Source organism: Saimiri boliviensis, chromosome X (genome assembly GCF_048565385.1).
Source record: "Saimiri boliviensis isolate mSaiBol1 chromosome X, mSaiBol1.pri, whole genome shotgun sequence".
Taxonomy (NCBI): domain Eukaryota; kingdom Metazoa; phylum Chordata; class Mammalia; order Primates; family Cebidae; genus Saimiri; species Saimiri boliviensis.
In genome coordinates this window covers 84289634-84344540 of record NC_133470.1, presented here as the reverse complement: position 1 = coordinate 84344540, position 54907 = coordinate 84289634, and the positions used below count along the sequence as shown (strand labels likewise).

At 49.0% G+C, this 54907-nt stretch overlaps 1 protein-coding gene and 1 pseudogene across 1 annotated transcript; both read left to right on the top strand.

Annotated features, from left to right (window-relative positions):
* Window positions 1–7201: 7201 nt before the first annotated feature.
* Window positions 7202–38093, top strand: TKTL1 (transketolase like 1). Its single transcript, XM_074391569.1, is given in 14 exon segments — window positions 7202–7308; window positions 10076–10193; window positions 10460–10570; window positions 15256–15353; window positions 16814–17002; window positions 17087–17214; window positions 18526–18719; window positions 22983–23147; window positions 28075–28231; window positions 30141–30271; window positions 33322–33405; window positions 35564–35660; window positions 35816–35935; window positions 37479–38093. Coding segments are annotated over 14 exon segments (1872 nt in total). The 3' UTR covers window positions 37652–38093.
* Window positions 38094–49584: 11491 nt separating this feature from the next.
* LOC120361853 (cyclin-C pseudogene) lies at window positions 49585–50925 on the top strand (annotated as a pseudogene).
* The last annotated feature ends 3982 nt before the right edge of the window (window positions 50926–54907 follow it).

The following is a 54907-nucleotide window of genomic DNA, read 5'->3' as shown; positions in this document are numbered from 1 at the left end:
TTTCCTGAGTGCCTACCATGTGGTACAGAAGCCAGGCACATTCCTTGGTCTCACAGAGCTGACAGTCTAGGGTAGAAAATTCTATTGAAACACAAAAGGAGTCTCTCACATGGTGAGGGGGTAACATTGCCTTTGACAAAGAGCCCTGTTCAAATTCTGGCTCTCCCACTCTGAGACCTTGAGCAAGTTAATAAACTACTCTGAGACACAGTTTTCTTACCTCTAAAATAAAAAATAGCAAGAGCAGCATAGCTGGAACCCAGACCACCAGGGCAGACTGGGGAGCAAGGAGCTAGGAGAGGGAGACGGGGAACAGCTCAGGTGCAGCCTCTGTTCTGTTTCTACTTTTGAGACTGGGTCTCTCTGTCGGCCAGGCAGTGGTGCAATCTCAGCTCAATGCAACCTTCGCCTCCTGGGTTCAAGCAATTCTCGTGCCTTGGCCTCCCAAATAGCTGGGATTACAGGCATGTGCCATGACGCCCAGCTAATTTTTGTATTATTAGTAGAGACAGAGTTTCACCATGTTGATCAGGCGAGTCTCGAACTCCTGACCTCAAGTGATCCGCCCACCTCAGCCTCCCAAAGTGCTGGGATTACAGGTGTGAGCCACCGCGCCTGGCAGGTTGCTACTTTGAAACTGTAAGTGCCTTCCAGATAGTGTGTGATTTGAAAATGCTCTCCCAGGGTCAAGTCAGAAGTGATTACACTGTAATAGATGGCTTGGTTCTGGGTATTTTACTGTAAGTAAATCATATTAATACCTCAATTCTTTTTGAGACAGAGTCTTGTTCTGTCTCCCAGGCTGGAATGCAGTGGCACCACCATGGCTCACTGCAGCCTCGACCTCCCAAGCTCAAGCCATCCTCCCACCTCAGCCTCCTGAGTAGCTGAGACTACAGGTGTGCACCACCATGCCTGGCTAATTTTTGTATTTTTTGTAGAGACGGGATTTCATCATGTTGTCCAGGCTAGTGTCGAACTCCTGGGCTCAAGCGATCCACCCACCTCGGCCTCCCAAAGTGCTGAGTTACAGGTGTGAGCCACTGAGTCTGGCCTACACCTCAATTTTTAAAACACAAAATGATACCACTATGCATCCAGTAGATAGGTCAAACTTAGACTAACAATAGTAAGTGTTGGCAAGGATATGGAGCAACAAGAACTCTGTTATTGGTGGGAAGCAAATTGGTACAATCACCTTAGAAAAACACTTGACAGTATTACCAAGTTGAAGACATGCATACCAAATGATCCAGCAACTGCATTCATTGGCAATACTCCCAGGTACACCGATGTTCCCAATACCCAACTACTAGAAACAACCCACCTGCCCAGAAAGTGTAAGTAAACTGCAATATATGCAACAATATACTACTGTACAGCAATGAGAATGAACTCCAGCCTTGAAAAACATGAATTTATTTCATAAGCATAATGTTGAAAAAGAACCAAACAGAAAATCCATACTAAATATGGTTCCATTTACAGACATTCCAAGAGCAGGCAAAACTACAAGATATTGTGTAGGGATGACTACGCAGGCCAGAAAGCAGAAAGAACAGTACGGATTGGTGGCAACAGGAACCCCAGGATGATGGTTCCCACTCGGGGGGGAGAAGGGGATTATGATTGGGGTGACCGCGGAGGCTGGAGTGCCTGGCCTGAGTAGTGGTTAAATGTGTGTTCACCCTATCGTTATTTCTTAAAACATGTCATGTTTTCTGCACCTTTATATACATATGCCAAATTTCACAGTTTTAAAACTAAATGTTCAATATAGACCAGGTGTGATGGCTCATCCCTGTAAACCCAGCACTTCGGGAGGCTGAGGCAGGTAGATCACTAGAGGTCAGGAGCTCAAGACCAGTCTGGCCAACATGATGAAACCCTGTCTATATAAAAAAAAAAAATACAAAAATTAGTCAGGAGTAGTGGCATGCACCTGTAATCCCAGCTACTTGGGAGGATGAGGTGGGAGAATCGCTTGAACCCGGGAGGCAGACGTTGCAGTGAGCCAAGATTGTACCACTAAACTCCAGCTTGGGTGGCACAGTGAGACCCTACCCCAAAAATTAAATTATGAGGCTGGGTGTAGTGACCGATGCCTGTAATCCAAGCACTTTGGGAGGCCAAGGGTGGTGGAACACTTGAGATCAGGAGTTCGAGACCAGCTTGGGCAACATGGTGAAACCCCATCTCTACTAAAAATATAAAAATTAGCTGGGCATGATGACATATGCCTGTAGTCCCAGCTACTCAGGAGGCTGAGGCAGGAGATCGCTTGAACCCAGGAGGCAGAGGTTGCAGTGAGCTGAGATTGCACCACTGCACTCCAGCTTGGGCGTTAGAGTGAACTCCGTCTCAAAAATAAATAAATAAATAAATGTTCAACAGATGAATTTAATTGCAGATTAGATACGGCTGGAGACACTGTTAGTAAATCGTGCAGAGGAGCTAAAGAAAGTTACCAGAATGCAGCAAAGAGGCACAAAAAAATAGAAAACCTGAAAAATAGAAGACATGGAAGGTAGCATGAGTAGGTCTAACAAAAATCCAATTCTCACGCGAGAGAGAGAAGACAGAGAGAATAAAGCAGCAACAATTGTTTTTTAATTGAAATAGTTTTACTGTTGCCCAGGCTGGAGTGCAGTGGCACAATCTTAGCTCACTGCCAATCTCTGCTGCCTGGGTTCCAGCAATTCTCATGACTCAGCCTCCTGAGTAGCTGGGACTACAGGCGTGAGCCACCCTGCCCAGATAATTCTTTTGTATTTTTAGTAGAGACGGGGTTTTGCCATGTTACCAAGGCTGTTCTCAAACTCCTGACATCAGGTGATCTGCCTGCCTGGGCCTCCCAAAGTGCTGGGATTACAGGCGTGAACCACTGTGTCCAGCTGCAGCAGCAATATTTTAAGAGGTACTCCCTAAGAACTTTCCAGAACTGAAGAAAGACACAAATCCACAAATTCAAGAAGCCCAATAAATCCCAAGCAGAGACGAGAAATAGGTCCACACCTAGACACAAGATATTAAAAGCAGCCAGAGGAAAAAAGCTGATTACCTTTAAAACTGTGACTTAGATGGCAGGCTGCCTTCTCAATAGCAGCAGTGCAATCCAGAAGATGGTTGACCTTCGATACACCGACAGAGTAACTGTCAGAGAGAAAAAAAAATAGGTCACACTCAAAGAATCAGAAATCAGAATGGCTTCTGATTTCAGCAACAGCACGGGGAACTAGAAGACAATAAAGTGCTGACCGGGTGTAGTGACTCACGCCTGTAATCCCAACACTCTGGGAAGCCCAGGCAGGCAGATCACTTGAAGTCAAGAGTTTGAAACCAGCCTAGCCAACATGGGGAAACTCTGTCTCTACTAAAAATACAAATATTAGCCTGGCATGGTGGCGAGCACCTGTAACTCCAACTACTTGGGAGGCTGAGGCAGGAGAATCACTGGAACCTAGGAGGCGGAGGTTGCAGTGAGGCAAGATCACAGTCCTGCACTCCAGCCTGGGCAACAGAGCAACACTCCATTAAAAAAAAAAGAAAAAAAGACAATGAATTGCTGCCTTCGAAATTCTGAGGGAAAATGATTTCCCAGCCTAAAATTCTACACCCAAACTGTCAACCATGGGGTTAAAGACATTTTTAGACATGAAGGAAATCAGTACACTATTGGCAAATGTAAGAATTTAGTAACTGTTTAAAAAGCAAGTCGTGCCAGGGCCGTGGCGTGTACCTGTGGTCCCAGCTACTCGGGATGCTGCGGCAGGAGGATCACTTGTGCCCAGCAAGTAGAGGCTGCAGTGACCTGTGATTGTGCTACTGCCCTCCAACCTGGGCGACAGAGTGAGACCTTGTCTCAAAAAAAAAAAAAAGTAGTCTGGCACAGTGGCTCACACCTGTAATCCCGGCACTTTGGGAGGCCGACGCAGGCAGATTCTGACGTCAGGAGCTGGAGACAAGCCTGGCCAATATGGTGAAACCCTATTTCTACTAAAAATACAGAAATCAGCCGGGCATGGTGGCACACAACTGTACTCCCAGCTACTACTGGGGAGGCTGAAGCAGGAGAATTGCTTGAGCCCAGAAGGCGGAGGTTGCAGTGAGCTGAGATTGCATCACTACCACTGCACTCCAGCCTGGCCAACAGAGTGAGTTACTGTCTCAAATAAAAAAAAAAAAAAAAAGAAGGCCGGGTGCGGTGGCTCAAGCCTGTAATCCCAGCACTTTGGGAGGCCGAGGCAGGTGGATCACGAGGTCGAGAGATCGAGACCATCCTGGTCAACATGGTGAAACCCCGTCTCTACTAAAAATACAAAAAAGTAGCTGGGCATGGTGGCGCTTGCCTGTAATCCCAGCTACTCAGGAGGCTGAGGCAGGAGAATTGCTTGAACCCAGGAGGCGGAGGTTGCGGTGAGCCGAGATCGCGCCATTGCACTCCAGCCTGGGTAACAAGAGCGAAACTCCGTCTCAAAAAAAAAAAAAAAGAAGAAGAAGAAGAAGAAGTAATCACTAGAATAGATATGCCATATGTACATAGCATTCAAATAACCAAGGGGGAAAAAATGGGACTTAATTAATTTAAAAAAAAAAAAAAAAAAAAAGCAAGGGAAACAAAATAAGGGTCCAGACACGGTGGCTCATGCCTGTAATTCCAGCACTTTAGGAGGCCAAGGTGAGTGGATATCCTGAGCCAAAGAGGTCGATAACTGCCTGGGTAACATGGCGAAACCCCCATCTCTATGAAAAAAATTTAATACAAAAATTATCCTGGAGTGGTGGTGCACAGCTGTAGCCCCAGCTACCCAGGAGGCTGAGAAGGGAGGAGTGCTTGATCCCAGGGAGGTCGAGGCTGCAATGAGCCATGATTGCACCACTGCCCTCTGGCCCGGGAGGCAGACTGAGACCCTGTCTCAAAAAATAAATAAATAAAAGCAACAAAATAAGAGGAAAAAATGCTTGGAATATAGCTAATAGATAAATCAACACAATACATAAAGAACTGCAGGCCGGGCATGGTGGCTCATGCCTGTAATCCCAGCACTTTGGGAGTCCGAGGTGGGTGGATCACGAGGTCAAGAGATCGAGACCATCCTGGTCAACATGGTGAAACCCCGTCTCTACTAAAAATACAAAAAAATTAGCTGGGCATGGTGGCGCGTGCCTGTAATCCCAGCTACTCAGGAGGCTGAGGCAGGAGAATTGCCTGAACCCAGGAGGCGGAGGTTGCGGCGAGCTGAGATCACGCAATTGCACTCCAGCCTGGGTAACAAGAGCGAAACTCCGTTTCAAAAAAAAGAACTGCAAATAGTAAACTAAGAGTAAATAACCCAATATAAAGACATTAAAGGGTAGCCACAGACAATTCAGACAAGACAAAAAATGAAAGGCAATAAATGTATGAAATATGTGTAACTGCAAGGTGATCAGGGAACGGTAAACGAAAAGCGATGATTAAATACTATTTTCTCATCCAGCAGAACGCCGAAAATTAGAAAGCCTGACAACGTCCAGGGTTGGCGAGAATGCAGCAGAATGTGCTGTCACATACTTTCCAAGTGGGAATCTAAACAGGTTCTGGCTTTTTCATCGAAGTTACGTGGCCGGTTTTTTTTGTTTTTTGTTTTTTTTTTTTTTTTTTTTTTTTTTTTTTTGACGTGGAGTTCCACTCTTGTTGCCCAGGCTGGAGTGCAATGGCGAAATCTTGGCTCACTGCAACCTCCATCTCCCAGGTACAAACGATTCTCGCGTCTCAGCTTCTCAAGTACCTAGGATTAGAGGCATGCGCCACCATGCCTGGCTAATTTTTTTGTATTTAGTAGAGATGAGGTTTCACCATGTTAGTCAGGCTTGTCTCGAAGTCCTTACCTCAGGTGATCCACTCGCCTCGGCTTCTCAAAGTGCTGGGATTACAAGTATACGCCACTGCGCCGGGCCATTTTTTGTTTTAAAAACGGAGTTTCACTTTTGTTTCCCAGGCTGAATGCAGTGGCGTGATCTTCGCGCACTGCAGCCTCCACCTCCCGGGTTCAAGCGATTCTCCTGCCTCAAACTCCTGAGTAGCTGGGACTACAGATGTCCGACACCAAGACGGACTAATTTTTGTATTTTTTGTAGAGACAGGGTTTCACCATGTTGGCTAGGCTGGTCCGGAACTCCTGACCTCAGGTGATCCATCTACCTCGGCCTCCCAAAGTGCTGGGATTACAGATCTGAGCCACTACACCTGGCCGCCCAATTACAAATTTAAACACTCATTCCCTTTAACCCAGCAGAACATGGGTACTCAAGGGCATTCAGCCTGTGCCCTGACCAGGCAGCGTGACTTGAGCTCACGCAGAAATTTGGCATTTTTGTACCAAGAAACGGCACTTGGGCTCCCATGTGTCTGGACTTGGGCACCGCATGCTGCTGGGAGCCATTTTGGTTCCGGGTGGGTCACCTCAGAGGCGGGGAGAAGACCTGAGACTTACGTGGAGGCTAGCGCAGGCACGCCGGACATGGGACATTTCAGACAGAGGGCGAGTACATTCCGCACATTCCCTAGTTACTGGGGTTCACTCAAGTCACCCTGTCACAGGCTGGCAACGGGAGAACCCCACCTCAACAATTACATGGAGCTTGCGTCATGGAATGTTCTAGAAAGAGAAAGGAGGCTGGCGCAGGCGCCACACGGTCTCAGAACCCTGAGTGCACCACCCCCCAAGGCACACAGACAGCTCGGGCTGCTGTGGGGGAAGGGCGACCATTTACCACAAAAGAAAATCGCAACAATACCTCCCCTGCTACCTTAACTGTTGCGAAGGGAAGTGTCACGTGCAGCACCACCTAGTGCCACGTGCAGCACTACACAGCCGGTGCCGGAACTTTTTGCACAAGGAAAGGAGACCCTGCACCCTTTTCAGATTGCTGGCATGAGAGAAGACGAGAACGGGACTGTTTTCAAGAACATTGCACACGCAAGTCACAAACATTCCCAATCCCGTGAATTGCTCGCAGAGGTTGCAGCACGCAGAGGGAGCCTCACACAGCACGCGGAGGGAGCCGCACACAGCACGCGGAGGGAGCCATCCACATCATATAAATGTGCTGGGCAGCACACAGCCACCATTCGCTCTTCAGACGCCGGAGGTATCGTGCCTGCTCTTCAGACACCAAAGCGATTGGACTAATGGCAGACACTGAAGCGAGCGCTGGGATGCCCGGGGCGGCCAGGCCCGATGCGGGTACCGTGCGGGTGTTGCAAGACATGGCCAGCCGCCTGCGAATTCATTCCATCAGGGCCACGTGCTCCGCAGGCTTTGGGTAGGTTCCCCTCGTTGAAGCTTGGGTTATGGAGAGGGGGTCGTGAAGGGCCACGGGCCAGGTGGCCATGGGGTCGCGTGGTGAAGGGACAGCCCTCAGATGTCCAATGGGCCCTGTCATAGGTGCCCTGTCGTCTTGGGCTGTAGGGGCCCAGCCGAGCCTCCCAGACGGCGGCGAGGCGCTGTTTCCACCAGCTCAAGCGTCGGTCGGCTGGCCGGCCGCAGGCTCTGGAGCCCGCTCCTCATTCCCCCATGGCCAAAGTTCTGGAGGTCCCCAAGATCCCGTTAGGAGACAAGGATCCAGATCCAGACTGGACTGAGGTGGTGGGGGGATGTCCCTGGGATCAGAGTGGACTGCTATGGTTTGCATTATAGCGGGGAGCAGGGCTTCCTCGGTAAGCCGTTATACTGGATCCCCGCGGGTGAATGAGCGACCCTAAGCCTGGACATGAGGATAAAAAGCAATTAAAATTCCAGCCTGGGCAACATGGTGAAACCCTGTGTCTTACCAAAAAAGGAAAATAAAAAATGAGCCGGGCATGGGGGCACGCGCCTTCACTCCCACCACTCGGGAGGCTGAAGTGAGAAGGTCGCTTGAGCTGCTGGGTTTGCTAGCGTGCTGCTCACGGTTTTTGCATCAGTATGAGGGATGTTGGTCTCTAGTTGTAGTATTTGGTTTTGGTACCAAAGTGTAATGCTAGCTTTGTAGAATGAGTTTCAAAGTGTTCCATCTTAAATTTTTTGTAGTGGCCAGTGTGGTGACTCCCACCTGCAATCCTAGCACTTTGGGAGGCTGAGGCAGGCGAATCGCGTGAGCCTAGGAACTTCACGATAAGCCTGGGCAAGATGGCAAGCCTCTGGACAAAATGTTACAAAAATTAGCTGGGCATGGTGGCACGTGCCTGTAGTCCCAGCTACGTGGGAGGCTGTGAGGCTCAGGTTGCAGTGAACTGAGATTGTGCCATTGCAGTCTGGCCTGGACAACAGAGTGAGACCCTGTCTCAAAGAAAAAAAAATCTAACTGGGCGTGGTGGCTCTGGCCTGCAGTCTCAGTACATGGGAGCCTGATTGCTTTGGGAGGCCGAGGCGGGCAGATTGCGTGAGCCTAGAGATCACCCTGGGCAAGATGGCGAGCCTCTGTACAAAAATATTACAAAAATTAGCTGGGCGTGGTGGCAGGTGCCTGTAGTCCCAGCTACGTGGGAGGCTGAGAGGCTCAGGTTGCAGTGAGCTGAGATTGCACCATTGCACTCGGGCCTGGACAACAGAGGAAGCAAGACCTTGTAGCAAAGAATATATATATATATATATATATATATATATATATATATATATATATAAAATGTATGAGTATACGTATATATGTGTCTTTTTCTTGAGTTTCAAGAGGATTGTTCATTTTTCTTTAAATGTTTGGTAGGAATTACCAGTGAGGCTTTTCTTTGTTGGGAGTTTTTTGATGACTGCTTTAGTCTTCTTATTAGTTGCTTGTAGGTCTATTCAGATTTTCTTGTCCTGATTAATTCTTGTGAGGCTTTCTGTTTCTAGGAATTTATCCATTTCTTGTTGGTTAACCCATTTGTTGGCTTGCAATTATTCACAGTACACTGTCACCTTCTGTATTTCTGTAGAAGCGGTAGTAATAACCTCACTTTAACTTGATTGGACTTTTTGACACCTCCTACCCCTTTTTTTATTTGACAGAGTCTCCCTCTGTTGCCAGGCTGGAGTGCAGTGGCGAAATCTCGACTCACCGCAGCCTCCGCCTCCCGGGTTCAAGCAATTCTCCTACTTCAGCCTACCGAGTAGCTGGAACTACACGTGGGCACCGCCATGCCCAGCTAATTTTTTGTATTTTTAGTAGAGACGCAGTTTCACCGTGTTGGCCAGGCTGGTCTCGATCCCTTGACCTCGTGATCCACCCAACTTGCAACCTCTGCCTCCCAGGTTCAAGCAATTCTCCTGCTTCAGCCTCTCGAGTAGCTGCAATTACAGGCATGCGCCACCACACCCTGCTAATTTTTTGTATTTTTAGTAGACTCGGGGTTTCTCCATGTTGGTCAGGCTGGTCTCGAAATCTCAACCTCAGGTGATCCACCCACCTTGGCCTCCGAAAGTGCTGGGATTACAGGCATGAGCCACTGAGCCCGGCTTTTTTTTTTTTTTTTTTTTTTCCCCCAGGGTTTTTCTCTGTCACCCAGGCTGGAGTGCAGTGTTGCAATGATAATTCACTGCAACCTCGAACTCTCCTGGGCTCAAGTGACCCTCCTGCCTCTCTGCCTCCTAAGTACCTGGAATTACAGGTGCACACCACCATGTCCTGCCCATCTATTAATAGCTAGTTTTGTTGACCTTTTTTTTAAGAACCAGCTTTGGCTGGGGGAGTTGGCTCACACCTGTAATCTCAGCACTTTGGGAGGCGGAGACGGCTGGATCGCTTGAGCTTGATTTCAGGATCAGCCTGGGCAACATGGGGAAAACCTCATCTTTACCAAAAAGACTCATGCAGAGGTGCGAGGGAAACCTGAGCCGAGAGTGCACAGTGCCCTGCCGGTTAGGAGCTGACCTCGCTGTGAGCAGGGGAGGGGCGGCAAGGTGATTGGGCTTTAAGCATCCTTCCAACCCGAGAGCCCTGCCTTCCTTACCCTTGGTGGGATTCTTCCCGGGCTGGGAGAAATGACTGCTTTTGTGAGGATACCATGTGCCAAGATCATGTCCTAGGAAGTCAGTTGCTGTGAGAAATGACCAGTGTCATGTCTACCTTTCAGCCACCCTATATCATGCAGCAGTTCTGCCGAGATCATGTCTGTGCTGTTCTTCTACATCATGAGGTACAAGCAGTCAGATCCAGAGAATCCAGACAATGACCGATTCATCCTCGCAAAGGTATGCTGGCTGGGAGCCCAGGGCTGCTGCAGCACTTGCTTCTTAAGCCCAGTTTGAACAGCCACCATGTGGGAACAAGGCCTGGAATGGGCCTTGGCGATCATTTTGATTTTTCTGTCTTTGCATCTTAATGCTCTAGGGTTCTAGACCCTAGGAACCATGTGATGGTTTGATAGGAAGGGTGGCTTGGGAGAGCTGGTGGCCCTTCCTTTCCTTTCTCATACCCTGCCTCGCCCCACCTACCACAAAAGCTTTCCCTGTGGCAGGGTTATGCTGCTCCCACCCCCTCTGCTGCCTGAGTAGAGGCAGGCAGCATCAGTGGATCTGACTCTCTTAGCTGGGGTACATGGAGTGTGACTGGGAGGGACATCTCACCTGTCAGTCAGTGTCCTCTCCCATGTCTTTGCAGATCTGACCTGAAACTGATGGGGCACTTCTTATTAAATTGGGCACAGTACCAGCCACCTCATGATGCTGGGGGGTAGGAAAGAAAAAGAACCTTAAAAACAAGGTCATGGGCCGGGCGCGGTGGCTCAAGCCTGTAATCCCAGCACTTTGGGAGGCCGAGGCGGGTGGATCACAAGGTCAAGAGATCGAGACCATCCTGGTCAACATGGTGAAACCCCCGTCTCTACTAAAAATACAAAAAAATTAGCTGGGCATGGCGGCACGTGCCTGTAATCCCAGCTACTCAGGAGGCTGAGGCAGGAGAATTGCCCGAACCCAGGAGGCGGAGGTTGCGGTGAGCCGAGATCGCGCCATTGCCCTCCAGCCTGGGTAACAAGAGCGAAACTCCGTCTCAAAAAAAAAAAAAAAAACAAGGTCAGTCTGGGAGTGTGTGCCTGATTTGATGCCATCTGAAAGCACACTGTGTCCTGAAGCAAATTAAAACCTGGCTAGGGGCCGGGCACAGTGGCTCATGTCTGTAATCCCAGCACTTTGGGAGACTGAGGCCAGCAGATCACTGGAGGCCAAAAGTTGAGACCACCCTAGTCAACATAGCAAAACCCCATAAAAAAATTACCTGGGCATGGTAGCACAGGCTTGTAATCCCAGCTGCTCGGGAGGCCGAGGCACGAGAATTGTTTGAACCCGGGAGGCAGAGGTTACAGTGAACGGAGATCCTGCTGCTGCATTCCACCGTGGGTGATAGAGCGAGACTCCGTCTCAAAGAAAAAAAAAAAAAGAAAAGAAAAATCTGGCTGGGGAGAGTACTGTGTCCGAATAGAAGTACCAGATTAGCAGAGTGAGAAGTAAAGACAAAAATCAAACTGTGGGCATGGCCGAAGTGCCTACAGGTCATGATCATGACCCTTGTCTTGGTGTCTGAACCATAATGTCAGACGGTTTGACAAAAAATAAATAGAATTGATGTGTGTGGAGAGATGAAGTAAATGCTTTCCATTGCTTTCAGTTGGTTATTGGAGGTAAGCAGTATACAGTAAGGAATTCATTGTGCTAGTCTTTAAACATGTCTATAAACTTGAACTTTTTTTACATCTTTTTTTTCCTTTTTGCGGGGAGACACAGTCTCGCTCTTGCCCAGGCTGGAGTTCAGTGACTCTGTCTCAGCTCAATGCAGCCCCGACCTCCTGGGCTCAAGCAATCTTCCCACCTCAGCCTCTTGAGTCAGTGGGACTACAGGCACGCACCGCTATGGTCAGCTAATTTTTCTGTTTTGTAGAGACAAGGTCTCATTATGTTGCCCAGGCTGGCCTCAAACTCCTGGGCCCAAGCACCCTCCTCTGCCTCCCAAAGTGCTGGGATTACAGGCAACAAGCCACTGCTCCCAGCCCCCATTACAATGAAAATATAAAAAATTAGATGTATAAATGCAATGTGGGTGTTCGTATTTCTGGTTTAAAATAAGGAAAGACTGGATACAGTGGCTCTCACCAGTGCTTTGGGAGGCTCCAGCAGGAGGATCGCTTGAGACCAGCGTGGACAACATAGCAAGACCCCAGTCTACAAAATATATGAAAACTAGCTGGTTTTGGTGGTGCATGTCTGCAGCTACTCAGGAAGCTAAGGTGGGAGGATCACTTGAGCCTGGGTGACAGAGCAAGATGCTGTCTCAAAAAAAAAAAAAAAAAAAGATGTCTAGAGTTTTAACAGCTGCTATCAGAGCCATTGGCCTTAGGGGGTGAAGAAGCTTGCTGTCAGGCAGCAGCACACCAGGCCCTGTTCGGCTGCCAGAATTTGTGTGTTCATCAGATTGAGCTGGCAGATAAAATTGGAACAAAAGAGAAAACACAGGAAGCATAATCCATTGTGGTTTGCCGTACTACAGGCAGAGCAGATCTTTATTCTAGCCCTTCACCTCCCAGAATTACCTCTCCCCACAGCATAAAGGTTCTTGAGAAAGACAACAACACCCACGTGGGAGAACTTCTGCCGTAACAGACATCATACTGATGCCTCGCCACTTTATCCTTAACCCCCTGCCACCTAACGGGGCTCTGGTCTCCACTGTACCCATAAAGTCTTTGAGATGGGCCCGCTGGTCTCACACTTCACAGCTAGAGGGAAGCAGAGCTGGTCTGACTGCTGAGCCCAGGCTTGGCCCGTTATGTTACAGAACTTCCAAGGGCATGCAAGGCGCCTGGGAGCCAGAGCTTGCTGCATGAATGAGGTGGGCACCATAGGGAGGCAGATGGGGCTAGAGACACGATCAAAAGAGACTTGAGTGGGACAGCTCTGCTGGGCTGGAAATGCAGAACCAAAAGGGAGTCTCGGCGGGGTGGGGGGTGTGCACAAAGCACGCAGAGAATGCCGGGGAAGGTCAAGAGCACCCAGGGAGTAGCAGAGGGTAGGAAGCAAGAAGTAAGAAATCAGAATCGGAAGTAGCATCCACCCATCTACGGTAGTGATGACCCCACTCATCTCTGATCGATTGGTGCTGGTGTTTGAGCAGAGGAGGGTGACAGGCAAGAAACAAACTTGTAAGTCAATAGATCAAGTGTCAGGTGGAGCCAAGCATCTGGGATCAAGGAAAAGTGGAAGAGGTAGGCACTGGTTGAAAAAGAATGGTCCTGAAGACCTCAGTGCTGACGCTTGAGCAGGGATTTGGAAGGGGCAGGAGAGTGAGCCGTGCCCACATCCAGGCACAAGCACTCAGGTAGTGGCTGCCATGAGTGCTAAGGCCCTGAGGCAGGTGTTTGCCCACTGGGTTCAAGGAGCAGCAGGAGGCCAGGATGTCGGAGCAGTGGGAGGGAGAGATGGAGCTGATGGGGGATGGGTGGGGAGACAGGTGTAAAAAGTTGAGCTCTAGTTGGTGGGAGGTCGGAAGACCTTGGATAGTTAACCGAGATGGATGTGATGGGTCACCTTCAGTTTTAACAGGCTCCCCCTGGTGGCTAGATTGAGAATGGCTGTAGGGGAGGCTGGGAGGCCACTGCAGTGACCAGAGGCCAGGGATGTTTAAGACCAGGTGGAAAAGGTGGCTGCAGAAGCTGTTGGGTAAATTCATTGTGCTTGGGAGTTGGGTCTCTCCCGTCAGTGTAGCAGCTCTTTGGCATGACCTTGAGGCCCACAGAGGGTCACATTTTCTGCTTGGGACAATGATGACCCTGTGCCTGCAAACAGGATGTTGGGAGTGGGGTAGAATGCTGGTGGAAAAGGATTAGTTTGAGGCATGGGCACTTCCAGATGACCACTTGTAAGATCTCAGTTGACGACGAATCTGCACTGACATATCATAATCACCCAAGAATCCACAGTTTATTTCAGTATTCACATTTGATGTTGTACAATCTGTGAGATTAGACAAACGTTTAATGACATGTAACACTCTAGAGTATTATACAAAGAAGTTTCTCTGACTTAAAAGTTCTCTGTGCTCTGCTTGTTCATCCCTATCTCTTCCCTAATACCTGAAATCCACTGATTTTTAAAAATATTTATTTATTTTAATTAACTGATCTTTTCTCTGTGTCCATAGTTTTGGTTTTTCCAGCTGACATGCTGGAATACGGTTGGAATTACATATGGAAGTACATATGGTTGAAATTACACATTATGTACTTTTTTCAGATTGGCTTCTTTCACTTAGTAATATACATTAAAGTTTAACTCCGTGTCTTTTCATGGTTTGATAGTTCATTTATTTTTAGTGCTGAACAGTATTACATTATCTGGATATATCACAGTTTATTTATCCAGTCACATACTGAAGGATATCTTGGCTACTCCCAAGTTTTGGCAACTGTAAATAAAGCTTCTATAAACAGCAAAAACAAAAAATCTCAGTTTACCTGAGTTTTGCAAACCAGGGAACCAGAATATTCTGTTTCTGGTTTCTGTTTAAGAACCCATATCCAGGCCGGGCACAGTGGCTCTTGCCTGTAATCCCCAAACTTTGGGAGTCCAAGACCGGCAGATCATAAGGTCAAGAGATCGAGACCATCCTGGCCAACATGATGAAACCCTGTATCTACTAACAATACAAAAACTATCTGGGCATGGTGTCGAACACCTGTAGTCCCAGCTACTTAGGAGGCTGAGGCAGGAGAATCACTTGAACCTGGGAAGCAGAGGTTGCAGTGAGCTGAGATCGCACCACTGCACTCCAACCTGGGTGACTTGTGAGACTTCGTCTCAAAAACAAAAAGGAAAACAAAGAACCCATACCCTCCATAGGATTAAACACCTGATTTGTACATGACCGGGAAAGACCATGGGACAATGGCAAGAATCAGACCTTACATTTCTGCTTTGCACTTAGGCACCCCTTCTCTATTCCCAAAGCTCCACCCACCCCTGCCATACCATATGCATTACCTATGACTCCCTAGGCGGGGACATGGATGTCTTCGTCATCTTAGTCACCCCAGTTTCCAGTCCAGACTGAGCCCTGGGCTCGACCCATTGTCCCTGGTAACATTGATCTGAAGCTTGGGGTGCATGTGGGTGGGGTGAAGAAGTCACCCAGCGGGGGATGGGGGGCTGTCAGGTCGGGACTCTGCCGCACAGCTGACATGAGCAGTCTGCGCTCAGTGTGTGAGTCCACCAGATACCATGTCCTGCAGCTGCGTCTGGGTTCACTGGATCCCTTCTCTTACAGAGACTGTCGTTTGTGGATGTGGCAACAGGATGGCTTGGGCAAGGACTGGGAGTTGCATGTGGAATGGCATATACTGGCAAGTACTTCGACAGGGCCAGGTAAGGCATTTACCCAGAGCCATTTAACTGCCCTGCAGCCCCCTTCCTAGAGTCTCAAGGGACAGCCACCTATCTCCATGGGGCAGAGAGCCCTGAAGTGCCAGTCCCCATCACATCCCGTGCTGATCCCTCTGGAAGGCCTTCCCTTTGCTTCCTCAGACGGCTGCCCACTCCCCCATCACAGGTCTGTTTAAAGATTTCAGCTGCTGTTGCCTTTTCGTTCTTTTCCTAGGGTGGATAGCTTTTTTAAAACTTCCAGCATTTTAGTGGGGTCTTGAATGTGTGGGGTTTTTTGATATTCTTTCTCCTTTTTTTTTTTGACAGAGTCTCACTCTGTGTCCAGGCTGGAGTGCAGTGGCACCATCTTGGCTCACTGCAACCTCCGCCTCCCAGTTTCAAGCGATTCTCCTGCCTCAGCCTCCCGAGGAGCTGAGATGACAGCCATGCACTACCATTCCTGGCTAATTTTTATATTTTTAGTAGATACCCCAAGATGGGGTTTCGCCATCTTGGCCAAGCTGGTCTTGAACTCCTGACCTCAGGTGATTCTGCCTCCACCTCTCGAAGTACTGGGATTACAGGCGCGAGCCACTGCACCCGGCTAGATGTGTTTTCTTGATGCAAATACTCAATATTGTTGGTTGTGGAGGAGTTTATTTCGTAGCAGAATCCGTTCCCAAGGTGGGATTTTTGATTGTTGTGATTATTTTAAATAAGTTGTAAGATCAGAACTAGAAGGTGGCAGCCGGGCACTGTGGCTCTTGCCTATAATCCCAGCACTTTATAATCCCAGCACTTTGGGAGACTGAGGAGAGCAGATCACCTGAGGTCAGAAGTTCGAGACCAGCCTGGCCAACGTAGTGAAACTCCGTCTCTACTAAAAGTACAAAAATTAGCCAATCATGGTCTTGCAGGCCTGTAATCCCAACTATGCGGGAGGCTGAGGCAGAAGAGTTGCTTGAACCCAGGAGGTGGAGGTTGTGGTGAGCCGAGATCACACCACTGCACTCCAGCGTGGGTGACAGAGCGAGACTCTGTCTCAAAAAAAAAAAAAAAAAAAAAAAAAAGAGAGAATCTTAGAAGGTGGCAATGCTGTAAAAGGAAACTTGGCAGGAATGTGAATGTGTAAGTATTCAGGGGACTTAAGGGGGCTGCTTTCTTCCCCTTTCCTTTGGCCCTGTTTGCTGGTTGATGAGGAAATGTAGAAGAACCTGAAAGTTGCTTTACAGCTAGAATAAGAAAACTATAGCCAAACGCAAAGCCTGTTTGTGAGGCTCAGGCTTTCCACGCTTGGCTTCCTTAGCTGCCGGGTTGGGGCAGAGTTTATGAGGAAAACTGTGCTGGGAAGCCAATGATCTGGAGCAGCCCCTCCAGTTGCTTCCGTTTCTCCTGAAATGCATTTGCTTGGTTGGCTCAGATGAAGCCCCGCAGGGTCCTAAACCTCTCTTGTTTTGCTCCAGCTACCGGGTGTTCTGCCTCATGAGTGACAGCGAGTCCTCAGAAGGCTCTGTCTGGGAGGCAATGGCCTTTGCTTCCTACTACAATCTGGACAATCTCGTGGCGATCTTTGATGTGAACCACCTGGGACACGGTACATTGCCCTCCGAGCACTCCATAGACATCTGTCAGAGGCGCTGCGAAGCCTTCGGGTAACTGTATTCTATGGTGCTTGATTTCCATTCTGTCCCACCCTCCTTCATCTCTTGTAACGCAGCCTGCTCCTCTGTTGGCAGGTGGAACACTTACGTGGTGGACGGCCGGGATGTGGAGGCACTGTGCCAGGTGTTCTGGCAGGCCTCTCAGGTGAAGCACAAGCCCACTGCTGTGGTGGCCAAGACCTTCAAGGGCCGGGGCACACCAAGTAAGCAAGCGTTTTCTTCCTGTCCGCTCAGCAGAAGAGGCGGGAGAGGCCTAGCCGGGCCTAGGCGGATGACTGATTTAGTGAATGCAGTTCTTCTGCCCGAGTATATGCTAGAGGCTCTTGCTCCCTTCTTTCCACTAGCTAGTGTCTGCTTAGGATAGGAGGGGACATCAAAAGCCCCAGCAGGTGAACAGTGATGTTACATCTGCACGAGGGAGTGGCTAGGAGTACAGCCCATCAGAGGACTGACGAGGAACAGTCTCTACGGTTATAGAATCAGAAAGAGTTCTGTGTGAGCAGGTGCAGAAATCAGAGTGTGCATACAGACACACATGCCTAGACCCACACCATCTGGAAGAACCCTGGGAGCTGGGGAAGAAGGGGGCTTGGAATAACCAACTAGCACATTTCAAGGCTGACAGCTGAAATTGTTTATCTCAAGCTTAACTCATCACAAAGAGTGTGGGTCCTGGTTTTTTTCAAAAGACTATAGACATTTTAGAATAAAACTGTTCTGACTTCCCCCGAAAATATAGTTTGACTCTGGTACCTTCTGTTCAGTAAATGATCTTACCAGTGTGCACCTGGCAGAACCCTGGGTGTTGTCCTTGCCTCTGCCTCCCCTCATGCCCACACATACCCAGTCCCCTAGCTTGCATCTTGGATCCATTCCCTCCTCCCCATCTCTACTACCGTGACTGTTGCCACACCTATCATCTCTCCCAGAGTTCCAGCCGGCCTCCCTCCACAGCAGTGTCTACACTGCTGCCACAGTGATCTTTCTATACTGGGTCTCATCAGTCACTTTCCCCACTGCAGACCCTTCAGTGGTTTCCAGTCTTGCTTTGGATGAAACTCAAACTCCTTATACCCACAAGACCCACCCTCCATGGTTGGCCATACCTGTCTCTCCAGCCATGTCTTCTCATTCTCCCTTCCTCTCACCAGTGGCCCTCAGGGGCATAGCTAGGTGCAGTGGCTTGCACCTATAATCCCAGCTACTGAGGAGGCAGAGGCAGGAGGATCACTTGAGCCCAAGGAGTTGGAAGCTGTGGTGAGTTATGATCACACCACTGCACTCCATCCAGCCTGGGAGGAGTCATAGCGTGAGATCCCTGTCTCAAAACAAAAAGCCTCAGGGCCTTTATCCAAGCTATTTTCTCTGGCTGCACCAGCATCCCAGGCCCTCTGTGCCAGGTCCTCCTGGGAGTCCTAAGGTGACATCTTTTTCATCAGGGTCTTTTTCAGGTGACCTCATAGGCACACCTTAAACATTTATGGAATGGATGTCTTTTATTTGTTTCCTTACAGGTATGGAGGATGCAGAAAGTTGGCATGGAAAGCCAATGCCAAGAGAAAGAGCAGATGCCATTATCAAATTAATTGAGAGCCAGTTAAAGACCAGCAGGAACCTTGATCCACAGCCCCCCATCGAGGACTCCCCTGAAATCAACATCATGGATATAAGGATGACCTCTCCACCTGATTACAGAGTTGGTGACAAGGTAGGCAGAAAGTTGGGTAATTGGCTAAATCAGGTACATCACCTGCTTTGTTCTCTAATGTTCCTATGTACACAGGATTCTTCGTTTATTCTGGTCTCCATGGATGAACCAATTAGTAGCATGACATATAACTAACAGTTTATAAGCAATAAAAATATGTTTACCATTTTTAAAAAAATAGCTTTAGGGGTACAAAGTGCAGTTGTGTCACATGGATGTCCATTGTGTCATGGTGAGATCTGGGCTTTCGCTGCACCCAGCACCCACCCAGTAGGAAGTACTTCACCCCTCACCACTCCTACCCCACTTTCTCTTTTACTAGGTCTGATTTTTATTTTTTGCTTTCACACATGCCTCTGAATTTTCTGATTGGTCAATTGCTATTTATTAGCTCCTGGGGTGGTATGCCTCTTTCTTGCTTCCTAAGTTTGTGCACAAAACTGCCATAATTTTGTGTCTGCGCCAAAAGTAGTGGCCCCAGGCTGGCTGATCTTTTGAACTTACTCTCTGAATTACACACAAAAGCAGGCCAATTCATCAAGAACCTCAGAAAGGAATCAAATTATGCACAAAACTCTGAACATCAAGTCCTTTCGGTTTTCAGCACATTTCTATCCTGTCTTCTGGTATATCATAGCAGAGCTGACATAGGCGGGTTCTTCATGGCCTGGAGGAAGTAAGGTGGCGAGCCTGGGAGGATGGACACACTTTCTGACTCGTCTTTAGTTGGAGAAATTTTGAGTGTTGCTTATGTTTTCTTAGCCTGGTAGTGAGAGTTTAAAAATAAATGAATGGTGAATATTTGAGAAATCGGAAGAAAACAAAAACCAGAAGGAAAAAAAAGGTTTATCACGGAAGGGTCGGCCAGGCACAGTGGCTCACACCTGTAATCCCAGCACTATTAGGAGGCCAAGACAGGAAGACCACTTAAGCCCAGGAGTTTCAAGACTAGCCTGGACAAAGTAGTGAGACCCCATCTCTACATATAATTTAAAAATTAGCTGGGCATGGTGGCATAATGTGGTCCCAGCTACTTTGGAGGCTGAGGCACGAGGATCATCTGAGCCCAGGAGTTTGAGGGAACAGTGAGCCACGATTGGGCCCCTGCACTCCAGCCTGGGCAACAGAGTGACATGCTATCTCAAAGAAACAAAGGGTTCTCTGGCACTATGTGTTAACACTTTAACTGTTCACAGCACAACTTAAAGGAATCTATCCTACAGAAATACATCTGTAAATATGCGGATATGCCTATGGGAATGAATGTTGTTTGCAACATTGGTTATGATACCAAAATTGCAAACAACTCAGCAAGAGAGGCTAAGAGCTTCCCCAGTAAGTTAGTAAATTTTTTTTTTTTTTTTTTTTTTGAGATGCAGTCTCACTCTGTCACCCAGGCTAGAGTGCAGTGGCATGATCTCAGCTCACTGTAACCTCTGCCTTCCAGGTTCGAGTGACTCTCCTGCTTCAGCCTTCTGAGTATCAGGGACAACAGGCGCCCACTACCACGCCCAACTAATTTTTGTCTTTTTTTTTTTTGAGATGGAGTCTCACTCTGTCACCAGACTGGGGTGCAGTGGTGTGATCTTGGCTCATTGCAACATCCACCTCCCGGATTCAAGCGATTCTCCTGCCTCGGCTTCCTGAGTAGCTGGGACTACAGGCACCCGCCACCATGCCCAGCTAATTTTTTTGTATTTTAGTAGAGATGAGGTTTCACCATGTTGGCCAGGATGGTCTCGATCTGACCTCGTGATCCGCCTGCCTCAGCCTCCCAAAGTGTTGGGATTACAGGCCTGAGCCACCGTACCTGGCCTAACCAGCTGATTTTTATATTTTTAATAGAGACAGGGTTTCACCATTTTGGGCAGGCTGGTCTCGAACTCCTGACCTTGTGATCCGCCTGCCTCAGTCTCCCAAACTGCTGGGATTACAGGTGTCAGCCACCGTGCCCAGCCAGTAAATCTTTTTAGGTTGCTAAACAGCATGGAGTATACTTCTGTTTGTGTGTAGGAAATCTTAAAAAGGGGTTATTATACATTATTATAAGGCGTAGAAAATTACGTTTGGAGAAATGACACCAGATTGTTGTGTTTGTCTGTAGAATGTGAAATTATGGGAACTTTGATTTTTTTAAAAGAAGTATGAATAGAGGCCAGTCTCAATGCCTCACACCTGTAATCTCAACACTTTGGGAGGTCAAGGCAGGAGGATCACTTGAATCCAGGCATTCAAAACCAACCTGGGCAACATAGTGAGACCCTGTCTCTTTAAAAAAAAGGTAGGGAGTGGGCGTGGTGGCTCACCCCTGTAATCCTAGCACTTTGGGAGGCCGAGGCAGGCAGATTGCCTGAGTTCTGGAGTTCAAGACCAGCCTGGGCAACACAGTGAAACCCTATCTCTACTAAAATACAAAAAATAGCCAGGCATGGCAGCGTATACCTGTGGTCACAGCTACTCAGGAGCCTGAGGCAGGAGAATTGCTTGAACCCGGGTGGCAGAGATTGCAGTGAGCAGAAATTGCGCCACTGAATTCTAGCCTAGGTGACAGAACAAGACTCCATCTCCCTCCCCGACCAAAAAAAATGAAGTATAAATAGGACAAAATTTAGTAAGGAAACAAGCCAGTTTATCAAAAGTCAGTCAAAAAGAAGTCACATGAATGGGGTACAGATCTAAGAGTTGGCTCTTTGATTGCTGATACATTAGACAAGCCATTAATCAGTTAACCTACTCAAGGAGATAAAAAACATGAATATGTGAACTTAGTCATTGGAAAGAGATTACCACAGATGCAGAGAACATTTAAAGAATTAGGAGAAGACTCAGCCTGGCCAACATGGTGAAACTCCGTTTCTACTACAAATACAAAAATTAGTTGGGTGTGGTAGTGCACGCCTGTAATCTCGGCTATTCAGGAGGCTGAGGCAGGAGGATCACCTGAACCTAGGAGGAGGGAGGAGGTTGCTGTGAGCTCTGTACTCCTGTACTCTAGCCTCGGCAACATAGCGAGACAGTATCTCAAAAAAAGAAATTTTTGAGAAAACTGTATAACTCCATAGTTGTATGTTTGGTGTGAAAATGTAAAAAAGGTGGAAGCGTTTTTAGGAATGCATAAAATACCAAAAGTGACTAAAAGGGGTTCAAAAAACTTAAATGGATCAGTAGCCCTAGAAAAAATGGAGAAAGCTATCCAAGCACTATACCCCCAAAACAACCAGGCTCGCTAGGTTAGTAAGAGTGACCAACTTTTAACCTTTATGAAAAGAGTGATTTCTAAACTGTTGCAAATTTTTTCCCAGTACGGAGGAAGGTGAAAATGGTATCCTGATTCATTTATGAAGTGAAAATGTGACAAAGCTAGCCTAAAGAAAACTGTAGAGCAACTTGATTTATGAATACCAACATAAAAATTATAAACAGAACGTTAACCCATCTCAGCTGCATTAGTACATTAAAAAAATTAAATGAATCCGTGAGCTCAAATTAGTAATGCAGATGACTCAAGCCAGGAGATGTAGGAATAGAATTCACTGTTCTAGTATTAGGTCAAAGGCAGTGGGGGTCGGGGGAAGTATGATCATCATCATACACACTAAACAAAAACAATTCATAAAATTCAACATCTTTTTTTTTTTGAGATGGCGTCTCGCTCAGTCACCCGGGCTGGAGTACAGTGGCACAATCTCAGCTCACTGCAACCTCTGCCTACTGGGTTCGAGCGATTAAGCTGATTCAGCCTCCCAAGTAGCTGGGACTACAGGCACCTGCCATCATGTCCAGCTAATTTTTTTGTATTTTAGCAGAGACGGTGTTTCACCATGTTGGCCAGGCCTGGTCTTGAACTCCTGAGCTCGGGTGATCTGCCCAGCTCAGCCTCCCAAAGTGCTGGGATTACAGGTGTGAGTCATTGTGCCCAGTCAAGTAATTTGAAAAATATGCTAAGAACTAGTAATTGCAGAAATCTCCCTCTAGAGCTGTGGAGGGTTCGCCTACTTGAGAAGTGAGGGCCTGGGATGCGGGTAACTAAAAAGAGAACACTTTGAGAAAAACTGCTTGCCACATCAGCCGCTTAGCATGGGTTTAAGATTGACTAACAATCCATGTTTATGACATTAAAGGAAACTTTTGGTGAATCACAAATTTACTTTCTCCATGAGAGATGATAATTTGACATTCTACATTATGGCACCTTCTTTCTGTAGTCGTTCGTTCTAAATGCATTTGAAGAAACTCTACCACCTGATTCTTTATTTCTTCTAGATAGCTACTCGGAAAGCATGTGGCGTGGCTCTGGCTAAGCTCGGCCATGCAAACAACAGAGTCATTGTGCTGGATGGTGACACCAAGTACTCTACCTTCTCTGAGATATTCAACAAAGAGTACCCTGAGCGTTTCATCGAGTGCTTTATGGCTGAACAAAACATGGTGAGCGTGTAGGGTCTCTTGGGGCTTCTTATAATCCATGGCCCACTGGACACAGGAGGCTCAGCCTGTGCTAGTTTTTCTTTGAATTTATGAAAGCAAAAGGACTGGGAAAAAATCTCCAGGGAAACAGGAGGCAGGTAGCCAGGTAGAGTCTGAAAGGTGGCTTCTAGGTCCGCTAGGAGGGCCAGAATGGACTACTCAGCACTCTGCGAGCACCCTTTCCAAGTTGGCTGAGGGCGGCAGGCCCAAGGCCACAGACTGTGGGTCCTCTGAGCCTAGAGCCATCCGAAGCCAGGGCTCTGGGCCTGAAGCATCCCCAGGCTCCCTAGTAGCTCCCTCTGCCCAATTCCACAACCACCCAGAAGCACATCAGTTTGAGGAGCCACAGAGAATGCAGGGTGTTTTCTCTCCACTGTAGAGGGGCCTAATATATGACAGAAATGCAAATGTTGCACTCACTGCAGTTACAAAAGTAACAATTCTTAGAGCTGGTGCCTTAGGTGAAGCCATTCTGCTTATCTGTGCCTCAATCTCTCCCCAGAGTGATACTGATGCAAGGAGTATCTGAAGCACACGCACACAAGCACACCCCTCTCGAGAGGAAGGAGTTAATGTCAGTGAGCCCTTGGTTGCAGAGGCCAGAACAGCACTGGGCACCTCAGTGATTCTAGCCAGAAAACCACAGGCCAGCTGGACTTATTTACAATAAGCTTATTTGGAATAAGTAGTAGTTAAAATTTTTCAAAAATTAGTTGTCGGCATTTAAAAATCAGGAGATTACAGGTGTGGTGGCACGAGCCTGCAGTCCCACCTACTCGGGACGCTGAGGCAGGAGGATGCTTGATACCAGGACTTTGAGGCTGCCGTTAGACAGCAAATACCCCCTCTCAAAAAAGAAAAAGAATCAGGAGATCTTATTAGAATACACATTTCTGGATTCTTTTGAAAAATGGGAGAAAGTTCCACCACAGGGTGGCATTCCCTCCTGATGCCAGTTGACTGAAGTCAGACAGCAGCCCTGTTGAGATGGGTGCTCCCAACCAGCTCCCCATACTCCCCACACTCTGACAAACCAGTTGTCCAGCACTGTCGCCAAGGCTGGAGTGCAGCGGCACAATCTCAGCTCACTGCAACCTCTGCCTCCCAGGTTCAGGCAATTCCCTTGCCTCACCCTCCCAAGTAGTTGGGCTTACAGATGTGTGCCACCACACACTAATTTTTGTATTTTTAGTGGAGACGGGGGTCAGGCTGGTCTTGAACTCCTGACCTCAGGTGACCCACCCATCTTGGCCTCCCAAAGTGCTGGGATTACAGGCATGAGCCCCCGAGCCTGGCTTGTTAAGCTGTTTTTGATTGCATTGGAAAACAGTGCAATCCATAATTTTCCAGATTGATGCTCCTATCAGAAAGCTGGCTCCCTGCTTCACTGATGCCCTCAGTGCACAGCCATGTAGTCTACTCTGTGCCTGCTGACATGTTCTCACAGTTGGAAAAAAATTGTGAAGAAGAGGCGAGCGGGTGGTATGTAGTGCCATGCTGAAAGAGGTGGCTACAGTGTAGAGCTTGACCAGGGCCGATCAGGGACAGCCTCTCAGCACAGGTGATACTTAAGCTGCGTCTCAGGTGATCAGGAGTCAGCTGTGCACAGATGTGGGCGACCGCATCCCAAGCAGGGGGCATGGCCATCTGGAGGCTTGGGATGTTTCGGGAGCAGAGGGAAAGCCAGGTGGCAGAAGCACGGTGAATGCAGAAAGGTCTCCAGGGCCAGGTCACACGAGGTCTTCGAGGGGCCCTGTTCAGCATCTCCGCTTCTCTTGCAGTTTGCTGGGAAGCCACTGGAGGGCTTTAAGCAGGAGAGCAGCAGCCTGCGTTTTCCGAAAGTCTGAAGAGTGGAGAATGGCTTCATTCAGGAAAGGGAGGGAAAGAAGAGGGTGGCTTGGACCAGGGCAGTTAGCTGTGGAGTCAGAGAAAAGCAGACTTGTCACATACTGCCTTATCAGGAGGGCCAGCAGGATGCCAGCGGCAGGTGTCGGAGCAAGAACCAAGGTTGGCACTCGAATGTGGGCAGCAGTACCTGGGGGAAGGTGGTGTCACCTCTTGAGATTGACAAGATTGGGAGAAGAGTAGACTGGGGACACCAACAGGAGCTCTGTGTGGGCCCAGGGGGTCGGAGCACCTGTTAGATGTGCGGAGGGAGACAGTGTCGGATGGCTGGGTAGTAGATCAGTCATTTTCACATGTTTTGCTTCATACCGATAAATGCAGTTTTCTAAACTACATATCCCTTGGCCTAGCTTTGAGCTGACATCGTTTTTTTGTTTTTATTTTTGGTAATGTAGACATGGAGTCTTACTCTGTCGCCCAGGCTGGAATGCAGTGGCGCAGTCACGGCTCACTGCAGCCTCAAACTCCTGGGCTCTGGCCTCAGCCTCCTGAGGAGCTGGGACTGTGAGCATGAGCCACCACACCTGGCCACATCTAAATTTTTAGTCACAAATTTAAATAGTTGCAAAGGATATAGTTGCTCATATGTTGACCTTTTTGATACTTTAATATTCAAATCGTGCAATTAGAGATGACATTGGCTGGCCATAGTGGCTCACACCTGTAACCCCAGAACTTGGTAGGCTGAAGCTGGAGGATTGGGCCTTGAACAACAGTGAGACCTGGTCTCTAATTTTAAAAAATTCATGCCAAGCCACTTTTCTTTGTCAGAAATTAAATCCCCTTTTCTACCTAGTTTCCAATTTCCATTCGATTAATTTCCCCAATATATCTTTATGCATGAAAGCCTTTTATTGATTGTCCTATCATTTTTCTTTGCAACAAAAGTATGTATATCAATTGATAGCTTTTAAAAAAAATTATAGGCCTCTGAGCATTAGATTTTTTTCTGGACTGCGATACAGTTTTTATTATTGGCTTGCATGTTAGTGGATGAACATACTTGTAATTTGAATGTGTTAACATTCAGAACAGATTCTATTCCTGTTTTTCATTTTAATGATGTAAGTGCTATGAAACCTTACATAAATAAGTAGATGGGAAGGGAAGTTTTGTTGGAGGAATGTCACTCAATTCTTTAAATTTCTTCCCAGTTATAAGCCAAAAAAAAATCACAATCACATATCGATCTGTCATGTAAAGTTGTTTATAAAAATTACTTACAGAGGCCGGGCACTATGGCTCATGCCTGTAATCTCAGCACTTTGGGAGCCTGAGGTGGGCGGATCATGAGGTCTGAAGATCGAGACCATCCTGGCCAACATGATGAAACCCCATCTCTACTAAAATACAAAGTAGCTGGGTGTGGTGGTGCACACCTGTAGTCCCAACTACTTGGGAGGCTGAGGCAGGAGAATAGCTTGAACTCAGGAGGTGGAGCTTGCAGTGAGCCAAGATCACACCACTGTACTCCATCCTGGCTACAGACCAAGACTTTATCTCAAAAAAAAAAAAAAAAAAGACTTGCAGAGTTGACCGTTTCATTAATTGAGTTTGTTTTCTCTTCACCAGCATACTTATTTCAAATTTTGTCCTCTTTACTTGGCTCTGGAGGTTCTATACTCCAGGATGATCCTCCTGTAAGAGTCAGGTAGCTGAGAGCATGCCCTTTGGGGATCAGGTTGCTAGAAGGTGATTGTTAAAAAGAGACAGTGGGAGACTTGGGGGCGGTGGCTAACACCTGTAATCCCAGCACTTTGGGAGGCTGGCTGAGGCAGGTGGATCACCTGAGATCAGGAGTTCAAGATCAGCCTGGCCAACATGGTGAAACTTCGTCTCTACTAAAAATACAAAAGTTAGCTGGGCATGGTGGCAGGTGCCTGTAATCCCAGCAACTCAGGAAGCTGAGGCACGAGAATCACTTGAACCTGGGAGGCGGAGGTTGCAGTGAGCAGAGATCACGCCACTGCATTCCAGCCTGGGCAACAGAGCAAGATTTGCCTGTCTAAAAAAAAAAAAACGAAGGGGAACACAGACCCTCTTTTTGGCAAATGAATGTAGACAGAGTTGATCTGGAGTTGGGGACCTTGAGTGAAACACCCACAGCCACATCCCCCTTAGAAAGCCTGTGTCACCCCAGGGAGGTTTGAGTTCTAGTTTGAAGCCTACTGGGATATTTGAGTCCAGACTTCTGGGAAAGCAGGGCAAGGAATAGCAGTGTAAAGTGGGGGTCATTACCAGAATGCAGATCAGGGGAGCACTGGGCGAGAGGCGACTTCCCGATGGTGCACGGGGCCCTGAGGACTTGCCCCAGCAGCACCCATGAGGCGACAGGAGGAAACGATCAGGGGCCAAGTCAAGTCACAGCCAGCCGAGTCCAGAAGCTTCTTGGTTTTGTGGCTTCGAGGTCCCTCATGGGGATGGTAGCCTAGATGAAGTAGGTTGGGAAGAGCATGGGAAATGAGAAGGCAGGGGCAATGACTGTAGACGATTTGTGAGAAGTTTATTGCGGAAAACCCAGATGTGGGGCAAGCTCTGGAGGCAGGACAAGGCGGAGGTGGGGCGTGAAGATTAAAAGCGCTGGGACACTCCTGAATGGAAATTAAATGATACAAGAGAAAGGGAAGTAGCACAGGAGGGAGAGGGGAAGCTGCGCTGCTGGAGACCCCTGTGAGGAAGCAGGAACAGGACGGGATTCAGGATGACCTGGTGGGGCGTGGACCCTGGAAAGCTGTGGGCACCGGGAGGGCAGGCGGAGGAGACTAATCTGTTGCTCCCTAGGAGCTATGAGGTAAGGGTACCGTCTGAGCAGGAAGGACAGACAGGTGCCCAGAGTTTGAGGAAAGAGGGGCGTAGGAAGGACACACGCTAGAACTGACAGCAGTTCAGCAGGTGCAGGATAGTGGTTACCATGGGGACTGTGGGGAAGGGGTGGTGGGGACAGTGCCCAGGGATGTTACTATTCGTGTTCTCTGTGTTGCAGGTGAGCGTGGCGCTGGGCTGTGCCTCCCATGGGCGGACCATTGCATTTGCTAGCACCTTTGCTGCCTTTCTGACCCGAGCATTTGATCAGATCCGGATGGGAGCCATCTCTGAAAGCAACGTCAACATTATTGGCTCCCACTGTGGGGTATCTGTGGGTAAGGGTTTTAAATGCCATCATTTTGGTAGCTCTCCTCCTTCACAGAGAAAGATGAACATGGATTAGGTTAAACCATGAATTTCCTTATGGTTCCATGAAGTTTGATTATTCAGGCCTTTTTGTTTGAAAAAGCCATATCATATTTTAAAGTATCAGGCACTCGGCAACTTTTCAAGTGCGTCTGTCGGTGGTGCTGTTGACTGTTCACTTTCGGACTGTGAAAAGCAGCTGCCGATCCTGAGTGCCGTGTTGAGGTGTGTGCAGATTATGGACAGGGCTAGCAGGGTCGTGGACCCCTTTCTGCCCTCGCTGTGGTTGCAGTCTGAGCGTGAACAGCATGGACAGAGGAAAACAAGAATGCTGGCTGGCTGCACAGCCAGCTCAGGTGGGAGGGGGGCTGGACCACCACCCCTACCTTCCTGCCTGGAGCAGCAGGAACCCTGGAACATGACACAAGGCAAGTAACTTACGAACACGCCCTTCTCAGAATAGTATTAACCTGGCAGGTGGGCTAGAAGGAAAACACAGGCAATGGGAAGCCAGAAAGGGGATTGAAACAAGGTGTGCAAGGTGGTAGGGGAGGAAACCGGGAGTGGGGGATCTGAGAGTGAAAGGGGTGAGTGTGTCTTAACAGATGGAGCGCTCTGCAATGGTGTGAAAAAACACAAGTCTCCAGGGTTTTCTCACTTGGGAAACATCAGGGAGTCATTTTCTTGAACAACAGAAATAACATGGAAAGATGAGCCAGCTGGCATGCCTGTGGCAGGCAGGTGGGCTCAGTAGGTGTGGCTGCACACACTTGATTCTAGAATGCTGGAAGTGCATACTGGGGAGTCAGCTCAGGGACTCCTTGGGAAAATGAGGCTGGATTAGATGGCTCTAGAGGGAGCTGGAATCACGACTGTCTGGGGGAAACTGGAGGCGCAGCAGCATTGCAGGGGCAGAAGGGCCTAGGGAAGGGGTCGTGAGTCCACCTGCAGCTATGCTCTGTTCGTTTTGAAATAGTCACATGGAGAAGTGGCTCTAGATCCAATCCAAAGAAGAGGCGGAAGGCTGGACGCAGGGGCTCAGGCCTGTAGTCCCAGCGCCTGGTGAAACCTTGTCTCTACTAAAAATAGAAAATTAGCCAGGCGTGGTGGCATGCACCTGTATTCTCAGCTTCTCGGGGCTGAGACAGGAGGCAGAGGCTGCAGTAAGCCAAGATCACACCACTGCACTCCAGCCTGGAGACAGAGTGAGACTCCATCTTAAAAAAAAAAAAAAAAAAAAAAAAAAAATTTTTTTTTTTTAAAAGAGCTGGGCTGTTAGAGGTTAGACAGTTGTCCTAGGCAAGGCAGTGTGCATGGCGACAATCCCCTGTACCCTTCCTAGCTGAGAAGAGCTAAGCTGCCCAGTGCACATTAAGATTTCTTTTTCACATTTCTGGCCAGAAACTCTGTTCCCAGATATACCCTAAAGCACCCTGTAGCACCCCTAGAGTGCCTTAAAAGAGTGCTAACTACTTGGAAGGCCCGGAGAAATGAAAAAGACCACTTTGCTATGCGAAACCCAGTCTCTGGATGTAGAAAAGAGACGGCAGACCTTGGAGAACAAAGCTGAGAACAGGGTGTCAGAGACTTAGCAGGGAAAACTCAGGCCACCAATGCTCAGCCATCGTGGACAGTAGCTTGGAGTGTTCCATCTGAAGAGTCAGCTAGGAGCCTAACCTGTGGTGTCACAGTATAGTCTCAAGGGAGACAGGCATGCAAGAACACAGCGAGAATTAGTTACAAGGATGCAGTCAGACCATTTATGGGGCTCTGACCGCGTGGCAATAGGAATAATTGCTTCTTCAGAGCTAGAAGGGGATGGAGGGCAGTTTCTCATGGGGTTATGCTCATGTTTTCATCGGGCTGTGGTTCTCTCAGGTGAAGATGGCGCTTCCCAGATGGCCCTGGATGATATAGCCATGTTCCGAACCATTCCCATGTGCACCATTTTCTATCCAAGTGATGCCGTCTCTACGGAGCATGCTGTTACTCTGGCGGCCAATGCCAAGGTATTTTTAGGGGGACACTAGTTTCGGACAGAAAATGCTTCTGGACTCTGCTACTAGTTTCATACTGATGATTGGGTTTTTTTCTCAGCCTAAAAGTGATATTCATGATAGAAACTTCGGTAATAGAATTCTTTACAAAAACAGGTGATTATGCATGTGAATACATTTGCTTTGTAAAAGATTCAAACAGTGCAGGATATTGAACAAAACCTGGCCGCCTGTCTCATCCGGGCTCAGCAGAAGAAACAGAGACCATTCTGAGTATTGTAAACAGGAGAAGGTGTGTAACAAAGGGTGCTTTGGAAGCAGCAGGAGCAAGCTCCAGGCAGAGTCCAGATTGTATGTACCATTAGCCCCGGTGGCTGCAGCCAGGGGTGAAGAAGCTCCTGCTGCCTCCAGACATCCAGGAAGCTGGAGAGCAGGTGATAGGAGCCACTGCAGATGCACCATGGGGTAAGAGTGTGGGATGTTGTACAAGGGCCTCAGACGGACAGAATCCAATTCCTGTTCAGAACCAAGCTGCATAGGAGACAAGGCAGCGTGCTCTTGATCTTTCCAGCCTCTCCCACTAACTTTCAGCAGACGCCCCTTACCACCCTGCACCTCACCCATGCCCCACACAGGTAACCCCTGGCACAGTCAAGGTGGGTACTGTACGTTTCCTTTCCAAGCACTCGTGGTCATTTCTTTGATTTTTTTTTTTTTTATAAGTGGGCTCCCACTTTACATACTATTCTGTACTGTTTTTTTTGCTTTGTTTTGTTTTGTTTTTTTGAGACAGACTCTTTTTTTTAAATTTATTTTTATTTTTATTTTTATTTATTTTTTTTTTTTTTAATTTTTTTTTGTTTCCTTCTTTTACAAACCCTTGTGTCGAGGGCTGACTTTCAATAGATCGCAGCGAGGGAGCTGCTCTGCTACGTAGGAAACCCCGACCCAGAAGCAGGTCGTCTACGAATGGTTTAGCGCCAGGTTCCCCACGAACGTGCGTTGCGTGACGGGCGAGGGGGCGGCCGCCTTTCCGGCCGCACCCCGTTTCCCAGGACGAGGGGCACTCCGCACCGGACCCCGGTCCCGGCGCGCGGCGGGACACGCCCCGCGCGGGGCGGAGCGGCCCGCCGGCGGGGACGGCGGGGGACCGGCTATCCGAGGCCAACCGAGGCTCCGCGGCGCTGCCGTATCGTTCCGGAGACAGACTCTTGATCTGTCACCCAGGCTGGAGTGCAGTGGTGCAATCCCAGGTCACTCCAACCTCCACGTCCTGGGTTCAAGCAGTTCTCTGCGTCAGCCTCCCGGGTAGCTGGGATTACTGGTGCATGCCACCACACCTGGCTAATTTTTTTTTTTTTTTTTTTTTTTTTTTCTGAGACGGAGTTTCACTCTTGTTACCCAGGCTGGAGTGCAATGGCGCGATCTCGGCTCACCGCAACCTCCGCCTCCTGGGTTCAAGCAATTCTCCTGCCTCAGCCTCCTGAGTAGCTGGGATTACAGGCACGTGCCACCATGCCCAGCTGATTTTTAGTATTTTTAGTAGAGACGGGGTTTCACCATGTTGACCAGGATGGTCTCGATCTCTTGACCTCGTGATCCACCCGTCTCCGCCTCCCAAAGTGCTGGGATTACAGGCTTGAGCCACCGCGCCTGGCTAATTTTTGTATTTTTAATAGAGACGACGTTTCACCACATTGGCCAGACTGGTCTTAACACCTGACCTCGTGATCCACTGCTTCGGCCTCCCAAAGTGCTAGATTTACAGGTGTAAGCCATCGCACCCGGCTTAATTTTTGTATTTTTTGGGAGAGATGGGGTTTTGCCATGTTGGCCACGTTAGTCTCAAAATTCCTGGCCTCAAGTGATCCACCCGCCTTGGCCTCCCACAGTGCTGGGATTACAGGCATGAGCAAGTGTGTCTGGCCAATTGTGTACTTCTAAACTTAGTTTATCTCGGAGATTGTTCTATGATTTCAAACATGGTATAGGATTTCATTTCTAGAAATGTCAAGAGAGGCAAAACAAGATTAGGTGACAGAAATTAGAAGCCGGGCGCGGTGGCTCACACATGTAATCCCAGCACTTTGGGAGGCCAAGGCAGGTGGATCACAGGGTCAGGAGGTTGAGACCATCCTGGCTAACACGGTGAAACCCCGTCTCTACTAAAAATACAAAAAATTAGCTTAGCTGGGCGTGGTGGCACGCCCCTGTAGTACCAGCTGCTTGAGAGGCTGAGGCAGGAGGATCTCTTGAACCCATAAGGCAGAGGTTGCAGTGAGCTGAGATCACACCACTGCACTCCAGCCTGGGCAAGAGAGTGAGACTTTGTCTCAAAAAACAAAACAAACAAAAAGAAATGAGAGTAGAGGTTACTTCTTAGTCACGGGAGAGTGACTGGAAAGAGGCGCCAGGGAGCTCTGCTGGGCTGGGATGAGGGCTCTGCACTGGGCGGCGCATGCAGGAAGTGCTGCACTCAGGACATGTGCATTTCACTGCAGCTGAGTTACGTCTTGGTGAAGACATTGAATCAACATGGATTATAGCGTATTTCTTGATACATTTGTTTGCAATGCATCCATTAACATGCATATAAATTAACAAATTGTTTAGGCACACAAGTGTTGATTTATACTCATAAATGTTTATGTGCTCAAATTGGTCATAAAAATGTATTTACATTTTACTGGGAAAGGAGCAAGGCATCTTGTATATTCAAATAGATGTTTATGGTCTTCCTGAGGATGAAGCATCATAAACTATTGTGGCAAAAACTAACATTTTAACGTTCTTTTCTGAGTTTCTAGTCAATGCGAGTCAGTGCTCTGCCGTGAACTAGTGTTCTGTGCAGACAGAACGAGCCAGTGAGTATTGGGGAATCTTCCAAGAGGATCGGTGTGACGGCACAGGAGCTTGTCCTGCTGTAGACGCTCACCCCTTGCTCCAGAGCCTACACTTTCAGGAAAAAGAGCTGTCCTGTTGACCCTCCTCCCTTCTTTCAATGTCTGTTGTTGGAAATTCCTTGTTTGCTTTTCTAAACCACGGCTCCATTTATGCCCTAGGGAATGTGCTTCATTCGGACCACCCGACCAGAAACTATCGTTATTTACACCCCACAGGAACACTTTCAGATCGGACAGGCCAAGGTAAGGGCTTAAGCTCTGCAGCGTTATTCAGTATCATCACCTGTAAAAAGAACACTTCTGAATCTGTCACCAGGTATCTTGAGAGTTGAGGCATCATCCTTTCTTTGCTCTCATTTAAAAAAAAAAAAAAAAAAAAACCGGTTGTGACCTTTACCTGCTTTTCCTTGGGAAGGAACATTTTATGAATTTCAGCTTAGCTTGAAGTCTTCTGCTTTCCAAATGGAGTGTTTTGTTGTTGTTGATCTCAAAGATATTAACATGAAGCCACTTGAGCAACTTGGCTGTTATTTCTCTTGGCCACAAACTAAACAAAACAGAAGTCATCCTGGCAGTGGCACACGCCTGCCATCCCAGAACTTTGGGAGGCAAAGGCCGGGAGGATTGCTTAAGGCCAGGAATTCCAGAGCAACCTGGGCAACATAGCGAGATTCCCAACTCTACAAAAGTTTTTAAAATTAGCTGGGTATGGCGGCGTGTACCTGTAGTCTCCGCTACTCAGGAAGCTGAGTAAGGAGGATAGGGGAGCTCAGGAATTCAAGGAAGCAGTGAGCTATGATGGATCACACCACCGTACTCCAGCCTGGGTGACAGAGTAAGACCCTGTCTCTAAAAACAAAACAAGACAAAGAATAATAGAAATCATTTGAAATGAATAATCTGTTAGGTTCAGATTTTACAGATCTAAGGCCAGGAAGAAAAGGGAACATGATCTCTGGTATTCTAACGAAAGCCCCGAAAAGTTCAGATTATCAGCCTATCCGTAGGTAAGGATTGGAGAAGGTAAGTGGCTTACTTAAGGGTTTTCAGCCTGTGAGCACCAAGACCAGAATCCAGGCCTGGGTAGTGAGCCCACTCTCCTCCCCAGGCCTATTGAGCACCCCCTGCTCAGCCTGCCTGTCAGGGCCATGTGTGGGGAACACCAGAAACTTCCATGGAGAAAATAAGTGACTCTGCTCATCACCTAGCGAGTGGGGCTTGCAGACGTTTTGGCATGCTTCCTTCCTGTCTTTTTTCTAGGCATACATGTATATTTTACACAGTTGAGATTATACTGTATAGAAAAGTTTGCCCATAGCCACTCTTGAAAGAGCAGCAGGTAACACCCAGTTTGGCTGCTAAGGACTAGGCTGCTCCAGAATTCAGTTTTGAGTGCTCAGACTGGCCAGAGTGCTGCCATAAAGCAGGTGTTTCCAGAACCGTCCACTGTGTCATAGATGGTAGCTGGATGGAAAAGATAGTATTCACCTTTAGTGTTAACTACAGGTTCTGTTTCTGTGGGAAGGGTGTCTTGACATTCACATGGTTTGCAGAGCTCGCTTATTTCTGCCTCCTTTTTTCTAATACTTTTCCTGTCCACACAAAAGAAAGTAAATTTCCTGGTGGGAAAGGATGTGAGTTAAATGTGCATGATAATATGCATGATGTGGATCATTAAAGGGCTGGACTTTGCAAAGAGGGTATGGATATGTGTGCACATGAGTATATGTATTTTAAGAGGCCAGGGTATCCTCAAAGAATGGGGTGGCTCAGAAACCCTATCTGTATTATCAGTAATGGTTCTTAAGCTACAAGGAAACCTAAACAGAGGAAGTGGAGAAGAATTCCAGATGCCTCTGGTGGGTAGCTTTGGAGGCAACTGAAGTATGAAAGAAGCCCAGGAAGTCTGCCCTTGCTTGCAGAATAGTACGTTATTGAGAGTGAGGGCTTTGATGTCAGCCCTGCCTGCCCTGAGCCACTTCCTCCTGCTCTGAGAGTTGCTTTCCTCAGCTGCAAAATGGTCTCACCACTGAACGGATCTTACAGGGAGGCTGTGAGGGTTCTCAGAGCTCAGGCGCACAGAGCGTGTTGCCGATGCACAGCATGTTCCCATGAATGTGTTAGTCATTGGAGTCCAGTCTCAGTGTGCCATAGTCAGCTCTCAGCCCAGACCCCTGATGGGTATGTAGCATCTCCATGCTGCAGGAGAGCTGGGGCAGCGTGGTTGCCTATCAGAAAATGTGTGTCCTGGCTTGTAAATGCATGGTTTTTTTTTTAGTAGTGAATTATTAAGAAGCGAAGTTGTTAGAATTGGGGGTTAGGAGCATAGCAGCGTGCATTCCACTTTGAGATACACTGTGTGTAGTAATCACAGCATTCTGTTTTGCTGGCGCTATACCAGGTCCTTCGCCACTGTGTCCGTGACAAGGTCACAGTTATTGGAGCTGGAGTTACTGTGTACGAAGCCTTAGCAGCTGCTGATGAGCTTGCAAAACAAGGTCAGTTGGTTGTGTCTGAGCATTGAAGTTCGAGCTGGGAAGACTTAGGAGTTCAGCTACCTCCTTTGTCCTGAGCGCTCTTTTTATTTTTATCCCTGCACATTCTTTATTCTAAGTCTGCTTCTTGTACCAAGCTGGTTTTTGCTGTTCTGCAGATATTTTTATCCGTGTCATTGACCTGTTTACCATTAAACCTCTGGATGTCACTACCATCATCTCCAGTGCGAAAGCCACAGAGGGCCGGGTCATTACAGTGGAGGATCACTACCCACAAGGTGTGTGTGGGCATTGGGAATGCTCTGAAAAGTTCTGATGGGGAGTGTTTTTGTCTTCCTTTGTTATTCACATGGCAGACTCTCAGGCGTCTCCCGAGGTTTACGTCTTACCCGCCATGCCTTTGTTGTTCAGTACTGACTAAGCGTGAGGCCATGATCACACACCGGTGTGTCCCCCAACAGTGCACAGTGCCCGGTCACCAGGGCAGGTCAGTGGCAACAGAGGAGAGGAGCGGCTATTGCAGGCAAGGGAGGAGGCAAGAAAAGCATCACAGTTTCTTTGGGTTTGGAATGATGAATAGTGTGCCCCAGACAAGGCATGGTGGCTCACACCTGTCATCCCAGCACTTTGGGAGGCCAACACGGTTAGATGACTTGAGGCCAGGAGTTCGAGACCAGCCTGGTCAACATGGTGAAACCCCATCTCTTCTAAAAATATAAAAATTAGTTGGGTATGCTGGTACATGTTTATAGTCCCAGCTACTCGGGAGGTTGAGTAGCATGAGAATTGCTTGAACCCAGGGGGTAGAAGTTGCAGTGAGCCAAGATCATGTCACTGCACTCCAGTGTGGGCAACAGAGTAAGACTCTGTCTCAAAAACAAAAAGTGTGCCCCAACCAGAGAAGCAGGAACAGGATCTTTCAAGCAGAGAACACAGCAAGTGTAGAAAAAGGGTGTGCCAGAAGGAGAGGGCTGGGCAGTGTTTGGGCCTGGAAAGGTTAGGTGGGGCAGATGATGAGATACAAGGAGGAGCATCACGTGTTCATGTGGCAGGGCCCCCTAGCCTGCAGAAGCGGTGCCTGAATCTCTGGAAGGACTCCTGGGCCCCAGAACACAGTCAACCTTACAGCTGAGGTTGATGATGACAGGGAAAGGGCGCAGGGCGGGATCCACCAGGGCAGGAACCATGAGCCAGGAGGAGTTGAAAGAAGTCCTGCTACAGGCTCAATCCGGCCCCACGGGGCATAGTGAGAAGGGCCTCCCGTGTAGGCTCTGTTTCTGCCCAGGGATGCCTGCTAGAGACTTGGCACCCCATGTGTTTACTGGGGGCAGGTCCTGTTGGCACCCTCTGCCAAGCAGGTAACCAAATCCCTGGCTCCCAGCAGGAAAGCAGATGCTCATGTCAACCACATTGTTCCTACAAACAGTCCAGGTGCAGGACCGCCCTGTCCAGTAGGGAAAGCGTCACAGCTGCAAGGAGACCTTCAGCCAAGAGCCAGGCTTGCCAACCGGCAGCCTCAAGTCGGCCAGTCACTTTTCTGCACTGTTCACTTGTTAGTTTTTACCATTTTCAGGTCCCTGACAGCTTTGAAAGTCGGAGTGCCACAGACCCCCACACTCAGGCAGCCCCTACTGTAGGCTGAGGCAGAGCAGTTTGGAAACCGGCAGTTTAGAATGAGAACTCAGGCCTGTCGGGGTGACCGTTCACATGAATCAGATTTTCCCCTGGGAAGCCATAGATTCAAAGGTCTCTCCATGTTGGGGCTTTAAGACTGACTAGCTGCTTTCACAAAAGGGCCTGATGACATCCTTGTTCCCCCAGGTGGCATAGGGGAAGCTGTCTACGCAGCCGTCTCCATGGATCCTGACATTAAAGTTCATTCGCTGGCAGTGTCGGGAGTGCCTCGGAGTGGGAAGCCCAAGGAATTGCTGGATATGTATGGAATTAGCGCCAGACACATCATAGTGGCCGTGAAATGGATGTTGCTGAACTAAAATAGCTGTTGGCTTTGGTCTTAAAAGGCCTGTTTACCCTACGTTTGTTTGTTCCAAAACCATCATTTAGATCTATACTGTCATGCTTTGTTTCTTAAAAGCAAAGCTAGCTAACACCTTCCTACATCCCTAGTTTGGAAATTCAAGCTAACTACTTATCCTTTAAACTGTGACTACATATGCAAATACCACAATAATTTTTGAATCATTAAAGGGAGTCATACAACGTTAAGTGAAAAAAATAGGTAGTAAAACAACCACCTGATCGTTAGTCTTCTGATAACACTAGACACGTGGTAGAGGTAATAACTTCTTAATGTACTTCCTTCATGAGTAACTAGTAGAAGTAGTCTTTTTTTTGATGTTTAAGACTATAGATAAGTGGTAGAGGTAATAAATTCTTCAGTGTATTTCCTTAATGAGTAACTTACATATAAGACTCTAGATAAATGGTAGAGGTAATAGTTTTCTCAATGTATTTCCTTCATGAGTAAAGAAATGTGAACTGAACACCCGATGTTCTCACTCATAGGTGGGTGTTGAACAATGAGAACACATGGACACAGGGAGGGGAGCACTACACACTGGGGTCCGTTGGGGGGAAAGGGGGAAGGGAGGGGGACATGGGGAGGTGGGGAGAGATAGCATGAGAAAGGACAGATACAGGCGAGGGGACGGAAGGCAGCAAACCACACTGCCATGCGTGTACCTATGCAACAATCTTGCATGTTCTTCACATGTACCCCAAAACCTAAAATGCAATAAAAAAAATTAAAAAAAAAAAGAAGTGTGAACTGAAGTATAGATTGCAGGAGCCTAGGTTCCACAGCACAATAACACCGTGACACCTGCTGTTCCCACCTTGGGATTCTATGTGCTGCCTGCCATCCAGTCTGCAGCCTCCTGGGCAACGGTGTGACTGCAGCTGCCCTGGAATTCACTTCACTGTTTGCCTTCGTCTCCCCTCTGCTGTTGAGAGCCTGTCAGGCAGCAGCGAAAGCTTGCTGGGATGTCCTGTGCTGCTTGTGTGACTGCTCTGTGAAGCAACGAGAGCACCCTAGTTCTGGCCTCTACACTGGACTGTTCCAAGTTGGTAATAAAGCATTTCAAAACAGCTGCTTTATTCAGCACATGCTTTCTGTGCAAATCAGTTTCTCAATGGTCAGTTCCTAAATAAGGAAAAAGCTTTTATTAAAACCGAAGGAGAGTGGGCTGTGGCCCACACCAGTAAACCTGGGAAAGGATAATGGGCTGCAGATGAATCACTAACTAGAGAACAACACGTGGCCTGAAAAGCTGTCCCTGAGCTGATGCCTTCCATCAGCTGTAAGTACATAAAACTATGTGGCTAGAGGCGAGGCATATTGGTTTAAGTCTCTAATCCCAGCACTTTGGGAGGCCAAGGCTGGTGGGTCACCTGAGGTCAGGAGTTCAAGACCAGCCTGGCCAACATGGTGAAACTTCCTCTATACTGAAAAATACGAATATTAGCCGGACTTGGTGGTACGCGCCTGTAATCCCAGCTACTCAGGAGGCTAAGGCTGAATTTGCTTGAACCCAGGCAGCGGAGGTTGCAGTGAGCTGAGATCCTGCCATTGCACTGCAGCCTGGAACAGAGCAAGACTCCATCTAAAAAAAAAAAAAGAAAAAGTATGTGGCAGGAACAAAGTGCTAGCCATAAAAAGATGAGCCTCAGCTTCAGAATTGGATTAAAAATTCTACTAGATGTGTCTGCTGTGTCACATTCCTGTTTTGGCTTTGCTTTTTTGAGACGGGATCTTACTATGTTGCCCAGGCTGGTCTCAAACTCCTGGCCTCAAGTGATCCTCATGCCTGGACCTCCCAAGGTGTTGGGGTTGGAATTACAGGCATGAGCCACCGTGCCCAGTCCACTCCTCATTTTTATTGCCCAAATTAAGTGGTGAGAGATCTTTGGATTATGAGCAGTATCACTGAGGAATTGTTCTAGAATGTGGGGGATAAAGATGGAAGCACTGGTCTGGGACCTGGAGTCCTCAGGATCTCCCCCCTAATCCCACTGAGCTGGTTTCCTGGCCCGTAAAATGAGCGTGATGATGGCTCTGCTGATTTCATAAGATTACAAATTTTATTTTGTAAAAATCGTTTCTATAGGGTCATTGCAGAAAGTTTAGAAAATGCAAAGAGGCAAACATTTTTTGGCCTCACTTACCTCACTATTTCAGGGTAATCACAGCTTCTCACTCTCAAGACAATTTTACTCATTTAAAGTATACAATTCGGTGGTCTGCATCCTTTCTGTGGCCATGTACTACTCTATTACATGGATGGAACACATTTTATTCTTCCATTCAGTTGATGAATGTGGATTAGTTCCACTTTTGTCTCTTGCGAATCGTGTTCTGACAATTCACGTATTTTGTGAAGATGTGGATTTCACAGACTGAAAGATGTGCAGGTGTAGGTCTTCCCTGAGGGATGTGTATGCTGGGAGTAGAACTGAATTGCTGTGTCGTCGGATAATTCTGTGTACCCTTCAAGCGTCTGTGGCGGGAGGTGGTGGTTAAACAGTTGTGAGGAGTCGATGGGGTGACACTGAAACGCATCCCTTTAAAGGGAGGCATTTTTTTATTTTTTTGTTTTGTTTTTTACTTCTTTGAGGAAGGCATTCTTAACAGACAAAAGTCACGCTTGCATGGCCGGGCGCGGTGGCTCAAGCCTGTAATCCCAGCACTTTGGGAGGCCGAGGCGGGTGGATCACGAGGTCGAGAGATCGAGACCATCTTGGTCAACATGGTGAAATCCCGTCTCTACTAAAAATACAAAAAATTAGCTGGGCATGGTGGCACGTGCCTGTCATCCCAGCTACTCAGGAGGCTGAGGCAGGAGAATTGCCTGAACCCGGGAGGCGGAGGTTGCGGTGAGCCGAGATTGCGCCATTGCACTCCAGCCTGGGTAACAAGAACAAAACTCTGTCTCAAAAAAAAAAAAAAAAAAAAAGTCACGCTTGCTTGTATTCAGGTGCAAAATGTCGGATTTGGTGAGAGCACAGGACTGGTGCACATAAGCGCGGTGTGGCAACAAATGGAGCAACTAATTCCATGATGAGAAAGTACGATTTCTAAACACAGGAAAGAGCCCCCAAAGCCTCAGTTCAGTCCCCTAGAAGGTTCTGAGCAGAAACAGGACAAATGAAAGATGAGCGCGCAGGCGCCATGATCACCCAGTGAGGGGAGTGAGCCCTCTTGCCAGCTTGGTCTGGCTGTGACTTTTGAGTAAACAAGTGTGTGTTTCTGAACTGTGAGGAGCCTGGTGATGAACACTCCCTGGAAGATGCTGTGGACCCCGGCCTTGGTCCAGCCCCTCGCCCTTGAGTCCTCCTAACATCTTTCTGCTCTGATTATTTCCCATGAGTAAACCACCCAGCAGAGACTCCAGTACCATGTGCCTCAAAAACCTGGCTTGAATGCTCAAATCTGCTTGCCCATGGGACCTTGGGTAGCCATAGAAGGGGATGATGGTGCTGATGACAGGGACAGTATCTATCCCACAGTGCTGTGGTCAGGATGTTAGTACCATCATTTCGAAACACCCTTGCAGGCGTGCTCTGCATACCTGGCAGCGTCCCACTCCGCAGCGCACCCTCGGCTGGCTCGCCCCATTGGCCCCTTTGCAGCCTCCTTATCCACCTCGCTGGGGTTATGCTGAAGTTGTCAGTGACCCACCCACCTGTCCGCTCCTGAAGGGTGAGCCTGGGCTGAAAGGGCTGACGCTGGATGGGCAGGGAGTGCTGGAGGCCTGGCGCAGAGGGCTCACCAGGCGCTACCTGGAGGGCATGGCTTCTACCTGTGGGCCAACAGTGGTGGCAGGAGGAGTTGCGGCCTGGGTGGAGAAGGGGACAGAGGTGTGGTGTGGGTGGAGGCGTGCAGCCCGGACCCTCCTGGTTGCTGACTCAGAAAGGAAAGCCCTGGAGAGCTAGGCACTCGCCTTCAGCCTTGGAGCCCAGCCTCCCCGGGGAAGCCGGTAGAGCTTCTACCACTTCAAGAGGACTCCTCGCCCTGCCAGGCTGAGGTCAGGTTTAGAGAAGCTGGGACGTTAGATTTAGGAGGGCTGAAATGATCCAACATGTCATTCTGTGTGTTGGGTGAGGAAGCTGAGCACGCAGAGTTACAAACCACTCAGGGCAGGGCCTGGGCTGCACCTGGTATCAGGGCCCACCTGAGAGGCTCTGCCTCCCTAAGTGTATCTGTCCCCGTGGAGCGTGGTGAGACTGGACGCTCGTTGTGGGTCTAAAGGCAGCAGTCTAGTTGTGGAGGGTCTCCTTGATGATACGAGTGAGTGTCCCCTGTCAAAGCTCTTCCCCAGGTAAGCTTGTGACAGAGTTCTCCCAGACAGTGGAGGTCAAGCCACCTACACTACCAAGGGAGGCTCAGAGGGACTAGGGGCTTCTGGAGTCTCAGCTTCAACTGAGGCCAACCAGATGGCCCAATTCTAGGATTCAGGGTTCCATTGCTCCGAAATCACTGCCCACGATTCATGTGGGAAGCGTGGCAAGCCTGGGAATTCATAACTGTGGGAATCTGTAACTGGCACAGTCAAAAGTGTTTCGTTTTCAGAGCCGTCAGCCCTGCAGGTACAAGGAGGAAGGGAATTATGAAGGCTTTCTTGGAAGCACCCTGGTTCTCCTACTGTGGCTTGACCTGAGAGAGAGCCTGAGCTCATTGCGTCTTCATGGTACATAGGCCCATTTAGGATCTTCCATACCGCAGCCCTCATAGCCATCTGTGACCACCATGACAGTCAGGTGCAGCAGGGGCCTGAGCTCCCAGGTACTTGCTTCCATTGACCCATCATCCCAAGCAACCGGAGTGACAGGCCATGGATGGCTCATGCCCCACTTCCCAGTGGGAAAAAATGCTCAACCCTGCACTCCAGCCCAAAGGCAGAACCAGACCAATCCCCAAACAGTGTGCATAGCCCTATCTTCTAGAACCTCACCCAGGGACAGTTCTAAATTAGGAACCAGTTAGAAGACAAAAATCCATACCTAGTATCTCAAGAAAGGAAATTGAAAGCATGTTTACTTGGGGTTTGAGGGCTAAACGTGCAAAAGGGACACTCAAGTAACAAGAGTCGGTGAAGGAAGAAGCTACAACCCTCAGAGTGAGGGGGCAAAAATAAACATGTTGGGGTGACCGGGAGTCTTGCAGTGAGCCTGGGAACGTGGAAGGCTGGGGCTCCAGACTCCAAGGAGGGGCTGCTGCAGGGCATCACAGAAGGAGGAAGCGACATGGTCTAAGAATGGAGCAGGAGGAAGTGTCTGTGGCGTCATCCTCCAGTTCACTCATTCTGTCTTCAGTGGCATCGATTTGTTGTTGAGTCCATCAGATGAGATTTTCATTTCAATGACTAGGCTTGTGTACTTCTACAAGTTCTGCATGCTGCTTTTTCAAATCTCTCTGGATTAAACTAACTCTTCTGTTCTGTATCCTTTTTTTTTTTTTTTAAGTCTGGCTCTGTCACCAAGCTGGAGTGCAGTGGCACGATCTTGGCTCAAGGCAACCTCCACCTCCCAGGTTCAAGTGATTCTCCTGCCTCAGCCTCCCAAGTAGCTGGGACTACAGGTGTGAGCCACCACGCCCAGCTAATTTTTGTATTTTTATTAGAGACGGAGTTTCACCATGTTGGCCACGATGGTCTCAATCTCTTGACCTCATGATCCACCCGCCTTGGCCTCCCAAAGTGCTGGGATTACAGGTGTGAGCCACCACACCCAGGCTGTATCCCTTTCTTCCTACCCTTAGATTGTATCAGAGAGACTATTAGAAGATCTGAGGCGTCAGTAGCTTTACAAGGCAAACATCTTTCAGAACTGTTCTCTGATCTGCTGAGAATTCCAAGGTGGTCAATCTGTGCGTGCAGAATTCACCCGATTAGGCCCTTTTTATCCTCCTTTTTTTACACTCCTCTGTTTTTCATGTGATGACCCGAGGCCTGGGAGATACTGGGCCAGGCTCGCCTCCAACTCCTTCCTTTCACACCCACGGTACTCCACACACCACACACCGTGGGGACTCTCAGAGGGCAGGAGTCAGTGGAGCAAAGCCGGGAAAGGGCTCAGCCTCTGGAGCCCAACTTCATGAGTCACATTTCCCTCCTGTCCTGTCTGAAAATGGGGGTAACACCGGTACCAAGGTCCTAGGGCTGCTGTGAGGAGGAGGTGGATACTCCCAGCCATTGCTGACAATGACTTGATAGGGCTTTTTGAGTATTCCACCCCGGAACTGTGACAGGTCCAGTCTTGCTCCCTGACCTGACCATTGATTCTCCATGATGGTGGCCAGTGCTGTCATCATGAGGCTGTGGGCCCCACTTCAGCTTTACCCCTGGAAGTCCTGTGGCGGAATCCTGGGGTGAAGTGTCCCCTCTAGGGAAGGTAGGTTGTCTCTGCCAGGATCCCAGCAGTATGACCGCACTAGGGCGGCGAAGTGATCTCACCCAGGGCTCACAGAGGCCTGAACCTTCTCCCTGTGCCTGTGGGCAGGCAGGGTGTGCTGGACGGTGCTCAGGGTGCCTGCTGGGAGGTGGGCAGACTCCTCCTCTCCTGCTCATGCAGACCCAGGCTGACACGGATCTGCTATCCCTGAGCTCCCTGTGCTGAGGGGCAGGACTCGCCCCATCTTTCCTGTATTCCGGAGAGAACCCTGCAAAAACACTGGAATGAGCGGACGGGCTCCAACATGCTCGCCATCTGAAGGCACAAGGCCATCAAGAACAAGCGCAGCAAGCTGCTCCTGCACAGCCCCAGCCTCAGGTCCTGCTTAGGCCTGTTTTTTTGTTTTGATTGTTTTTTCTCTGTACTTAAAGACGGGGTCTCGCCTTGTTGCCCTGGCTGGTCTCCAGCGATCCTCCCGCCTGAGCCTCCCAAAGTGCTGTGGTGACAAGGGTGGGCCACTGAGCCCGGACCCCTGTTTGCCTTTGTCGTTTGCTTCCTCCCGGGGACATCCCTCACCCACCTGTGGCCAAGATATGCTTGAAGTGACAAAACTACAAGTTGTGTAACTGCTCCTTTCCTTGTCTTCTCCCAAACTCCACTAAGAACGCGTGGAGGACAGATCATGATACCTGACAGGTGCCACACTCAATCCCAGCCTAGTCAGCACTGGCCGATGTGACTTAGACCACAGACCATAGCTGGACAGTGCTGCTAGGGCGACCTTCCTAGCTTGGGTCAATCAGGAATTTCTAATGGGCACTCAGAAATGCCACCTACAGGCCGGGCGCGGTGGCTCAAGCCTGTAATCCCAGCACTTTGAGAGGCCGAGGCGGGTGGATCACGAGGTCGAGAGATCGAGACCATCCTGGTCAACAAGGTGAAACCCCGTCTCTACTAAAAATACAAAAAATTAGCTGGGCATGGTGGTGTGTGCCTGTAATCCCAGCTACTCAGGAGGCTGAGGCAGGAGAATTGCCTGAACCCAGGAGGCGGAGGTTGTGGTGAGCCGAGATCGCGCCATTGCACTCCAGCCTGGGTAACAACAGCGAAACTCCATCTCCAAAAAAAAAAAAAAAGAAAAAAGAAATGTCACCTACAACCAGGTGAGGTGGCTCACGCCTGTAATCCCAGCACTTTGGGAGGCTGAGGTGGATAGATGACTTGAGGTTAGGAGTTAGAGAACAGTCTGGCCAACATGGTGAACCCCCTTCTCTAACTAAAAGTACAAAAAATTAGCTGGGCATGGTGGTGCGCTCCTGTAATCCCAGCTACTCGGGAGGCTGAGCCAGGAGAATTGCCTGAACCTGGGAGGTGGAGGTTGCAGTAAGCCGACATCACACCACTGCACTCCAGCCTGGGACCACAGAGCAAGGCTCTGTCTCAGAAAAAAAGAAAAACAAGAAATTCCACCTAGAGTCTCCTCACTCTCTAGTGGGTGTTAAATGAACTTTCTGTAGCCACTTTGGGCAGAGGGAGGATACAGCCTAAGCCTGGGTACCCAAGAAGGTTGCACAGGCTGGATTCTCTGCACAAGGACACTTTCCTGGGGAGTGAGTGGGCTGAAATCCCTCCCGTGTCCTCGCCTCCAGCCGCATACCTGCCCAGAGGGCAGAGTACCTCTTGCAGATCCACACACAAGCCTGCACGGGTGGGTGGGGGCCCTGGAGCCCAGACGGGCACCCAAGGAATCTTGCAGCCCTACACGGTGAGGACAGAGGACTGGCAGTGTTCCACCTGTTGGCTCCTCTCCCTTCTGACCTTCCCACTGGAATCCTTCCAATACATGAACCATTGGCACAAAGAAATTGAAGTGGGTTTTTCCACTGCTACCCTCACCCTCTAGGATTCCATTGCCTTTTTTTTTTTTTTTTTTTTTTTATTGGGACAGGGTCTTGCTCCGTTGCCCAGGCTGGAGTGCAGTGGCATGATCAACACTCACTGCAGCCTGGAACTCCTGGGCTCCAGGGATTCTCCTGCCTCAGCCTCCCAATTGGCTGGGACTACAGGCGCACACCACCATGCCTGACTAATTATTTTTTTCTTTTGTAGAGATGGGGCCTTGTTAGGTTGTCCAGACTGGTCTTGAACTGCTGGAGCCAAGTGATCTTCCCGCCATAACCCTAACCCTAACCGAAAGTGCTGCGATTACAGGCAAGAGCCAATGTGCCCGGCCAGACTCCACGGTCTCTTACCTGGACTGGGGCGATGGTCCCACCCATGCCCTCAGAACTTTGTTTATGGCTCACCCACGAAAAAGAAACTCCCAGAAGGAAGGGACCGTGTCTGGAGCGCTCCACCTCCAAGCCCCAGACTGCAGGTATCCCTTGCTGGCTGAGCTGAGGCCAGCAGGGCAAAGTCCATTCCTGCCGCCTGGACTAAGGCCTTGGTCCTCTCGAAAGAAGCCATGCTGAGAAGCGGGCTCATCCCGTCACACCACCAGAGTCCCAGGAAGCCAGGGATGTGGGTGTCAAACGGTCCCGGAGAAGATGATGGGAAACTTCACGTGGAGAAGAAAATGCCCAAGAATGAGCGAAGCTGTCTGCAAGGACCCTCGAAGGGAGCTGGCAGGTGCACTAGGTATGGCGAGATGCAAAGCGAGGCTCACGGCATCGTTCCCTGGAAGGACCAGTGCAGAGACCTCAGATGTCTGCTCGTTTAGCGGGAGTACGGCAGTGGGATCATGGGGGAAAGGCTGTGCGTGACAAATGGTATGGAGGAGACTGACAGTGGGAAAGGAGCTGGGCACGGTGGCTCACGCCTGCCATCCCAGCACTTTGGGAGGCTGAGGTGGGCGGATTGATGGAGCCCAGGAGTTGGAGACCAGCCTGGGGAACATGGTGAAACCCCATCTCTAGAAAAAAATTTAAAAATTAGCAGGGCGTGGTGGCACCCACCTGTAGTCCTAGTAACCTGGGAGGCTGAGGCAAGAGGATCAATTCAGCCTGGGGGGTTGAGGCTGCAGTGAGCTCACTGCCCCTTTACGCTCCAGCCTGGGCCTTTCTCAGAACAAACAAACAGGCTACGCGTGGTGGCTCACGCCTGTGATCCCAGCACTTTGGGAGGCCGAGGCGGGCGGATCACTTGAGGTCAGGAGTTCAAAAGCAGCCTGGCCAACATGGTGAAACCCCATCTCTACTAAAAATACAAAAATCAGCTGGGCGTGGTGGCATGTGCCTGTAGTCCCACTACTCCGGGGGATGAGGTGGGAGAATTGCTTGAAGCAAGACTCCATCTGAAAAATAAATAAATAAAATTGAACAAACACATGCCACATGACACCACGTATTTCACAAGGATCTGTAGAAATGGAAGGTCCTAAGCACCACAGCGCCTTTGGGAGGGAGAGGAACAAGACTAGGAAACCGGGAGAAGGAAACAGCAAAAAGCTCCTGTTCTCCCAGCCAATTTTCAGACACCTAAAAAGTTGTTAGCCCAAACGGTGCTGGTGAGGCTGTAAACACTGAGGTACAGTGTGGGGAAGGGACAGTATCAAAAGTAGGGTCTTTTAGGGAGGCAGTTCCCTAGTGTCTATTACAATTTTAAATGCAGGCCACAGAAAGTGGCACACATCTGTAATCCCAGCACTTTGAGAGGCCGAGGCGGGAGGATCGCTTGAGCCCAGGGGTTCAAGACCTGCCTGGGCAACACAGTGAGACCCTGTTTCTAAAAAAGCCAGGGGTGGTGGCACACACTTGTGGTCCCAGCTACTCAGGAGGCTGAAGTAGGAAGATCACTTGAGCCCAGGAGGTTGAGGCGGCGGTCAGCGGTGATATAGCCACTCCACTCCAGTCTGGGCCACAGAGTGATACCCTGTCTCAAAAAAAAAAAAAAAAAATGTATGTACATATATCTGGACCCAGCAATTCCACTCCCAGGTAATTATCCTAGAGAGAGATGGATGCATGTTCAAGGCTGTGTTCATAGTAGATGGAAGGTAGGAATAATAATGTTTTAAAAGTACATCAAATGGGGGCCAGGTGCAGTGGCGCACTCCTGTAATCCCAGCTACGCATGAGGCTGAGGCAGGAGAATCCGCTGAACCCGGGAGGCAGAGATTGCAGTGAGCCAAGATTGCGCCATTGCACTCCATCCAGCCTGGGCAATGAGAGCGAAACTCTGCTCAAAAAATTTTTGTTGTTGCTGTTAAAATAAAAGTACATCAGGCTGGGCACTGTGGCTCACGCCTGTAATCCCAGCACTTTGGGAGGCCAAGGTGAGCGGATCACCTGAGGTCAGGAGTTCGAGACCAGCCTGACCAACATGGAGAAACCCCAACTCTATGGAAAATACAAAAAAAAAATTAGCGGGGTGTGGTGGCACATGCCTGTAATCCCAGCTACTCTGGAGGCTGAGGCAGGAGAACTGCTTGAATCTGGGATGCAGAGGTTGCGTTGAGCTGAGATCACGCCATTGCACTCCAGCCTGGGCAACAAGAGGGAAATTCCATCTCAAGTAAATAAATAAGTAAAAGTACATCAGGCTGGGTGAGGTGGCTCACGTCTGTAATCCCAGCACTTTGGGAGGCCGAGGCGGGCGAATCACCTGAGGTTGGGAGTTCCAGATGAGCCAGACCAACATGGAGAAACCCTGTCTCTATCTACTAAAAATACAAAAAAATTAGCCCAGCACGGTAGCGCATGCCTGGAATCCCAGCTACTCGGGAGGCTGCAGCAGGAGAATCGCTTGAACCTGGGAGGCGGACGTTGCAATGAGCTGAGCAGAGATTGCAAGATTGCACTCCAGCCTGGACAACAAGAGCAAAACTCTTGTCTCAAAAAAACCCAAAAAACAAAACAAAACAAAACAAAAACAAGGCTGGACGCAGTGGCTCACACCTGTAATCCCAGCACTTTGGGAGGCCGAGGTGGGTGGATCACGACGTCAGGAATTCAAGACCAGCCTGGCCAAGATGGTGAAACCCCGTCTCTAATAAAAATACAAAAATTAGCCAGGCATGGTGGCAGGCGCCTATAATCCCAGCTCTGAAGCAGAGAATTTCTTGAACCCGGGAGGCGGAGGTTGTGGTGAGCCGAGATCACGCCACTGCATTCCAGCCTGGGCGACAGAGCGAGACGAGACTCTGTCTCAAAAAAAAAAAAAAAGTCTGATTTATAGGCTGTATGTGGTGGCTCACACCTGCAATCCCAGCACTTTGGGAGGCTGAGGCAGGTGTGTCACTTGAGGCCAGGAGCTCCAGATCAGCCTGACCAACATGGTGAAACCCCACCTCTACTACAAATAGAAAAATCAGCCAGGTGTGGTGGCACACACCTGTAGTCCCAGCTACTAGGGAGGCTGAGGTGGGAGGATCCCTTGAGCCTGGGAGGCAGAGGTTGTTGCAGTGAGCCGAGATGGTGCACTCAGCCTGGGCAACGGAGCGAGATTCTATCTCAAAAACAAAATAAAAAGTTGAAATTATAAAAAAGCTTTAAAAAAGGATTTGATTGAAGAGCGCGGTTACCGGACAGGCTGGGTCTATGGTCGCTCCGTGGGCCGCTCTGCCGGCTGGTGCTTTTTTATCAGGGCAAGCTGAGTTCCATGGTAGGGAACTTTTGGCAGAGCTCCCACTATTTGCAATGGATTTTGGATAAACAAGATCTGTTGGAGGAGCGCCAAAAGGATTTAAAGTTTCTCTCGGAAGAAGAATATTGGAAGTTACAAATATTTTTTACAAATGTTATCCAAGCATTAGGTGAACATCGTAAATTAAGACAAGTTATTGCCGCTGCTATGGTGTATTGCAAGAGATTCTATGCCAGGTATTCTCTGAAAAGTGTAGATCCTGTATTAATGGCTCCTACATGTGTGTTTTTGGCATCCAAAGTAGAGGAATTTGGAGTAGTTTCAAATACAAGATTGACTGCTGCTGCTACTTCCGTATTAAAAACTAGATTTTCATATGCCTTTCCAGAGGAATTTCCTTATAGGGAGAATCATATATTAGAATGTGAATTCTATGTGTTAGAACTAATGGATCGTTGCTTGATAGTGCATCATCCTAATAGACCTTTGCTCCAGTGTGTGCAGGACATGGGCCAAGAAGACATGTTGCTTCCCCTTGCATGGAGGATAGTGAATGATACCTACAGAACGGATCTTTGCCTACTGTATCCTCCTTTCGTGATAGCTTTAGCTTACCTACATGTAGACTGTATTGTACAGCAGAAAGATGCCAGGCAATGGTTTGCTGTGGATACGGAGAAGATTTTGGAAATAATCGGGGTTATTTTAAAACTATATGAGCAGTGGAAGAATTTCGATGAAAGAAAAGAGATGGCAACTATACTTAGTTAGATGCCAAAACCAAAACCACCTCCAAACAGTGAAGGAGAGCAGGGTCCAGATGGAAGCCAGAACTCTAGCTACAGCCCATCTTAAAACAGTCCGAAGAATTCCGTAGGGGACTGCTTGGAAATAAACCATTGGACAGATTTCAGTAAAGTCTTCAGTGGAACACAAATGAAAATGAATAGCTTGTCTCTGTCAAGCATATTGGAAAGTGATTTTATATTTGCAAAATAAGTTTTTCTTTATCTAATATGATTCCTTTTTTTTTTTTTTTTTTTTTTTTTTTTTTTTGTGAGACGGAGTTTCCCTCTTGTTACCCAGGCTGGAGTGCAATGGGGCGACCTCAGCTCACCGCAATCTCTGCCCCCTGGGTTCAGGCAATTCTCCTGCCTCAGCCTCCCGAGTAGCTGGGATTACAGGCACGCGCCACCATGCCCAGCTAATTTTTTGTATTTTTAGTAGAGACGGGGTTTCACCATGTTGACCAGGATGGTCTCGATCTCTTGACCTTGTGATCCACCCGCCTCGGCCTCCCTCTTTTTTTTTTTTTTTTTTTTTTTTTTTTTTTTTTTTTTGAGACGGAGTTTCACTCTTGTTACCCAGGCTGGAGTGCAATGGCGCGATCTCGGCTCACCGCAACCTCCGCCTCCTGGGTTCAGGCAATTCTCCTGCCTCAGCCTCCTGAGTAGCTGGGATTACAGGCACGCACCACCATGCCCAGCTAATTTTTTGTATTTTTAGTAGAGACGGGGTTTCACCATGTTGACCAGGATGGTCTCGATCTCTTGACCTCGTGATCCACCCGCCTCGGCCTCCCAAAGTGCTAGGATTACAGGCTTGAGCCACCGCACCCGGCCTTCTAATATGATTCTAGTACATAATCGATTACAATCTCTTGATTATAAATGTTTGGAAAGGTTCTAAGGGGACCTACAGACAGACATACATAGACATTTCGAAATTAATAGCTTTTGATTAGTATAGTGTTTCTTAATTTGGATAATAGAAATTGTAGCTTTTAATTAAGCCAGGAAACATGAAGCATAATTTGTTTAAAATTCTCTTTGGTCCTTGAGGGACCAAAAAAGGACGTAAAATTTGCAGTCAGTATATGAGGGCTTTTTTCCCCTCCGTTAAGTTTAACTTTAAAATTGTATTTAAGGAATCAAATCTTGGGCCGGGGGCGGTGGCTCAAGCCTGTAATCCCAGCACTTTGGGAGGCCGAGGCGGGCGGATCACAAGGTCAAGAGATCGAGACCATCCTGGTCAACATGGTGAAACCCCATCTCTACTAAAAACACAAAAAATTAGCTGGGCATGGTGGCGCGTGCCTGTCATCCCAGCTACTTGGGAGGCTGAGGCAGGAGAATCGCCTGAACCCAGGAGGCGGAGGTTGCGGTGAGTCGAGATCGCGCCATTGCACTCCAGCCTGGGTAACAAGAGCGAAACTCCGTCTTAAAAAAAAAAAAAGGGATCAAATCTTACAAAATCCTGGAAGATTTTGGTAACGATGTTGATAATTTCAGGGAAATTAATCAAGTACCTCTATTGATTTAAAAGTGTATTTTATTCAATAGTTTGGGGATCTTGCCATGGAAGATACAGGCCCAGCCTAGCAGAAAAGAGCAATATTATAGCATACTTTGACATTTTAAAAGCTGTATTCCATAACCATTTTGAAATGCTGGGCAAAATAAGTTATTTATAATGAATTCACAGCTAATCCGGCATTTTGAAAGCTTAATTGGATTAAAAGACCATAATGTCGGAACTTCCTAAAATTTTAATGTTGATTTTTACTGTGAAAAGTTTTGGCCGGGCGCGGTGGCTCAAGCCTGTAATCCCAGCACTTTGGGAGGCCGAGGCGGGTGGACCACAAGGTCAAGAGATCGAGACCATCCTGGTCAACATGGTGAAACCCCATCTCTACTAAAAATACAAAAAAATAGCTGGGCATGGTGGTGCGTGCCTGTAATCCCAGCTACTCAGGAGGCTGAGGCAGGAGAATTGCCTGAACCCAGGAGGCGGAGGTTGCGGTGAGCCGAGATCGCGCCATTGCACTCCAGCCTGGGTAACAAGAGCGAAACTCCGTCTCAAAAAAAAAAAAAAAAAAAAAAAAAAAGAAAAGTTTTTTATAAGATAAACACACCCTAGTTTAATTTAGTGTCTTGATGTGGATTTACAAATTTGCGACAGGTATTCTGAGCCAGGAACACGATCAGGTTTCAGGCCAGTTTGATACCGGCTGTCCTTAATTCTAATACGAGAGTAGGACATCATACTAAATGTTATGTCAGTGGGACATACTGTCAGTGGGACGTACTGTCTGTGGAACTTGGCAAATTAATATTTTCTTCAGACTTGAATTCAGGAGAGTGACAAATAAAATTTGGAGTCATAGGATATGGATGTACAATTGAAGGATTAAACATTTTTAATCAATTGTGGACAATGGCTTATTAAATGTTGACTTCCTAGTATAAAACTGCAAGAATAAAAGTAAGTTCTCCAGCTTAAAAGAAAAAAAAAAGGAAAGTCACTACAAAATGTGTAGCATAAGGGGTCTTAAACGGTGTAACTATGTGGGTGATTGGACAGAAAAAGAGAGTAATTAACTATACTTTTTTATACGTGGGATAACTTGCTTCAAGTTGTTTGAAAAACTTTTTTGTGTGTTTTTTGGTGAGACAGTCTTGCTCCGTCACCCAGGCTGGAGCGCAGTGGAGCCATCCTAGCTCACTGCAACAACCTCTCCCTCCTGGGTTCAAGCGATTCTCCTGCCTCAGCCTCCTGAGTAGTTGGGATTACCGGTGCGTGCACCACGACGCCCAGCTAATTTTGTGTTTTTATTAGAGGCGGGGTTTCACTCTGTTGGTCAGGCTGGTGTCGAACTCCAGACCTCCAACGATCCACCCGCCTCGGCCTCCCAAAATGCTGGGATTATAGGCGTGAGCCACCGCGCCCGGCCTCAAAAACCCTTCAGTGATTCGCCTTCAGAGTTTGGTGTTTCTGCTGAGAGAATACACGGCCCTGCGCGCGACGACCGGTTGCCTGGAATCCCAGCACTTTGGGAGGCTGGGGTGGATCACCTGAGCCCGGGAATTCCAGACAAGCTTTGGCGACAAAGCGAGAGCCCATCTCTACAAAAAAACTTTAAAGATTAGCCGGACATGGTGGTGGCGTGTGCCTGTAGTCCCAGCTACTTGGAGGGCTGAGGCCGGAGGTGGAGGCCGTCGCTGGGGTGGGGAGGTCCAGGCTGCAGTAAGCCCACATCGCGCCACTGCACTCCAGCCTGGGCGACAGAGTGAGACTCTGCCTCAAAAAAAGCCATTACAAATACAAATACAAATAAAGCTACACATTCACTTCTGCGTGGACTCGAGCGTTCAAGACGGGCGTGGCAACCCGATGACAGGAAACCCTGCACGTGCGTGCTCCCAGCTGGCTCCACCAGCCGCGGGAAGCTGCAACCTTGTTCCTCATCGGGCAACGGCTGAGCCTGCGGCTCCACGAGCGTGGACCGTTCCCTGGCCGTGAGCGGGAAGAATACGGGCCCCGCCCCAAGGACTGGGATGGATCTCGCGAGCGGGAGGCGGAGGACAGCGCGTTGCTCCGCGGGGATAAAGCTCCGCAGTGACGGACTCGATGAGTCCCAGAGCCGAGCGCTGGCTGCGCGGCACCGCGGGAGGGAGGGGGCGTGCCTACAGCTGGCCCGCCGGAGGGAGGGGCCGGGGCCGGCGCTGGCGACAGGAACCCGCGCAAGCGCAGAATGCCCACGGCCGCGCCCTCCCGCGCGCACCACGGCGACACCCGGGCGACCCTCGGAGAGGGCACGGACGTCGCGCCGCGCTCCCGGGGCGCTTCAGTTGCGCCCACGGCCAACGCACCGGCACCGGCCGACAGGTGCCACGGCCTCTGGACGTTTCTCGCGCCTTCTCGGGAATGGAACGCTTAGAGAAGCACAGGTCCACACCGAAAACACCAGGCGGCAGTGCTCCGTGTGCACGGCTGGAAGGTCTCGCGCGACTCTGCGGCCAGCGTCCCGGCCCTCGCCCCCTGGACGCCTGGGAGCCAAGAGAGGGACGCGCCCCGCCCCTCAGAGCCGCAGCGGCGCGCACGCGACGCAGTGGCGCCCATTGGGCAGCAGGGGAGTCCGTCAAGGGCGAGGGGCGGGAATTCCGTTCAATCTGAGTATGGTCATTGGCGACGACAGGCGAAGAGGAGGCCGGATAGGCGGGCGGGGCGGAGCTTCCCGTGGGCGCCTCTGGAGGCTGAGAGGAGCGACGGAAGCGGAGGCGGGGAGCGAGGCAGCTTTGGGCTCCGGCGGGCGGAGGCGAGGGAGCTCCCGCCCCGCCCCGCCCCGCCCCTCTGCCGCCTCGGCCCCGCCTTCGGCGCCTGCGGATCCTCGGGCGGGCCCTGCGGGGCGGGCAGGCGCCGAGTCCCTTTTCGGCGCAGGCCGGTGGTCGCTGTCCTCCCCCGGGGACTTGGCGGAC